Genomic DNA, 61,341 nt, shown 5'->3' on the forward strand with positions numbered 1-61,341 from the left:
TTGGCAGACGCAAGCGCTTGAGGAGGGAAATAAGTAAACCCTTGGTCCTTAGCTTTACCTTTGTGTCGTTAGTGGAAGGTGCAAAAAAGAAGATTAGGAAAGAACATGTTTTTGCCAGCTGAAGAGGAAGTTGAAAGCAGATTGTGACAAAAAAAATAATAATGTCCATTCCGCTGAAGGTAATCTTCGCCTACAGTGAGGGAAAGGGGTTCGTCACTGGTTGATGGAGATGTAATTGTAAGAAAAGAAGGGGAGTGAGTGCTGTTCTGAGGAGTAAATCAACGGCGATTTGCATGTGTGGGAAACTGCTCCATCCGCCCCATTCCTCACCTTTCAACTACATGGTGAGCTCTAGTTTTGCATTGTGTCTGGATTTTTTTGATTTTTTTATCGCTGCCATGCAGAACATGCCCAAGGCCTGCGTCTCACACTGCCATCTCTACGGCATAAAGACTTCACATTTTATTTTGATGCGTGCTCAGGAAGACAGGGTGCATTCCCAGTTCAGGATGGAGTGAAGAATACCCAGAGTGAGAGGAACAGCAAGAAACTGCTTGAGATGTAGGCACACTACAATGCAGCAATAATGTCTGAGGTTTTGGCAGAGGGGATTTGGGGACATGAAGAAGCCAAATAGCATATAAATTGTGGAATTTCTCTCTGCAGAACAATGGTTTCTGAAGATGGGGCGCTTATTAATTGTTTATAGAGACTTTCCCATGTTGACTCAGGACTGCATTTCATTTAAGCCATCGGTTTCACAGGGAGTTTGTTCAGAAATATAGGGAATTGTTGGAGGTCCAGTATCTGAAACAAAACCAATAAAGATGGAGCGTCTACCCTCTCTGGCGTTCCATATGGGAGAGACCATGGCGGTGGAGCAGCAAGGAGTATGGTGGGAAATCTTTAGACGCGTCCAAGAAAGGTTTCTAGATGTGATTGCAACTTAAGGACAACAACCAATCCGAGTCGAGAAGTCTTGAACACAGCTGTCAATCACTGCTCACAAAGCTCACAAACTCCGATCAAACTGTCAAACTAAGCATCGCTGATGAATCAAATATGAATCAAGATTCAAGAAACATATTTCAGGGTACTGTTTAGCTTTAAAATGAGAGTTTATGACCCGGCCAACATAAGCCGAAACCCCAAAAAAAGGAGAAGTGTTTCTTGCTACGCGCTACGCAAGCAGCAACCATTTAGCTAGCATGCAACCTTGACTTTTGACAGGGTTGTTATTGTTGTGGTGATTTTCTGTTGTTCTCGAGCCTGTCCCTGTTCTTTAGGAAATATTTCTTTTGGCTTCTGTGCATATATTGGCTGCTTTAAGAGGTTTCTGGAGCTTTGATAAACTTAGCGCCTCATTTGACAGGATTTCACTACATTCAAAACCCCGTGCTGTCGGCTAAGCATTACCACCTGCCATTATGAATCCCAAGCCTTATACATTCAGCGTCAATTTACTCACCACACCTTTTAAAACTTTTACATGCACAGGTTTATCTCCCCCATCGTGTTAAAACTGTTTTAAAAGCGATCCATTTTCATGTCGCTGTATCCGAGGGAACGTTTGCTAGCTAACGGCGACGAAACCCGTTAGCCTCTTTCTGATTGTTTCTCTTGATCGGTGTGATGATGTTCAACGTAACTGGTCATTACAGTAATTATGCAATTTATCTTTTAACACTTTTATCATGTTTTTAAACATGTCATGTTTTGATTTTAAGTTATTTATTTGTGTGAACTATTCAACACGTTTAGTTGTATAGAAAACATTAACGATTACAATTTAATCTAACCATTGTGTGGTACCTTCACTCAACTTAGTAGATTTCTGCCTTTCAACAGGCAGCAAATCTGTAGACCCCATGATGAAGGACGCATTCATCCAGTTAAGAATTTTATACTATAATGTGAAACCGAGAAATACGTTATATCAGGCTTTTACTTCCTGGGAAATATGTGTTAGGATCAATTAATTCGTAGATTAATATAATAAATACCTCTTACTCCTTTGTATGCTTGTTTGTTGAAGCTTAATTATTTCTATACGGATCCATGTTTTATACTCAGTACTCATACAGGAGCAGCATAAGTAAACTTTACAAAACTGACTCTGCCCTTAGAGGATCGCAAACTGCATTAAGCTTTTCCTGTGACTTTAACGTCTAAAAGACAAAACGCAAACTTTATACTGAAATTCTTCAAATTCAGAAAAAAAAAGAACCTTTATCTATCATTCTTGCAGTGCAGAAAACAAATCAAGCAGACTTTTTCCTGACCTGCAGACCACCAGTTTCTGTCTGAAGAAGGTTCATGCACTGCTGATTCAATGGAAAGGTTCTGACGGCTGCTCTCTGAAAAGTAACCCTGAAAAAAAAAGAGACGATTTTTGTAAGAATGTTCACAAGAGTTGTCTCCTAAATCTGAAAACGGTCGGCACAGATATAGCCAGGAAACATGGACAGGCCCATAAGCTCCCACAGGGTTTTGGCCTGAATGTTACATACCTAAAGTGATGAGATTCTCAGGGACATCTTGCTTCTTCTTACATCTGCAGAAAGACAACATAAAGTCATGTATTTTACAAATAATGGCAGCAATATGGGTCTACTCTTAACGCCTGTCTGATTCCATGTCAAATTTCCTTTCCAAATGGCAAGCCCACAAGATAAGGTGTTGGTTGCTACGTTATGCCGAGGGTGGCTAGGCAGAGTAAAAATGTCAATAAATCGTTGTGTTTTGCTCACGGTGGGAGAGCTGAAGATGTCTCAAGAAAAACTATGAAGCAGTTTTCTATTTCGCTTCCCCCTCAGCTGTGCCTATTCTTGTCATAACAAGAATCATTAAAGGTTTCGCTGCCCCGAAAAACATGTGACATTTTAAGATGATATTACCGTTGATTACAATAACTCCATTACCAGGAGGCCAATTACAATCAGGCATAGAGAACATACTGTAGAATAGATCATGTCATGCATCACCACGCAATGCATTTTGAACTACAGAGGAGGAGGAGAAAAAGGAGGAGGGGAGTTCTTGTAGATAAAAGTCATATATTTCTACAGGCATTTCTGCTGTAATTTCACACAAATCTTCACATCCGCCTTCTGTTCACACAGGCTGTGTGATTGCACAGCTGTGACAAGTGGTGTGAAGAAACATTCAACAAAATAAGAATAGGTTACCTCGCTGTTGGTTTAACAATTCAAATATCTCTGTACTGAGATCAATAAATCATTGCCGGAAAATTACATACAGTGAAAAAGTGAGGTACCCCGTTCATTTGCATTTTCATTGAGTGTTTTTGTTTTCTGAGGCATTCGCGGCTCCTTTTCTGGAAAGGTCAATGGGAAACAGTTGGTGTCTACTTTATCTGCATGAGCCAACTCACAAGTTCAGCCAAGTAAGAAATAAGATTATCTTTAGAAGGCAGTGTGAGAATCTGGCCTTTGAATCTTATTCAGCAGAGTATTAATGTCTTAGTGGGTAGAATCAGCTCAAACTGTTATTAAAATAACTGAAGTCGTGAGTGGATTTTTTTTTTCCTTCTTTTTTTCAATTCGCTGAACCCCTCATGTTTAATGGAAATTGACTGTCTCACCTTTTACATCAGTTGATCTTAACATTTAATAGATTCTTTTAAGGATATCAATCTCTTCCATTATATCTTCGTCGTGGATAAGAGCGAAGCGTATTTCTCTCACCGCCAAACAACTCATTAATTTCACAGACACAAACGTTTCTACAACCGAGGAGTCACATGAGAGAACGCAGGTAACCCAACATAATTGCATGCCTACTTCTGCTTCTTTTTTTATATTTAAAGCATATCATTTAAAACTGGAAAGGCCTTTTCTTCTCGATTATTCCCTGAGTCTGATTGACATTTACTGAAAGCTACACTATTTGATCTTACTATGAAGCCAAATGTCATCGCACACACATTATGAAAATTTCAAATTAACAAAGAGGGCACTGCAGTATTTGCAGTGTCAGGAAGAAGAAAATAGAGCATTTTAACATAAGTAGCCATTCTTTTTGCTCAAACTGCTGATGACAGTCTCCAGAGAGAGCAGATGCTGTTGCCTTCTGGCTCTGGGCTTCACCGTTCCATTCCAGTAAACTGCCTCTGTGGCCTCTTGAGACTATCTACTGTAAAACCGGCTGTCTCTCCGGCATATAGGTGACGAAAAAACACTGATACAATAGGTGGCTTTTATTCCTGCCTTTTCAAAAAAAAGTCATCGGCCGTCAGCGGTTATCTGGGTTGAGTGCACGGCCAGGGATTGTGTTAATAATAGATAATAAATGTAAGCCAAGTGGTGTGTGCGTTCGCATATTTTTAAGATTGAAGGAGCAGATACAAAACATTAAACAGAGAGATTATGTCTTTGGATTTAAAATAAAAAAGGAGAGGAAATCTTTTTACCTCAAACAAGTCATACAATCAATCATCGTCATTGCCTCCAGTGTCCTCATCTCACATCTCACACAGTTGACATGGCACATTGAAATCCCGTTGGCTCCATCACATCACATGACAACCTGAATGCTGTGGTTGCTCATGTAATTGAACTTGCCAGTCTTCCTCCGAGTCCTTTATTCATCTCCTGAGATGAAACCACGTTTGCCCTGAGGATGTTTACATTAGCACCTGAATGCCATGGACATATTCATTTGGTCCTGTTCCTGTAACAACCATATGTTATCCGTCAGGAATGCACACACACCAGACCGTTTGTGCAAATGGGTTGTGTCTTTTTACGCTGTAGTTGATGCTAGGTTGTATAAATACATGCCAAATACCCGCGAAACTAGCCAGAAAACAGCTGTAATACGGGGACATAAAAGTGTAATGCCTTACTTTTATGGTATCAGGTGGCTGTTAAAGGAAGTTAAAGGGCCTTGATTCCGGATGAAACCAGTGAGAGACATGTCAAAGCTCTGCCGGTCTCCTCTGCAGACTTGAAGGGATTCGGCAGGAATCTCGGTCCGACCTGACAAGGTCAGAGTGTCTCATGCAACATTTTGCGGAAATCACTCGGCACAACAAATGGACCCCAAACGGTTTGAAACCTGCTGTGTGCTTTCTGAAGGCGGCTGTGGACACGCACACCCCGACGCTCCCCATCCCAGTGGAGTCTTTGTTCTGGGCCGCTGCTGGTTGAATATGACTTGAACAGCTGGAGGAACCTCACCGGCAGATGTGAACATTTCTAAAAGTGATAATGTTATTTCTGTTATCCGATGGTCGGGTGGTCAACAATTGATGAATGGTAGTGGGCAACTCTGCTACAGATGAGAAGTATGACCTGTGTTTCATGACCGTGAAGACGAGATCATTTTCTTTCCCATGAAAATCAAAGAGCAGCCTGTGCTTCACTCTATATCTTTATCAATAAGGATGATGAAAACCAAATGTAATACTATTTTTTAAAAGCAATATTGCGAGCAAAATAGTCATTTTTCCCAACATGTGTCGTGTGTTTACACCTTGTGAGTGTGTGTGAGTCCTCATGACAACACGTCACGATGTGGTGTTAATCAGACTACCTGCTTCTAGTCTTTATGCTAAGCTAAGTGTCCCCTGGCTCTATATATATATATATATATATATATATATATATATATATATATATATATATATATATATATATGAGAGTGGTAATAATCTACTCCCATAACTCTTGACAAGAACAGTTAATTCAAGATATTTCTATGATATGACTTTTCTAAAAGTGAGAGAAATCTCCTGATTTTATTTAAAAGTAAAGACAAATCTATGCTTCCTTGCACAAGGAAAGAATGAAGAATGTATCTGAAATACATGGTTTTATAGAAAAGTCCACGACAAAGCAAACTGCGCAGCAGGATTAGAAGACGGTCAAAGTGAAAGAATGACTGGAAGTCTTTTTTGAATATTTTCAACAGCTGTTCATTTCACCATTACTGTGCTCACTAGTTCCCCCCCCACCACAGGCATAATAGGAAAATAGCTAATATAAAAACTGAAATTGTATTCTTTCCTCCTGTAAAGAGAGATGATTGCATATCAAGTTGGCTGGTTGAAGTACCTACTGTGTATGACTCCTGTGTGGTGGGAGAGGAGGCATTTTTCTTCTAACCAATGGAAGAGTAAGTCAGGTTTATGACTATGGGGAGCAGAGGGTGGCCTTTATTTCCCTGAGAAGAGTCATTGTTATTGCCCTGCAAATTTATGGCTTGCTTCTGGAGAGAGCCTACCAGCAGACTGCCTGTCATTTCTCTTACTATCTTATGCATTATTGATAAGTCTATGGTCCTATCATCTATTGTGTGCTGTTGCCATAACTCAGCTGCAGAAAACAACATATACAGTATACTGTAGATGTATAGAGTGAATCTCTCTTTTGTTCCCTGTACTGTATTTTACACCACTTTTTTTATGAGGTATTTCACCTGTTAAACTAAAGTTATGATGAAACCAAGCATGGCATCAACAACGCTGACCCCTCTTAAAGGAGCTGCGTTCAACATTGTGAACATTAATATGGCAGCTGATGCTACTTGCTATGTAAAGATAAAGAGTAATGACTACCTGTGCGCGTTTGTGTGTGTGCGCGCGCGCGTGTGTGTGTGTGTGTGTGTTATTAGACTTTCACCTTGCTTTGTTGACATGTTGGCCGGCTTTGCGTGCTTTTAGTGCATGTTAGCACATGTTAGCGCATGTTAGCTCATGGCCGCTGCTCTGAGCTGCTCTGCTCTGCTCTCATGTGACGGATACGGCTGATAACGACGCCCCGAATGACAATGTTGTCTGACACGCCCGAGACCCACCATTCCACCATCTCCCCCTCAGGTTATTTTGTGTCGTAGATTGCAGTTTTAGCATTTTTAGCACTGCTAGCTGTGAGCTGCTGGTTTATGATAATATAAATCATTTTTCTGTAGATATTCTTCATTATTCTTCATGTGTGTTACCTAGTTCAGGTTAGCGAGGTCAGTACAAGGCTACGCAGCTGTAGTCGTGACAGTGAAAAGTCCCGTTCTCAAGGGAAGTTATAGTCGCATGTCTAACCTAACACCCTCACCTGTTTATCAGTATATTGACATTTGGGAAGCAGACTGGCACGTTGCACGTTCAAGTTTTGTGAAAAGTCGAAGTCAACTGTTGTCGAACGGAGGCTACACACCAGGTATCCAATCATTATTATGCGCTCTTAATTACCGTCACCATGTTGAGAGCCGTTGAGAGGCAATTAAAAATTATCCCAATCGCGGATCTTGCACATCCATCTAACTCTTGTCTTCTAATAAAAATCAATATTTATTTATTGTTTGCATTCATAATGTGCTACACACACTTTAAATAACAACTCCCTTACAGAATTATCATGTGCAAAAAAAAAGAAAGCATAATCATGAATATTTGATCATCAAATTAAAGTCAGTGTCATGAACCAGTTTACATGGTTTGCCGCTTGGGTTCAGATGAAGGTTGACGAGACGCAGACAATGGCTTAAAACAGCATAGACGTGGGCTGAAATGAGCATGCTAATCCACAACCAGGAGGAGTTCTGGATCAGACACACGAGTGGTCTCTCCTCTTCATAATGCAGGTGAACTCGTATTGAAAAAAACAAAGAAAAAAATTAAGTTCAATCAAAAACACTTCTCTGAGTTGTACAAACATAAATTAGATATTTATATAAGATTAGCACTGACTACGATGTGCATTACTGGGCTGTGCAAAAGTAATGCGTTGCATGACAATAGCCAGAACAACTGATTAATCGTGGATGTCTGCTTCAATTAATAAGTCCTGATAAATGGTTGCTATTAGCTATATACTCAGCAGTTACATGGGGCGATAATTAGATCATCATGCTGTTAAAAGATAATAAGGATCAGCCTCTTGCACAAAGGATGCCCTCTTTTGACTCTGTCCTTCACCTGGCCGTGAACGCTGCTCAAAGGGAAGGCGAAAAAAAAAAAGAAAAGGAAAGAATAAAGAGCATCCGGCCTCAGACATCTTTCATTTTCCTTTATCAAAACCGCCAGTAAATCTGTCATCTTTCATGTGGAAACACAGACAATGTCGCTGTATGTTCAGGCTACAACAAGTGCAACACACACACACACGCACATGCACGCGCACACGCACATCAGAATCACTGCACAGTACTAAACAAGTTAATCAGGTATGTTTTATTTGGAACCTCCCACATGTGCAACCTCTTCCTCTCCTTCTCTTCCCGACAGAGCTCCTCTCACTGAAGGACCCTTCAGACCAGCAGCAATCATCCTATTTAGACAGCTGAGAGAGCTGCTTTTGGAAGCATGGAATTGTATAATGCAGCCTGCGCTTGCAATCATGCACTTCACACTGCGGTGATGAGGTTAATTTTGGTCTTTTGTGTATATTTTGCTTATTTGGTTGTTTTATATAAGCAGTTTAATTCAACTGTGGAACAAGGTTTTCAGCTTTCAACATGGTTTTCTTATGTCGGATTATGAAAAGATCATATAGTTTTTTAATTATTATATGCGTTTTGCTGTAAGAATCATTCTTGCATATCGTACACACCATATTGGATATGTCATTAGCTTTTTTCTTGATTTGATAGTGAAATGATGTGTGACATATTTGAAGCCGTGTGGCTGTGCATCTGGAGCTGCAACAGTGAAGGAGGATAAAGACTTAACAAATTTGTTTATTAGCTTCCCCACTTTCTGAAGCTGAGCCAATCCATCACCACTGAACGACCTTATGAATACATTACAATACATTAAAGCTGATTGGCTGCACAGGAGTCAGTTTGTGAGTTATGTGGTTTGTCATTCTGTTGCGTTAGCTTTTAACTCCTCTCCATTAAAAAGATAGATATGGCTGCAACTGCCTGCTAAAATCTCTGAAAATCGTGTCAAAAAATTATTTGTGGTGTAATTTTCCACATGAGAGAAATACAATAAATTAATTATGCTTCTTACTTTCGTCTTCAATGGCGCCTATACACTTACTAACAAACACTTTGACTAAAAACTAATTTATTTGAGTTGCCTGACAGGAACAGGAATGATCAGACTCATTGTAGGAAGAAACAACTAACTACAACTGTTGAAATGATGTATATATATAGTTTAAACACTGTAAATGAACCGCTGAGCCTAAAGCAGCATCTCTAATCATCTCTCCAGAGAGTTTTAAAAACCCAAACTGCTGCATTTGAGCTGCCGTTGAATGCAGTGCTGTTATATAATAAGTCATTTTTTCCTGCTATAGAAGACCCAGTATCAAGAAAATATTCAGTAACGCTTAAACCTTAGATGTACCCACACAAACTGGAAGGGTTTGACATTTTGTTATCAGTTACAGGGTCTAGTAAACCTCAGATAACATTACGACTGAACTGCAGCCACGAGGACTGTATGTATTCATTAAAAAAGCAAATTAAACCGGGAAATGTTTGCAAAAGAAACATACATTAACGCGAGTCAGTTTGCTGAAACTAAACCAGCTCATTTTTACTATGTTTTCGAATACATCATCACCTTGCCGCAGTGAGAGCTTTCTGAAGCCGAGCTACTGGCTGTGTAATAGATACTGCCAATGTGACAAATCTCTGTTTTTCTGTTTCATTTTGGACAGCGTCATTGAAGCGTTACAGATGCATTACAACGGAGCGCGCGGTAGAAATATATTATGATTTGAATGTTTTTCGAGCCATTTTTCAAGTCAACGTCCACATTTTGGGCTTAAGCGTCTCCAACAATACACATGAGCATCAGCAGGACAACTTAACTCGTTGAAAACTGTGGGACCAATGTTGGCTGCAGACCTGCTTTCTCCTGTTTCCCTGCGTTTGAGTCATCGTAGGAATACTTGTGTTTATTGTATGTATTTGTTTAGCAAAGTCTTGGGAAAAAAATGTATATCTGCAAAAAAGATATCACTTTTAAAGGATATTTTGATCATAACTATAAACACCCAGCATGATGTGAGCCAGATTCCCCAAAAATGCGTCCTGGAGGGGTCAGTAAGACACCTTTTTGGAAAGATTAGGACCTAAAGAACTGGAATCTGCAACAAAACTCACAATAAACAAAAGCATTGATCTGTTAGGAAGGAGTTTCAGTCAAAAAACTGTGTCGTATGGTTAAAGAAATTGAAAAATATTACGTATTTTATGCCAAACGGTTGTCTGAATGGGGCATGCTGGGACTTAAAATGGGAGCAGGAGGATTTCAAAAGGTTTCCAAAAGGTTAAATATCAGTGAAACGAACATTAACGGGTCTGTAGTAAATGTTTTCTTTTTTTAACAACGTGACACACTCCTCCTTACTCATTGACTTCATTTCTATCGGACAATAAGAAAAGCATATACTACCAGCCTCATCCTCTCAATGGAGACTGTTCTCCCATTAATATACACACATCTAATACGCACGTATATTCAAGTGTCAAACCCTTTAGCAGCATTAGTGATTACGGGAGCAGAAGAGGATATTATCGTGTGACAAAGTGCACTTAGGGAGGAGGTTGTAGACGATGGATCAACAACACATTGAACATGGGAGAGCGCTTTCCTCGTTTCCACCCAGCAGTCAACTTTGTTTGTAAAAGCGCTACCATCATTTAAATATTCCATAATCTTCCATAAACCATGATCTTTCTCTAAGCTTCAACCAAGATGTGTGTGTCTGAACCAAAACCTTCACCATAGCGCTGCCTCATCAGTCATTTTCTTTTTCTTTCCAACAGTGACTTTGGAAGGCAATAACGATATCACAAGAATAACACCTGCCTTGAGTCTTAATAAGATCCATTTTTTTAATATAATTTTGAGTTGGTTATTTATTTAATTTCCCGTCCTTTTCTTTATTCATCCAGTCACCAAAAACAGAAAGCTTCAATAAAACAGCAGGAATATGTTTCATTAATCCAGCACAGTAATGGGGATTTTTCAAAAATAACTCTTGGACAAAGCAAGATAATGAAGTTCAATGAAACTTTCCTAAAACACAGCTGCAGTTTAACCCGTTGAAAACTCTGGAACCAATGTTGGCTCCCGACCTCTTTTTCCCTGTGTTTGAGTCGTCGTAGGAACCCAAAATTATTTTCCAATACTTGTGTTTAGTGTATGTATTTGTTCAGCAAAGTCTTGGGAAAAAAATGTATATCTGCAAAAAACAAATATCACTTTTAAAAGATATTTTGATTGTAACTATGAACATCCAGCATGATATGAGCCAGATTCCCCCCCAAAAAATGGATCAATAAGCGGTCAATAAGACACATTTTTGGAAAGATGAGCACCTAAATAATCTGAATCTGCAACAAAAAGCTCAATAAAACAAAGCCTTGGCCTGTTAGGAAGGAGTTTCAGTCAAAAAAAACTGTGTCGTTTGGTTCAAAAATGAAAAAATTACGTATTTTATGCCAAAAGATTGTCTGAATGGGGCATGCTGGGACTTAAAATAGGAGCGGGAGGAGTTTCCAAAAGGTTAAGAAACTGTGACTGACTGACAGAGGGATGTTGGACAACAACCACAGGACGTCACAGCATGTTTTTTTGCTTCATGAAGCCAGTCATGTATGACTCTCTGTTGCAAGAACTCAGCTTATTCTATATTTCTGCAAACAATGCCCTTCACCCAACACCGAGTCCGCCTTGTTAACAGGAACTATTATATCAAACTGTAAATTATTTCCTGTTTGAAGGACAGGAAGACGTGATGCTTCAGTCTTTTCATTGGGCCCTGTTAACGATAACGACATCCACGGCTTTATCCCGTAAGAGCGGTTTCATTTTAGTTTCACTTCACTAGTCCTTGAAAGAGTTTTTAAAAATGACTAAAAAATACTTTTGACACCTACAAAGAGGAAAATTAGCTCTGAAATTACTTTTTTCCCCCCCTGTGCAGCTATTGACAACTCTTTTTAAAAAACTGTTGCTCACCCACATTAAATCTGAAGGAAAAAGAGAAAAGTGTGTTCCGTAATATGTGGCGCACACAAATGCATCCACTTTCTTTTGTCATTTTCTCCTGAAAGAACCTATAGGCTCTGCTTTAAAGACACTTTATTGGCTTGTCCATATGGTTTATAGGTTTCTAAATGGCTTGACTTCTCTTTAGGAAAAGAATGGGAATTTAATCACACACCTTTGGGGGGGTTTAGCGAGGCAGCTGTGACAGTCAACAACCTCGTCATGTCAGCCTCAGACTCGGGAGAGAGACTGCCCTTGAAACACAAAGAAACCCGCCGATGACATTGATTCACTTCTGTACTTTAGCACCCGTTCACCGCTACAAAGGCCAGTGTGTTCAGACCCTTTTCAAATACCACAAGCGACACTATAAAATGACAGTGCGCTCCGGGTATCAAAAAATAAGCTTTCCATTAATGCGCAACCACGTTCCCCGGGTTCGAGCTATACCGCCGCCGCCGCCGCCGCTCCTAGCTCATCAAGAATTTAGCTTCAGCGTAATGATACATTTAATTATTGCGGGGCCTGGAAAACAAATGTGCAGAGGACACAGTTTGGTAACCGAATCTCGGTGTCACAAGGCTCCTGATGCGTAATTACTCAGATGTTATCAGCGAATCAGGTACTGTATGAAAGGCTCGCGGTTGATTTGCGCCATCATGTTTCATCCCGCTTTCCATTTCGAGGCAAGGACAAGCCGACACGCCTCGGTTGCTGTTATAATTATTTCGGCTCCTCTCTCTTTTCCGTGCCCAGTCTCTCTGTCATGCTCTCAGTCTCGGCCGAGAGGCCCCGGGGTGTCGATCCCTCGGGGACGCGACGCCGAACGCCTATCGCGGGCCGTCTGCATGTGGGGATTGGGGGACAATCTCAGATTCGATACCGCTTTTCCAAAATCAAGCCCGCGGGAATTAAACGAAATCATACAACGCTATCTCGGGTCGAATTGGTCACTCGAGTGTGCCGCCCTGATAGACTGAAAACACAAGCCACTTACTTTTTTATCATCCACATGTCACCGTTTGCATTATAGACTGCGTGCGTGCACAATGTGTAAATAGTACAGTGCTTGTGGGTAGTTGTCACCCGGCATAGCTCTTCAATCAAAAGTGTATGCAATGCAGTGTGGAGAGTGTAATACGCAGGACAATCCTCATATTCTTCCTGTAATATGCATACAACAGCACCACCGTCCCCAGACATGCGAGCTTTAGTGGTTGTCTGTGTTCACCAGATAAAGAGGAAGAATGGTTCTAATAAGCGGCAGAGAGTCTCCACAACCAGTGTTTCTGCGGCGCACATTTGTTCTCACAAAGGCTAAATGTATTTTGAGTGGCAGATTAAGGATATTGGTCAGGGGTTCTGCATTGTCAACTCTGAAAAGTGGGGTAAATGTGTGTCGGCACGATAATTCACACATTCTTCGGCTCAACGGCGGACAATGGAGACGTAGTGTTCTCGGTTTTTTGGAAATGTGCTTCACAGATTGTTAATTATGGGTAACATAATCTCATTAAGTCCTTTTGCTTTGCGACTCAATTTCTTTTACAAGCATTAGTCATGATTGAGTAGTTTAGGGGTTTAAGTTCCTCTTTTGTTTGAGTTCAAGACATGGCCGTCTTCATAAGGGCCTGTTTTTGTCCAATTTGTATTCCACGAGGACGCCCAATGTCCAGCAGCAGGAACAGCACAGTTTGCCGTTTTAAGTGTCTGCAGTATCAAACGGTCTTCGTCTGGTAAAGACATAAACATTCAAATATCATTATCACTTCTCCGTTATGGTTTTGGCATGTTTTAAACTTCATGCAACTTATTAGTGCAATACACAACTGATGTAAGAAGTGTTTGGATACTTTACTTAACCTTTTGCACCAAAATCCTCCAGTATCCATTTTAAGTCCCAGCATGCCCCATTTAGACAATCTTTTGCCATAAAATGTATGTAATTTTGGGTTCTTAAGGCGACTCACACACAGGAGAAAAGGAGCCAACATTGGTTAAAGCTATAATTGATATTTGAGAATCAAAACATTTTGAGTGAAATGAGGTCACTCAGTGTTGAACTTACTTCTGAAAGCGACTCCCTGGTGCTAGTATACATCCCTCTGAAACCTAAACACTGTTTCTTTAAGAGACGCTCGTTCTAATGTCCCAAAAAAACATTCTTAATTCTATGAGATCATGTACTAAAGAAAACATGATTGTTCAAATAAATCCCCTCACAATTTTAAACACATTATATCGTTCAAAGGGGTAGGAATTGAGTATTTTGGTCCACTGTCGTAGCTCCTTTATTGTTTTTGACTCAGCAGGAAGTTGTTTTCAGCAGACAGACGCAGGTTCAGGGAGGAGGAGGTGAATATAGTGGAGCATTAAGCAGCTGAAGACACATCACTCCCTCATTAGTTGGTAGAGACAAAAGACAGAGCTAAAATAGTCCTGCATTCAAATATTTATTCATATATTCATAAAGTATCAAAAGCTATATAATTTAAATGCAGACATGATTTCAAAATGTTCTATTATGTATTATTTTTATACGGCCATTAACATGTAAGCAGCATTGAATTATTGTAGCTGGTTGAGGTGGAGCGTAGGATGATATTATAATGAATATAATGTTGGGCAATTTAATTTTGGGGCAGAGCAATAAATTGGTTGATCTACTAATTAACTGACAGAAAAAAATAATCAACTTTAATCAAAATTTCCCTTAACTTCAAGCTTCTCTAACGTAAGGATTTGATGTAATTTAGTCTTTAATAACATATCCTATAGCATATGTTTATGAAAACTCCTGTAACTATACAGCTGCTGGATAAATGAAGTAAAAGATGACATGTCTTCTGAAATTGAATCGTGTAAAAGTATAAATTAGCAGCAAATTAGATTCTGTTCGTCAAAATCAGCTCCTTGAGTATATTTACATAGTTAGTAACCGCCACCAGAACAAATGTTCACAAATGTTCCTTCAAGATAAACATCAACAGGTATAATCACCTGTCTGGGTGAACAGGCTCCGCCTCCTGCCACGGCCCTGCTGATGCCCCTCCTCCTCTCCACCTCTTCCACCGACATGGACTGTGGCTGTTTGGATGGTGTGCCATTCATATACTACTCATTATATGAATAGTTTGTCACATTCATGTGACCTCGCTCATTCTGGTCACATGACATCTTTTGCTTCTGTCCATCTGGGGAGAGGGATCCTCCTCTGTTGCTCTATGAAGGTTTCTTCCCTTTTTTCCCTGGAAGGGGTTTTACTAACTTTATTTAGGGGAGTTTTTCCTGATCCGATGTGAGGTCTTGAGACAGGGATGTCATGTGTACAGATTGTGAAGCCCACCAAGGCAAATTTTTGTATATGTGATTTTGGGCCATACAAAATAAACTGAATTGAACAGAAGTCTCTCATCTGATTCAGGTTTCCTTCCAGGGATTCAAGACACTGAAACTCACTCTCGACTTTCCCCTCCACACATGCAGGTGCTGACAGCCCGTGCTCGAGAAATTCTTATTTTTTCCCCCCCAAAAAATCGGAGAAATACAGATGATTTTTACGCCACATAAATACCAAGGTGACCATGATCAATGTGACGGTATAGCTGTTTGCGAAGATGATTGATTCTGAGCGTGAGGTACTCTGTGGCTTGTTTTTCACCAAATGATCTCAGTAAATCTTGTGTTTCATCAGGGGCGACAGTCAGTTAAGGCGGCACACTGCTGCAGGCCACGCTGTCTCCGAGCCTCCGGAAGGTGAGATTGAGTCCTTGAGAGCTCCTTGGATCGACTGACACGGGTAATCGCTCCTCTGTCGACATGCCATGTGAATCCACGTTAGCTTATGCGCGTTTATTTCCGACCGGCCATGTGTCATTAACAGCTCCGTCCACACGGCTGATGAGGAAACTCTTTGAAGTCTCTGACGTCGCCTTCCCCCTTTTTCCCGAGCGCAAACATTGTGGAGACAGATTAGTTCTGCCGCTGTGGGTAAAGAAGATTAGCAGAGATTATTAACAAACATGCTGGATTAAAAAGAATGGCATCACTCGCCCTTCTTTACAGACGTCCCCCGACTGGTCGAAACAGAAGTTTGCGTTCAACTGTACGGAGCGGCGGCGTCGCGTCTCAGCGTGGCAGCAGTCATCGCAGGGATTGGACGCCGAGCCGCCTGGATTTAATCGTCTTGGTCCCAATTAAAGTCAGATTTAGTGACATCAGTCACAGTTCATCCCGGTGATTATGCTCCAGCTGTTCGGTAAGGAGATGATACAGAGTTTATGGGAACTGCCACTAATTGGAGATCTCACTTTATGGCCACTCATCATTTTTTTTCTTCCCCCATTGGAATAGAAATTTGGCACATCGGCATGATCACGTTCATACCTTTTCCCACAAGTTCCCACATACATAAGACATGGACTCGCACTGTTTATCGGATTCTCAGATAATGTTAACTTAGGATATAAATAAATGTATTGATTCCCTCACTTTTCCACAATTTTCATCCATCTGAAAAAGAAAGTCAATACGCACCTTGCAGGGACACGACGAGAATGGATCATTCAAGCATACATCTGTAATAATGGCATTGTTCTTTCCCTGAATCGTATCTCTGTTCTGCAGGTGGTCACACTGCTCAGGCAATATGTTAGGATATAAAGTTATATAAAGACATGTAATGTGGTGATGGGAGTCAGCAAAGGATGCACATTTTCCTCTATCAAATACTTGATCTGGTTTGTTGGATAAGGCAGATTTTTTTGCTCATGCATTAGGTTCTTCACAACATACAAGATGAATATGTATCAGCTGAGAAACAACTGAAAATCACACTGTGAAATACTAAAACATCTGAAGGCATGGCCTGTAGCTACATTATGATAAATGTGCGGTGTTGCATGCGCAATACTTTGAATGTCACTGGGGCTAAGTAAAACATTTCAGTTCTTCACCTACACATGCAAATTCAGGCTTTTTTTATTAAATGCACACAGGTTTCCAAAAGACTTACTTAAAAGTTTGATGCTGAAACATTTCCATAACCTCATACTGAATTTTTATGACTGTACTAAAGTGATGCCGCAGTGAAACAACTTGTACGGATGCCCGTGGCATGGAAAATGTATTTTACTGCAGACTGAAACTTTTAGAGTGAATAGAAAATGTTTATGGAAGAGTGGGAGGTGAACTTGGGAGTCGGCGAGAGGGGATTTCAGGAAAGGTATTTTAAGAGGTAGCGTGTGTCGACAGACATTTCATTTTCTCTTTGTCTAATTGCTTCCCATTCATAATATCTGTCACAACCCAGCCTTTTGGAAAGCAATGATGTAAAGAACCAAACCACCAATGGAGATGCCTGGAGTTTAATTGCAGTTTAATAGGAGCGCTTTTGTTGCACCTTGAGGTCTCACGTGGCAGAGTGCAGTGCCATCTAGTGGTCAGAAGGTGGCGGTAAACAGGAGTAAGATGTGATTTCAGAACTGTGTATTTCAGAACTGTGTTACACACACACAAGGAATTTGGGGAGGTGAATGGTGCATAACAATGAAAACAGTGCAATACTACAAGTACAATCATTTAAAAATATAAAATGTGAAGATTAACTAGATTAGTAATGCCGTTTATCTTATCAGTCCCTGAGGGAAGTTACTTTTTAGTCAGTTGGTTTTGAGTGCATTGGAAACTGTGAGGAACTGTAGCATTTCTGGATGATTCATGAAGGAAAAGGAGAGTTACAGTTCACCCATGTTGTGGGAGAATTGACTTTGATGATAACATACAATGACAAGTAAAATACAAAATGTTGAACGGGCCCAAAGACTCGGACAACGACATAAAAGGTTTTTAAAAAATAAACTGTTAGTCAAATTCTATTATTACTGCTCCCATTAATGCTTTTATTCATGACTATTATTCTATTGCTTCTATTACGGCTGCTGTCATTATTATTAGTCGTAATTTTTCCATCAATATTCTGCCTATCACTCTTATTATATGAATCATTTATGTTATAGGTATTGACTGTGATGTAATTATATTATGTTGTTAATTATTGTTAATATACATAACATCTATCCTCTCAGACAGAAGTTGCTCTCCATAAGGTTTCTTCTTTTTTTTCACCCGTTGAAGTATTTCTTTGAGGGGGGGGGGGGGGGTCATCTGTCCTGATGTAAGTGTCCTGGGAGAGAGGATGAGGTATGCAGTACAGACTGTGAAGCCCTCTGAGGCTAATTTGTGATTTGGGGCTATAAAAAAATAAATGACGTTTAATTGAATTAAAGCCTGTGCATGCGGCGTCGTCTGTCTATCGATTAAAATGAAAAATCACACTCAGCGTGTTCATCCATCTGTCTCCTGTGCTGTATTACCATCCGGGCTCATTTTAAGTTTGACTGCCTCCTCACACGTCCTCATATCCACAGCCACAGCCTGCCTCTTCTCCTCGTCCAGTCTCTTGTAGTTGAAGTAATGCATGATGAAGAAATATATGCCGGGCACCAGCATAAGCACTCCGCACGCATAGTACATGGATTTGTATTCTCCGAAAATGTCAACCAGAGCTCCTGAAAGAGAAGATGCGCACTTTCCTTGGTCACACATTTTTATAAATTCGCACATTTTGTTCAAGCACTCAATCACAAGTATCTCATGAGTACACGAACCTGACAGCGGAGGTCCGAGAAGCACCGGTCCACACTCGATGATGGTGACGAGTCCAACCGCACTGGAGAAGCGCTGAGCTCCGACAAGGTCCATCAGAACTTCAAAAAGCAGCGCGCAAACCATCCCGAACGCCAAACCAAAGATGATGGCGTACACGACCAGACCGGCATACCCGGGCAACAGTGGGCATAGAAGGTGGCACACGCCGTTGAATGAAACCGCGAAACTGAAAAAGTATTGGATCCGTGGCCGAATCCACTTGCTGTTGCCAATGAAGCCAGTTGTCGGTCTCGTAAACATGTCCACCAGAGCAAAAATAGAGAGCAGGAAAGCTGCTGAATATTCATCAACCCCTTGATGTTTTGCATACGGAGCCATGAAAACCACAGGCGCGAAAAACCCAAAAAACATGACCACATTACCAATGAGGTAAATGAGGAAGCCCCGGTGTTTAAAAAGGGAGAGATCTATGAATTTGCGCAGGCAGCCCTGACTCTTGCTCTCGTCTTGGTTTTCTCCAGTCAGGAGGTCGGCAGACTGCTCCCTGGTGTCTGGAAGAGCAGCTTTCTCCGCGGCCGCCCTGTCACGCTCTGGTAGTTCAGCCTTTGGTTTCGGTTGGGTATTTTTATTGACCGGTCTCATCAAAGCGCCGGCCACGCAGCAGTTCAAAACAATGGCTCCCAGGATGAGGAAGCTCCCTCTCCAGCCGAAAGAATCAAACAGAAACTGATTGAGAGGAGCCAGAGTGAAGAGAATAACTGGACTTCCCGCCATGGCGATCCCGTTGGCCATGGGCCTTTTGACTTGGAAGTAGGTGCCGATGATCGTCAGGGCCGGCTGGAGGTTGAGGGCAAGGCCTAAACCTGGTGGAATAATAGAATAATTCATTGATGTACCATCAATAATACAATATGTGTTCATATATGTGCTGAACCCCCAGTAGGCCGAGAACCGCACTGAACAATTGTGATCACTTTAACTCATCTCCTGATCCATTACCTTTAAGTATGTTTAAGTACTTTTATACACATTTTTATTCCATCTGTATATTTAATATTCTTCTTAATGTTAATTTTGTTTCATTACCGTTCTACTGTTTATTTATATTACTTGATTTTTATCTTCATTTACTTGTGAGCAATGCTGCTGTAATCCTGTAATTTCCCCACTGAAGGACTAGTAAAGGATTATCTTATTTTATGAACATAACTTGTGACTTGAAATACAAACTTGTAAAACTACCACCATGAAAATGATAATAAAAGTATACAACAATAAATTGTTGGCACTACAACCACGAGTTCTTTAGTTTGCCTCGGGAGGTGGAGCTGTAGATGAGATTTAAATTTAAGTCTTTGTTTACTTGGTGGTATTAGTACGATCATGTGTTCTAGCGCACGTACAAGCATGTGGGGATTTCCTTAATCATCAACCAGTCAGACATTTTCAAAAGAATGCGATCCTGAACACGGGTCTGCGTATTGTGCCAATAGTAAAATATTTACACATTGCACAGAAGGCGGAAATTAACCCCCCACAGCGGCAAAGAACGTCACTATTAGGCCTGACTCTGATGATCAAAAAACTCCTTCATCCTCCCTTTGTCAGCTGGTCACATGAAGCAAACATTACACAGAACAGCAGCGAACTTTAACAAAGCGCAAGCCATCTAAAATTCCTCAAAATCTAAATGAACTCTCGCTCATCTAATATGAGTATTATTGAAAAAATATATATCATTTACCACCAATTACTCCAACGCAAAGATACAGATGCATGATAGTCCTGCCAAAAGAAGCGAGCACCATGCCGACGCTAACCATGAGCCCACCGACCATGACCACGGGTCTGCTGCCGTAGCGGTTGACCAGTATGCTGCTCACAGGCCCTGTACGGAGAAGAGAAATACGCCATTTTATTGGTCAAATCTTTGGTCAAAGGTACAGCACTGAGGCTGTATACGTTTCGGTTGATTAAAAGCACAGCACTTGTATGATAGAATAACTTTGCTCATACAAAATGTGAATGGTAAACATGAAAAACATCATTTAAAACTGCCTTTGTGAGTTTTCTTTAGAAAAAAAAGCACGATTGCACCACTGACCTCCTGCATACATCGAGGCGAGCATGACTGAGGACAGCCAGGCAATCTCGCTGTAGGAGACGGAAAAATATTCCTGAATCTCCTTAAAGAAGATGGTGAGGGACTTGGGAAAGGCGTAGGAGAATCCTATGGAGATGAAAGCCCCAAAGACAACAGCCCAGCCCCAGCCTCCATCTGGTGGGGTGTGGCCTCCTTTGGTTGCTGCTGCAGGGGGCGGCATGTTCGATCCACCGGCTGCAAGTGAGAGCAGTTAAAAGAAGTAAAAACAAACTGCACATTTTCAAAGCTGTGGTTATGTTTACATGGTGCAGACCTTAAAACATACATTCTATATACCACAGGAGCTCACCTACCTTCGCACAAACCTTAAAACCGTAATGGTCAAGCTATTATGAACCCTGTTGTTGTTGTAAGTGGCTGTGGCTGCAGGAAGACCCTGCTGCTGTGAGGCCTTTGATCTCATCACGTGCGCTTGCATGCCAAATACCAGTGACCTTACACAGAAACAAAAACAATTCTCCATGGAAACAAAATGGATACTGTTCGCGTTCGACAACAACAAGCGTCCCTTGAGTCTCAGCCACAGATGTTCGGTCAAAGCCTTGTGGGACTTGTGGTTGTTGAAAACCAACAAAATAAGCTAAATGGTGAATGGACTGCAATGGTGTAGCTTTCAAAGTCTTCAGACCACTCAAAGTGCCATGGCATCATTCACACACTATTATTTTTTTATGGCAGGGGATAGACTAACTAACATTTATACAACGTTCACACACCGTAGGCACGGCTACGGGAGCAACTTGGGGTGAAGTGTCTTGCCCAAGGACACGTCGACATGGACTATATAGATTACACTGAGCCACGGTCACCCAACTGTGTTTTATCTTAATTAAAATGATATGGTGTTCAAATGTAATCAGACTTTGCAGTAGATATCAATTTAGCTTCAAATATAACCAAGGAACCCGAGTAATTTGTTTCAGCAATTCAGAAATAATGAAAAAAAGCACTGTGCGAAATTGAGAAAAATGTTTCTTTAAGAAAGGAGTGCATTTTCAAATAACACTAAACCATTACACTTACTTAAGATGTATCTCATCCATCTCTAAAAGGCCAATAAAAGATATCCCCTATGAGAAATGAGTTATCTTTAAAAAGAAAAAGAAAATAGCGTTCACCTTTATTCCACTGACGTTTGGCTTGTTTGAAATGCAGCAGAGTGAGACCTCTCGCCAGAAATATCACTACGCTGGAGCGACACAATCGCCACGCCCCCTTTCTGTCACTCCCTTCCAGCCAGCTGCTGCTAATGTCCATTGATACAGTTTGTATGGATTTAACTTTCTTTTTAAAAAAATAAGCGATTGTGAGCACGTTAGACAACCTTTAGAGGTTTTCTGTGGTGCGTTTGTTTTGAACACCGGTGACCTCGAGTCTCGTTACTCAACGCCGCTTGTGTAACACGCGCATTGTTGGCTGCTGCTACCCCAAAGTCAGTAGCAGTAAACCTCTGTGTTGCTAGTTTTTCGCCTGTGAGAATAGCAAAGTGTTGCCGCTGCGGTGGGTACAGGGTTTTTGGTCTATTTGGAAAGATGCTATCCCAAATGAGAGCGTGTTTGACCAGATTTTCCGGTTGCGTAACGTGGACGTTCAACTCAAAGGCGGCTATTAGAGTGACCCCGACCCTCTTCACGCGTCACCTGCCTCGGACCTTCTGCTCGGAGTCTGTGGGGGTGAAGGTAAACGTCCCTGCGTGTTACTATTGTACTATAGCCTCCATGTGTTGTCCAACATGAAATAAGCCCGTGAGGCACTTGCATGGTTATTATAGCAGGTTAATTATTATTGTACACCGAAATGCACCATACAGCTGTTTGATGCTCATCTGTTTTACAATAGCTTTAGCCATTAATGTTGCCATTTGGGTGGTTTTGTTTCTTGTCCGTTCAAATGCTCTGTCTGGATACTTGCAGCAGGATAACAACATGTGTTATTTGCTTTCGGGCCATTAATCAACGCTGTGACTGACACAATTTAACCCAAAACTGACCGAATGGTAAACGTGACCTGCCATGTTGACCTTTTTTTTAAATTTAAGGTTAGTACCACCATGTTAGTACTTCGCTCAAAGAGGCGAAAAGACCACGAAAGACCACCACTCTGCCGTTGTAATGGCAGAAGTTACGGATTTGAAGTGAATGTATTGGCATTTTTGACGCGGCAAAAGGTAAACCGAGTGGTACGTCTGTCTCCAAGTAACCGCTCTGAAAGCACCGCGTGCAGTCGCGTGAATTATAAAGGGATAGTCCGTCAAAGTTGTCTGTATATGCATTTTAAGAAAGTTAGCTGCTAACTCTTAGCTGGGTCACAGTCGAGTACTGTTTCAAGCAGCGGAGGCCGGAGGATAAACTACAAGTTTTTTTTCCCCCCCAGTTAACTTAACCTTCAACAAAAACATCACCTCAGTCTGTGAAGCTTGTCACCTCCGTCTCTGAAAGCTTGACCCCGGGGTGCGTGGGTCCGAGCAGCCGCGTGTCCTGTCCCGTGACGCTATAATGGTAACTTTCGCTCAGCTGCAAAAGTTGGGACTGGAAATATCTTGTGGGCTACGTTAGGGGTCGTCAGATATCCTCAACCTAGCTTTAAATGTCAGGTGACGTAGGCCTAAGTCAGAAAATGTGTTGCAAATATTCAACAATGCAAACGAATGCAGCTTGAGATATGCAACCTAAAAGCCTCAATCCAAGTGATGCTTTTTTGACTCATCTAATTGAATTTTGACTAAATGTGATATATCTCAATTTTATTTAATTTTTTTAGTTTTTCTTTTAAAAAAAAAGTTTTTCTGGTGTACATGGTTTAGATGATTTACACATGTCTTTCTAATTACGTTACTAAGTAATCAATTATGCTGTTGCAGGTAACTCGTTATGAAATACACTTTTGTATTCACACTTGTAATCAATTAAAAAAAAATGATACAAATAATACATTTAATTTGACCATCATCAAAATAAAAGTAATACAAAATAACTTGGGTTTAATGTCTAATATAAGTTCATATGTCCAGTTTACACAGTGTTATGTATATCCCCACATAGAAACACAGTAATGAGACCCCACCTCTTACCTGCTTCAAACACTGTATCCCATGTTCTTGAACATGCACGTTACTAAAGAGTGCATTCCCTGCTCTGTTGCAGGTGCTGTATGATGGGCTTTGTCCCGTATGTGTGACGGAGATCCAGTTCCTCCAGTTTCTTCAGAGGAACCGGCCTGGCAAAGTAGACTTTGTTGATATTTCCCTGTCGGGCTACAATGCGGAGAAATACAAGGATGTCAGCTACGAGATGGCCATGGAGGAAATGCATGTGATTGACGAGAAAGACGAGGTGAACTTACGCTCCACCGGCTTTACTAGGACCATAATATTTTGTGTGTCCGGTTGATTTTTAGCCGACATGCATTCTCATTATGTAGTACCAGTCGTCTAACGTCAGGTTCATTGGCAGGTTCATCGTGGGATTCCAGCTTTTGCAGTCATGTACAGCGCAGTTGGCCTTGGCTGGTTGGGCAGCCTCATGATGTGGTCACCTGTGAGACCGTTCATGGACAAGTCCTATGCCATCTTTGCCAGGAATCGCTTAAAGTGGACCGGGCGCGGGGGAGAGTGCCCCAAAGGACGCTGTGAAAAAAAAACGCCATGATTCTAGGCCGCAGACACATTATCTTTTAATCGTTTGTCCTGTTCGGGGAGCGTTGGAGCCGATCCCAGCTGACATTGGGCGAAGGCAGGGTTAATAGTAGTGTGTTGTAAGTTAACTGACCGCTATGAAGAACTAGATAAATACCTCATGGTCTGTCAGGTTAACCCGCAATTTATTATTATTGATGGAAAGTTTTAAAAGTCATTTTTAGCCAAAGGTTGAGCCTTATTTTGATATTTTACTTTGTCTCTTGTGTGCACTTTACCCTGTTTGATGCTTTAATCCTGCAAATTTCCCCACTGAGGGACTAATAAATCCATATCTAATCTACACTTCGAAGCCATCACTTGATACAGAATGTCTTTACTTGTAAAACTGTAAGTTTATTTAAACATACTTAAGTTAAAGTGAAGAAAACATGAACTGAAAATGATTACAGTCACTTTAATTTTTGGGAAAGACAATAAATATAAGAAACAGTTTAATAACAATCATCTAGAGTTCTGTGTTCAACAATGTAATCTTTTATTCTCATTTAAAACAGAGCCGTGTAATTCTGTCTTAATATTTCTTCTCATATGAACGCTGGTAAGATGATGCAAGAGCGGACAAAGTAAGGATTTGACAAACAAAAATGAACCTGAACAAACATTACGGTGAAGAGAAAAAGCAGTAATGCAAACGACAGATGGGGTACGATGCCGAACACGGTCATGCTATGACAAATATACAGGAAGTGGTCGAGATGTTTAGTCATATATCCTGTTGTACAGTATCTCAGATTGAGGTTCATTCAAAACCAGATAGAGAACAAAACTGTCAGGAAGCTGCCACTAGATGTCATCGTAAGTCTAAAATAAAAAGCCTTGAGGGAAGTTGTTCCTCTTGTACTGCGCTGTGTGGCAGTCATGTTTATTTGGGCTGTTCATTTGAAGGTGCCTTTCAACAAGTACAAGCAGAAATAATGGGTGAAATGTGCTATTTTTAACTTGAACTGCTCTTTGCTAGGGATGTGTGTGCTGGTGGACCGAGCCTCTTGTTCCATCGACAATAGACCGCATTGCCAAACAGCGTGTGCTTGTCAAAGGTTGCACGAGTTGTGATTGGAGACGGCAATGTTGACAAAATGTTCTGTGATACAAGGCAACACATTTTAGATTCGAAAACTACTTGTATTTTGCTTTCCTTTTCCACAATAGCAAATTTAAAAAAAATTGTATTTCAGGTCATTATTTAGGTCACAGTTAGAAGTTACTGAATAATCATTTGTCTTTGTCAAGAGGTGAGCGAATAAAGGAATTGTTTGTGCACTGACGCAGACATAATTGTTTTGTTTTTTTGTCTAAGAACCTTTTTGCTAATTGCCGGGTAGTTATGTTTTTACTGAGAAACGAGGCAGGAACTACGGGGCAGCAGTTTTGGTTAAGAAATTAAATTGTTTTAATATTTTTTTTATATATTTGCAGAAAAATGACAGCTATAACGGTAACATACGTTTTATAGGTTACATTTTGTTTTTACAGTATATTAAAACGTCTTAGTATGCTTTGTCTTGAAGTCGTATCATAAAATATATTATCGAATGCTTTTTTCACGACTTAGTTGTTGGATAAGGACCCATTTGTACATTGTAGTTATTCAGTCTGGTTACACTGGTAACTAGTTGCACTAACTAGTGGGCTATAATCTTAAGCATGACTGCATGTACTTAGATGTTCGAAGCACAAGACATGCTGTGCACAGTTTCTTAGAACCCTGTTTGTTTTGGAGGAAGGTGTGTTGCTGTGTTGCTGTGACGTAAGCAGCAGCTAACTTGAACTGTTGCGCCCCTCTAATTTTAGCCCCCAGTCTGGCAGTCACCCGCGACAATGATGTTAAACACGTGCGGTCCTACAAAGCGTTGGCTTCTGCCGGTCCGCCCCTCGGCTCCACCAATAATGGGGAAGTACTGCATGAGGGAGGGTTTGTATGGTCATTGAATACCTGGAAAATGCATGGAATTTTAAAATGGGCATTTCAAGGCCTGGAGAAGTCATTGGAAAAGAAAGAGGCTCAAAATATAAGCAGGCATACATACAGGCATCAATACAAATGTTTATTCTCTAATTCATTTGTGTCATATAAGGTATACTTTATCGTTTGGAATCCTCATTGTTAAAATTTAAAATACCACATTTTCCTCACTTTTTTTATGTATACACCCAGATTTCACAAATATTTGGTTATGGCAATTTAGTTTAAAGTCATGGAAATCCATCAGTCAAAATGTGTATGAACCCTAATGAGAGAAAGGTTGAATTGAGTATCAAAACACTGAAGAAATCTGAGCTCCTGACAGTTTGTAAAAAAAAAAAAAGTGCTGTGCTGGATTTTTAAAAAAAACTGACTTGGTTGAAAAGGAAATGTGAAGACAAAATAACTATTATTACTATTGTTCATCTTAATCAGCTCACCCTGAAAGTACAGTCTTTCTATTTCGGGTGCCGACAGGCCCCTCCAAACAGAGGAGATATTGATACGCTCAACTCACTTGAGGTTTTTTTTGTAGAGGATGAATCCTGATGACTGGTGACCTCTCGACTTTTCCTCTTGCACCACTGGCAGGGTGACATTCTTTTTTTAAATGGATTACCATTAAACATGGTCAGGTATTCATGTGTCGTCTAAATAAACTGTAATAACTTTGATGCCCTGAGTTTTTCATCTGGTGGCAGGTCAGAATTTCAAATTGTCCAATACTTATTTCATTATTAAATACCATACTATATACTATAGTGCTGGTTGTCGCCATCTTGGGTCACATGCGACACAACGGATACCATACTTGGAGAGAAAAAAAGGAAAAACATGAACATTACTCTTATTGAATCAATACGTTATTAAACATGTTCATAATAACTTCACAAACCTATAAAGACAGAAAAAGACAGGTGTCAGGCTTAGTGTTCGCACTGCAATGAGTAAACAATGAGACTCCGCCCACAAAGAGACTCTGTGGGAGAAGAAAGCGCCACACTGCTTCCTGCTGGCATGCTTCATGATGAAATACTCGCTGCGTAATATAAAGAAGCCAATTGAACATCTTAGCTGGTATTAGATTGTTCCTTTCGCCCCAAAAATGATGTGTCAATACATTTGTGTGCATTTGACAGAGATTTGGAGATTGAAAGACAAAGACAATATTCTCCAGTCAATGGAAAATGTCCAGAAATATACAAAATTGATGTATATTGTTTAGCATCTAATTAGCATCCAAATAAATAAAACTGAAATGCAAAATCTATTTTAAAAAAACTTTAAAATTGTAGTGTTGTGATCAGTAATTAAAACTATAATCATCTAGAACTCTGAGTCGGTCTGATATGTTTCGGTTAAAGTGAACATTGGCAGTAGATGAAAAAGCAGACGACAAAAACTTTGGATATTGAGGAAAATATTGAGCCTCATCATCATAAACATGACAGTGCAGAGAGTGATTGTGAAGTATACAGTACATTACTGTCCCGCTGTGACGAATAGACAGAATGGAGAACATTGAGGAAGCTAAACGCAGTCAAAAACCCTGCAATAGCATCGCAGATTTAGCTTCACTCAAAAGCAGATCAAGAACCAAACTGTCAGGAAGCTGCCACTAGATGTCATTGTAAATCTAAAATAATCACCCTTGAGTGAATTTGTTCCCTATAAACTATGTTGTGTGGCAGTCATGATTACTCACCAGATCGTGGTTCAGCTGTTAATTTGAAGGTGCCTTTTAGCGGATACAAGCAGAAGTGATGGGGCGAAATCTTCTCGCATTTCTTGGAAACTGCAATATAAATCAGAATCAGAAACTGTTTATTGCCAGGAATATTTTCACAAACGACAAACGATGACAAACGACAATCAACAGTCAACGACAACACAGTGCAATGTGTATTAAATTAAGGATGAGGTAGAGATAGAAGTGTATGTTAAAGTGTGTTAAATTTAAATGACACTTTGTAAGCCAGTTCTGTGCTGCCGAACAGAACGTTCCTCTCCTGTTTCGACAACATTACATTGCACTGCACAGCAGCGTGTGCTTTACGAAGTGAGACGGGACACTAAACATACTCTGTGAGGCAAACACATGTTGGATTTACACAGTTCTTGTTTTTTGCTTTTCTTTCCACAATAGCAATCTAAATGAATGAAATGTATTTCAGGTAATCCTTTAGAATATTACAGCTGGCAATACTCGTAATACTGGCTAATTGTTTTTTGTCTAGGACAAACAGTGAGCGAATAAGGGAGTGTATTCCTTTGTGTTAAAGACTGACCTATAAATATATCCCTATGTACCGAGTGAACCTTTTAATAATTGCAGGGTACATTATGTTTTTTAAACAACAACAAGGGATGTCCTTGACCACGGAATGTTCTAGTCCACTAACACTGACACTATTAATAAATTAATTAGTTCAATCGAGGGATATATGAAACTGAGTTTCCCCACAGAATCGTAATCGCACAAAAGCAACACATTTTTTATTCAGTGTTAACCCAAAAAATATTTGGAAATAAGTCTTTCAGCATGAAAAACAACTAATAAACTCAATAAATCTCAGTTGTCTCAGACAAAGAGGACTATATAGTCAACTATGCAACTAAGAAGGCAAAGTTCAGGAGTTCAGGAGAATTATTTATATTATGTATGTTGTAAATTATGATATATTTACAAAAAGTGACATTGCTATACCCATGAACTATACACTTTATAGTTCAATCGGTTAGGTATTTTTATATATTCATCATTAAATACTAGGGTCTATTGTTCACACTTGTTTCTACTCCTGTAACAGTGAAGTTACAGTATTTAATATCTATTATCAGATGTTTTTTTCATGACGTAGCTGTTGTGAAAGGACTCGTTTGTACTTTGTTTTTACTCAGTCTATGATGGAAAATATAAATACCCTCCGGTATACATACAAAATAGTGACACTGTAACTTGTAGGCTTGTATTTCATTGACTAGGACAGACCTAATTAGTCATAATTGTTTCGTATCACATGTTGTGACCTGTGCACAGTTTCTAAGAAGCCGGTTTGTTTCAGAGGAAGGTGTGTTTGTGTATTGCTGTGACGTAAGCAGCAGCTAACTCCAGCTCCCTGAGACCCTTTGAGTCGCCACCCACTCTCTAATTTTAGCTTCCAGTCCGGCAGTAAGCAGTGTCAACACATGACTTTAAGCGTGTGTGTGTGTGTGTGTGTGGTCCTACAAAGCATTGGCTAATGCTTGTCCGACCCTCATCCCAGCTTAGCCAATAACAGTTGAGTACTGCGTGAGAGAAAGGTTGAATTATCAAAACACTAAAGAAATAGTGCTTCTGACTGTATGAAGTGGTGTACTGGATTTCAAAATACAGAGACTTGGGTGAGGAGGGATTGTGAAGACGAAAGAACTAGGTATTGTGTTTGAGGTAAATCCTTAGTGTATGTTTTTATCAGACATTTCTTGTCAAGGTTACAGTAGCTATAAGCTACTTTGGCTCATGACCTTCCTCCAGTTAAGTGGGAAAGATGTTTGGCTCCAAGCAACTTGCCTTTCTCTTTGTGAAGGCATCACAGAAAGTGTTCATGAATGCATTTTATTTTACACGGTAGGAGTAGAAAAATGCTCATAAAGCTGTCTGAGTTCTCAAATTTCTCTCAAGCATTTCAGAAATAGCAGATCGATTAAGAGTTATTTACAGGTTATGCCTTTGAGATTCCTTGAAAAGCTGGACGTGCAAGGTTGTTGTGGAACATGCTGTTTGTACACAATCAGCTCATCCTGAAAGTGCACACTTTCTGTTAACAGTGACAATGTGTCTCTCTGAACAGAATACATTGATATTGATTGAGGCTTGGAGTGTTTGTGTTTTGAAATCTGAAGTCTGTGCTCTTTTTCTCCAACGTAACTCGTTTGTTGAAATAGTATGTGTTGGATAAATGACTGGATTGTCCAACACTTTTGTTTACCGCCAAAAATACCATTCCCATTAGCTTTAACTGTGCCTTGTTTTGTGTAAGTAGCATGTGTTAACATGCTTAAACACTAAACTGAGACTCTGAATGTGGTAAATGATATACTGCCAAACATCAACAAACTACACTGTCCTCCTGACCTTGTTGGCATGCCAATGTTAGCATTTAGCATCACTGTGCTAATACAGTCTCACAGACCTGCTTCTATTTTTCTAGATCCCTGTTGAAAATGCTGCAACGGCCAACATCAACGCAAGCTCAAGACTGACCTTTGGACTTTGATTGGCCGCTCACCGCTCCAGGTCAAACATGGGTCGCTATCTCAGCACCAACTTGTGTTCAAGTTCGGTGAACAAGACATTGAGATCATACTGCAAAGTTAGGTACCTGATGAGCCTTCTTAGAAAGTACCCTCGTCTGGCCAAAGCAACACTCGACCTGGACCTCCACAGATATTACCTGCTATCACCTCATCTCTCCAGATTTACAAGAAAAAGTATACTCAACCATTTAAACGACAGCGCTGGCGCTGCAGGCTCTGCTTCCAACCTTTTCCTTCGAGCTTATACCAGAGAACTGAATCATCTCCAGGTGGTGCGTTGTTACTCATCCTCCAATAGGAATACATTCAAACCCGATGCTCCAATTGGGATTTTCGAGGAGTGGTCTCAGAATGGTTTACTTTCGAGTTCACTGGGAGGACGTCTCGGTCAATCATTTAAAAGAATGTCCAGACACGTTAACATGTACTTCACGAGAAAGGATGTTTCTCTCGCTGGAAATGCCGGCCTTGTTGTCACAACTCCAGAGCGGTCTCAGAGGCGTAGTCAAAGTCAAACAGCAGTCAGAGAGCAAAATAATCCCGGCAAAGACACAACGCAGACCGTGGAAAGCAAAGACAAACAGGATAGCTCAGGAATAAGTCCTTCAACACAAAACAACCTTGGACTGCAACTCTTCCACATCAGCTCTTTGGCGACAGCATTTGGAGAGAGCTACAGTCACGTTGCCGGTCACATTAACTCAGCCTTCTCTCGCGATTTGACAAAAGTGCAAATGCAGGAGAATTTGGACAACATGTCTTCCACAAGAGGGAAAAGCAGAAGGAGGAGACAAATGCCAAACACGTACATCATGAAGTCTAAAGAAGCTGAAATGTCTCAAGTCAAATCAAGTGCCGATCCGCCAACAGCGGCAACGAACAATATCTCCAGCAACTGGGAGGAGGGCTACCTCCATTTTGCAAGACACATCAATAAATACTTTGGTGCCAACGTTACCAAAGAGGTTGATCAAGATCAGAATAGGAAGAAACAACTTCCTGTACAAAAGAATAGCACTTATAAGCACTTTTCAGCACAATCTACCTCACAAACCCAAGGTGGCATGTCACAATTGAAGCAAGACAAACCTATCATACATAAAACAGGAAGCCTTTTCCACGGCAGCTCTAATACGACTAACTTCGGCGATAACTTTTTCCAAACGGCAAGCCACATCAATCAGTATTTCAAGGGTCAAAGTGGATTGGATGAGGAGACGGATGGAAATCTTTTAATAACAGATATTCGTCCTGGATCTGAGAGATTAAAGACTGTGACCTTTAGGGACTGCCTGTACAATCCCACAAGTGCCATCCCTGACTTGCTGGGTGCTTTTCTGAAACTGGGGCCCTTGACTCAGACTCGTAAGCCTGCTATGACATCACCAGAGACAATGCGGAATGAAAAGGTGAGTTGAGGTTACATGTTCAGTGACAAAAAATGTGAACTTTGAACATGAGCGGACATGTCCCATTAAGCCTCATCTTGATTGTTTGTGTGTTCTCAGCTGGTATTGAGTCAGATGCAGGCAAAGGAAATGACACGGGGGATGATAGGCACTTTGTCACAGGCTTTGCCTCCAGAAGCTCTGGCCGCCTGCGTGGAGGCACTCAACGAACACCTCATCCGTTACCCATCATGCAAAGCTTTAATGTGGCAGGTCTGTTGGTAGTGAAACAAAAAACAAACGTACAAACATTTAACTAACTGATTCTCAAATGAGATTCTGTTTCCAGGAAAGAACTGCAGTCACATTGTTGAGAAAGAGACGGACTCACAGAGATAACCAGCTGCTTCAGAACGCCTTGAGAGAAAGCTTGGCCCTGATCGGCTACGTGGACCCGGTCAAAGGTCGAGGCATAAGAGTGCTCTCAATTGATGGCGGTGGCACAAGGTAACAGTGAGAACAAATATTATTGATGAATGATGGCCTTTTACAAATTGAGTGTGTGGTTTAATCAGTCAATTGTTACATACAGTACAATAAGTAAAGCCACAATCTAATATAGAAAAGTAAGACTGAAAAGGTATAAGTAGAAGCATAATGCTTATATATTCCTATAGTAAGTTCTTATAAAATAAATCTGATTATTAATTTGATACAAAAAATAAAATAAATCAGTGTGAATGAATATTTATTTTTTATTTATTTATTTATTTTCCCAATAATCTGTTGATTGTTTTGTCAGTAAAATGTCAGAAGATAGTAAACAATGGTATCAAGACTTCAAATTGTTTAATCCAATCTACAGTTCACAATTCACAGAGAAAATGTACTAGCATATAACAAGACAAAGAAAAGTATTGATCGACTATCAAAATAGTTGTTCATTGATTTTTGTCTATTGACTAATTGATTTATCAGCTCAACCCTGTTTAAGATGGTCTCTGTACTGTGTATAGAATTAATTTACTTCACCAACTCATCTCAATATCTTTATTCCACATTAAATATTCAATATTTAGTCTTTGCCTTTTCCAGAGGTGTGGTGCCTTTGCAGGTATTACAGCTACTGGAAGCTGAAACAGGCAAGAAGATCCATCAGCTGTTTGACTACATCTGTGGAGTGAGCACAGGTGACAAACAACATAACCGAGAGTTACTAAGCGAATATTAACAAAATAATTAATGCCAAACAACCTCTCGATGCTTCTGAGTCTGAATCTATCCGTCTTTCTCTGCATATCTTTATTAAAGGTGCCGTTCTGGCCTTCATGCTGGGTCTTTCCCATTTTTCTATCGAGGAGTGTGCTGAAATGTATCGTCGTTTTGGCTCTGAAGTGTTTCGGCAGAACCCGCTGGTCGGCACTGTGAAGATGGGCTGGAGTCACTCTTACTATAACACTGAGACCTGGGAGGCAATACTACGGTATTCAGGGAATAGGTTCTGACACTATACATGTCCTCCAGTGTATGTGGTATATTTTTAACATGTCACAATCTTTCAATTTTCATCCTGTTTAGAGAAAAGCTGGGAAGTAGAATACTTATCAAAACAGCTGGAGATGAGTCGAGTCCCAAGGTAAGAATTCTGCATTTGCATTTTTTCTGTCAAATCCCCATTAAGCTCACATTACTGTTAAAATAATGTTTGATTGATAAGGTTGCAGCTTCTAAACCGGAGCCCACTACTGTGTAACAGGATATAATCAGCATCATTCTTTCATTTTAACCCATTGAGAACTGTGCAACCAATGCTGGCTCCAGACCTCCTTTTCCCTGTGTTTGAGTCGTTGTAGGAACCCCAAATTAATTCCAATTGTGTTTATTGTATGTATTTTGTTCAGCAAAGTCTTGGAAAAAAATGTATATCTGCAAAAAAATCATTTTAAAAAGATATTTTGATCGTAACTATGAACATCCAGCATGATATGAGCCAGATTCCCTAAAAATGCCTCCTGGAGCGGTCAATAAGACACCTTTTTGGAAAGATTAGGACCTAAATAATCTGAATCTGCAACAAAAAATCACAATAAAACAAAGCATTGGACTGTTAGGAAGGAGTTTCAGTCAAAAGATTGGGTCGTTCGGTTTAAAAATGGAAAAATTACATATTTTATGCCAAAAGATTGTCGAAATGGGGCATGCTGGGACTCAAAATGGGCGCGGGACGAGTTTCCAAACGGTTAAGCATTTAAACTGCAATTTGCACATGGTTTTGTAGACATCTCACGGAGGGTGTTGTTGGCATCTGCTCAGGTTTCAGCGGTCAGCGCCGTGGTGAACTGGGGCACCAGTCCAAAGGCTTTCGTCTTCCGTAACTACAACCACAAACCGGGCTCTCTCAGCCGCTACGCAGGAGGCTCCGTTTGCCAGATGTGGCAGGCAGTGCGAGCGTCGTCGGCCGCCCCGGGATACTTCCAGGAGTTCCCTTTGCAAAGTGACATTCACCAGGTAGGAGAGACTATAGTTAGTGCTATAGTTTCTGCATTTTCGGTGAGTTTTCAGTTACGAAATTTAATTAATGGGTAATGAGGGACTGTGACGAAATCATTTAGTGGAAAGAATTTAGATGGGGCGGTGCTGAACTTTCTGTGTCGCTTCATAAATTAAAAAAAAAGGTCCTCCCTAGCAACAATACCTCTTGTTTTGTCCGTTCTCTTGACTTGAATAGGGAAAACTGGTTTAACATAACATGATTTTAGATCTAACCCAATTACGTTTTATTGGTATAATGATTTAAATAGCCACTAATTACTGAAAGAATGGTCGGCGCTGTCCTCTGAATAGGCCAAACACACCTTTATGACGTGACCTCTATGACAAAAGCCATGTTTATAATGCAACTGAAATGAAAAAGTTTAAAAATTAGGGATGAGGAAACTTTGAAGACCCTTTCCTGCTCTGCATTGCTGCTCCCTCCCGAAATTGCAGTTATTGCTCAAGCTGTTGTTTTCCATCATCTATTTCAAGTTTGAATCAGCTTCGATCAAGATGCTAAAAAGGCTACTTGTTTTCACTCACACACATGGTTTGTAATATATGGAGTATAGAGGTTAGAAAGGAACAAAATATTTGTGCTGTAAGTTTTTAGATGAATTTCTTGTATGTCTTCATAGGATGGAGGAATCATCTTGAACAATCCCTGTGCCTTGGCTGTCCACGAGAGCCGTCTATTGTGGCCCAAGCAGCCCTTCCAGTGTGTGCTGTCCCTTGGCACAGGTCGCTATGACACTGCTAAGAAAGGACCCGCGACCTCCACCAGCCTGAGGGCCAAAATCAGCAACCTGATCAGCAGTGCTACTGACACCGAAGGGGTCCACACCCTTTTGGACGAGTTGTTAGCTCCCGACGTGTACTTCCGCTTCAACCCGATGTCGAGCGCTCTGGTTTCCCTGGATGAGAGTCGGCCGCAGGTCCTGGACCAGCTGCAGAGAGACACCCAGAACTACCTCGAGAGGAACCGGTCCAAACTGGCAAGGCTCTGCTTGGTGCTCGGGGCGGAGCGCTCAGCTGCGAGCAGAACCAAGGACTGGATGAGCGAGAGGGCCTGGGAGATGAAGCAGAGATGGGTGTGAGTCGGTACAGTAGGAGGTATGTGAACACTAAAATGTAGACCCAGGACACACTGATACCTCAGTGGACAGAATAACAACTGTGATGTATTGATGCAATGTGGTTTGCTTCAACTAGGTGGTTATTTTTAGCAACTGTAGCGTCATGGCTCTATGGATGGCCGTGGCAATCTGTAAGTTTGTCCACCATTTTGGACAAACATTCATGTTCTCATTTCCCTAAAGCTTGGGGCAGACATTCATGTCTGCCTCTGAATAAATTATCAGGTCAACATTTTGTTTTTTTTTCCAATACTAGTTTCAAAACTAAAAACATTCCCATCAGCCTCTGTTGCATTTCATGTTTAGCGCTAATTAGACGTGTTAAATAAAACATAAAACATGTTATTTTTGCTAATTGCTCAACAAATATGCTGAACATGGTGAACATTATACCTGCCAAACATAAGCATGTTACTGTGAGCAGGTTAGCATGCTGCTGGTTAGCATTTTGCTCAAAGTAAAGTGCAGTATAACAGGGCCACTAGTGTGAATTGTATGCCGTGTCGACACATTTCATATGCATAAATGAGACTCCATGGTATAGTTATGCCTCAAGTCTTGGGCTGTGACTTGTTGAGGGTCGACATGTGATCCCAGTTGTCTTTGCTTATTACAGTTTTATGTCTTTGGCGTCTGTTGTTGTGAAACTTGGCCCATTGCCAGAAATATGTGATTTGTAGAGCCTGCGGCTGAATTCGTAATTACAAAGCGAGCTATCAGCCTTGAGAGGGTGTTGAACAATCACAGAGAGACTTTTCAAGTCAGTATAAGACAACTTATAGAGAAACAAAGAAGCTGCGAAGCTTCATCTAATCCATCAAGGCTATATTGTCGTAAGATGTTTCTGCTCTTTTGTCCACTTCCTGTTATACATGCAGGCTGCTCTGAGCCAAATCAATATGTCGTCAACAAGCCTCACTCAATTGCACGTTCATGCACTTTATTTAAATATAGCTTTGTTTAATATGCACATAATGCCCAATCGGATCATTACTATTAATGTTGCACTTATCAGTGTTATTGAATGTGATATAAGCTATAAATTCTTCAGTGTATCTTTTGAATAAATTCATATTCATGAAGACTTTTGTTCTTGAAATTGAAGGTTTCTTCTGTTCCTGTAATAAACACATAAAACCAACAGCATTTTTTTTTGTTGCCAAACTCAATAATTAAATCACTCTAAACTTGAAAATTGTGTCTCTTAGCAAAACTTTATCAATGAGGGAAAAAAATCATCCAGTCCCTTGAATGTGACGGGTTAAATCCCCCCCCATGCGTGTGGAAGCTGTGTCCTCCCTGTCCACAATAGACTGACTTTGTTCCGAACAGAAACGCTTTGTGTCAGAGAGCGTGCGTTCGTGCCAGCCAGAGTGAAGATACAAGGTCAGTAACCCACTCCCCATCTAACGCACTGCAAATCAACAGCACACGTGAACAAATACCGTCACTTGAACGAGCTGCTGCTGACTGATGCTAGATAAGAGCTGGATGACACCCACACCTTAAACATCAACCGGTGTATGCCATGTCACTTCATTAAACTATTCATTCTCTCATCACTGTGGCGGTGCCGTTATTCAAGCTCCCCAGCCTTGTTTGACAGGCGAGTGACTCGGGACAGTTGTTCTAACGGGCCTCATGAGCTTCTGTTATCTAGCTTTTTGTTTTTTACCTGCGTTAAGCTCGAGTGACAAAATAAGACAAACAACAGATGCTGCTGGAAAGAGTAAAGAAGAAGAAGATGATGTGAATCAACTGTGAGAGGAAGAAGAAAGTAGGAGTCTGCTTTCCCTGCGACAAGGAGCAGAGAAAACAATTTAAACTAAAGGTAGGACCTCTAACAATCACCAATTTGTACTTCCTTTGTATCATTTTTTTGATTTAAAGTCGAAAGAATTGGACACTTCAGCGTAGCATTGAGTGTATCGCCATGTGAAGGAGGCCTTCAGTCTTTGTTGTTCAAGATGGCTCTCAGTGGAAGTCAAGGTTTTAATGACGTCATAGTCTGAGTTGAGAAGTGGGATGGGTCTACAGCCGCATCAGCACATTTGTATCAGAGTGAACACAAACTTGTTCAGCTTTCAGGTCTGCATGTGAGATGACTTGCATGAATATGCATCACTTTTTTGTACCAATGACAAATGTGATGTGCATTTGACTTTATGAATTATTTATCTTCATGTATAATGTCTGGAAATGAACTTTAAGTTTCCCTTATGTTGCCCATAGCACTAAATATCAATTGGTCTTTATATATATTTGTATTCAACAGCGTGGCTCAGTGAATGTCAATGTAATATACATAACAGCAATGTAATGGTTTGCCATGATAATTTGTACAGCCGTCCATCATCCTGAGACGAACGACCGACTTTGATGACCCACTGACTTTCCACCACGAGGTGGAGATTCCCGTTCCCGCACCATAAAGTCCGAATCGCAGACGGCTCAAGTGTGCGAGACGACAATGTTTCGATAGCACAGTGGTGATGACTCACTGCAGCTCAGTCCCCTGGAGCCTCTCGCTGGCTCTTTCTCGTGCGCTCCGCTGACATCAGTGACGTCAACGTGCAAAATGAAAGGTGCTCCGAGTCTGAAAAGGCGACTTGTGCGGTCGAAAACATTCCCTCCCACATGCCATCTGCTTTTAGCCGAGCCCTGGGCACACGTGCCAAAGGAGACCCGCGAGCATAGAGACCTTCTTGTCGCCACTGAGCCGGCTCTGTCCGTCCCTCTGCCTCTTCACTGTGCAATCTGGTGCATGGCACTGATCATTGCTCACTGCCAGGCCTGCTTTAGTCCAACGTGTGAGGGAAGGTCGGGAAGGGGAGGAGAGGGGAGGGGGGGGGATTCTGACATACCACTTCTGCTTTCTTTTCTGTGTGGGGCACGTCAGGTTGTGTGTCACTTGTGAACACGGAGGAGGGCCTAAAGACGCAGAGCGGCAGTGGGAGTCCTCGCCGTCTGCGTCACAAGTCGTCTGATACCCTTCCTAAATATGAATGAAAATATATCAATGTCTTAATGATCAGGAATATATGTTTACACAAACATTGCAATTTGAAGTTGGCTTCTTTCGTTGACTTCCAGATAGAAATCTTCATTTCAAGTTTATTTTCCTCCCGTAGGTAGAACCACCTCATTTTATCCCCCCTCCTCCCTCAGCACCGAGCTATTGTTCAGCCCAGTGAGTGCTGGTTTGTTTATGCAGCCCTGTGTGGATGCCTGTAAGCCTACACAGATCAGGACTCTGTCAACAGCCTTGAGATGTCTTTTGTTTTTACACAAATACAGCTTCTCCTGCGACTTTGGCACTTTTTCTAAAAAAGAAAACTGCTGCTTCCCCCTCCCTGCATAGGATTTTCTCAGCTGAATGGTAAAGACCTTTCCTTCTCTGGGGATATGAATGTGAATGGTTGAGTGTTGAACAAAAAAAAAAGTCTTAACAAACAGAGGATACGTTCTAATCACGGAAAATCACGGAAAAAAATCTGGAAATACAGATGGTGTAAGAAGGGAGTTAAACATAAAGTATTCCATGTAGCAGAAGGTAAACAGTAGAAAGTGATGGTCAAATTGTTAGTGATACAAAATGTGATTGCCTATTTCCCTCCTTTGTCAGAGCTATTGCGCAGGAGTCATGTGACTTGTGATTTGCCCCATGTAATATTCATATGAGAGAAACAAACATTGCTTTCATTCTCTTGTTTCCCGAGTTCTCTCCAGTCAACAATAAAACCCACATTTTGATGTCATCAAAAACCAACAAGAATGCAAAAGCTTGTTGCTTTGAGAAAATGAAAAACCAGGCTCAAGAAAAACCATGCCGTGTCTAAATCTTATGAAATGCCTCAACTACTGTTGTAACACATCCACAAATGTCCTTTCATTTCTTTGAGAATATCCATGTGTTTATTGTGTGAACAAACTGTGAGACCGTGGTTTGATTGAGGTGGATTGTTCAGCATCGTGAGAGTCTTGTGTGGGTGAGGAGTCGGTGGCGTATGGCGCTCATTCATTATTCATGAGCTGGGTGGGCAGAGTGTAAGTGGCAGTGACAGACAGAAACTTTATTACTGAAGTGTATCAACTCTTCGAGGGTTCTTGACCTGATAATTGAGGCACAGAGGCTTTAATTGCTATTCTGGACGAACAGGAATAGTTTTGTTGAGGAAAAATCGTTGGAATTATTGACGCGTTGGGGAAGCCAAAGCGATGGGGAGGACGGAGCGCTGATTTGACTTGATGAGAGCGGTACGTACTGACAACTTTTTGTTCTGGTCGTACTAACACGACTTGTGGTTCGATGCATATTTACATGAATAATATGGTGAAATGTCATGTAATGTAACACTTTTACTTGCAGCTTGAGACAGTTTAATCCCCTGTTCTTGTATTTGTGTGATGAACTATTCTCTGAGTGACAGTCCGGTGTGATGGAAGCAGTGGAGATGTTAGTGGTGGGAATAACAAACTATTTATACTGAAGCATTGTACAATTCAGAGATATTTGTACTCAAGTATTTTCATTTGATGCTACTAAATTATTGCTTCTACTCCACTACATTTCAGAGGGACTTTTCTTTTCTTTTTTAACTTTTGATTCCACAAGGTTTACCTGACAGCTATTACTTTTCAGATTAAGAGTTTATACTTAAAGTCTTTGGGAAGCTACATTGTTTTATGTTAAACCTGTTAACATATTCACCAAAGAGGGATTGGCACCTCTTAACTTTTCAATTCAATTTAAATATCTGAATGATTCTACATAGTTAACATTCAGAGTCATACCGTTATTAAATTATTCAATATATCTCACAAGAATATTAAATGATTGAAATTAACTCCCCAAAATAAATACCGATTTATGTAGCAGAGCTTTCTTTTCTCTCCAATTTAACCCCTGAGATTAAATGTGCGACCCTTCGGCATGGGCCTGACCTTTAGGTTGAGAACCGCTGGATTAAACGACCGAACTACAATTAGTTTCACCTCGACGTCCAACAGTAAACATTAATGCCTGAGTTAAAATGATCTAATTGTTATTGATGTCTAATAAAACAACATGTGCATGCATGGAGAATAATTCATTAAATATGTTTAAGAAGTTTTATTTACAGTAATTTGTTCTGGATTTCATCTGCATGACATTGTTGTACGGCAGATACCCTGTATGATTATTCTTTTGATTATTATGATATTTTCATTTGAGAACAGGAGAGCCGGTGAAGGAATAAGTTGCTTGTTCCCATGTGCTGTAAAGATGGGGAAACTGGTCGAACCAACGCTGCTCCTGATTTTATGGCAGAGTGTTTGGGCTTTCGACATCCCTCTGGAAAGTAAGTCATAAACTCCACATGCATGTAATTTATGATATGTATACAAGTGTCTCGAATAATCTAAGCTGGTTTTTCCGGCTGCAGTCCGGCAGCCCCCGGTCATCATAAAGCAGTCGATGAAAGAGCACATTGTTGACCCCAAAGACACCATGGTCATAGAGTGTGAGGCCAAAGGAAACCCTCATCCCATGTAAGAGCTCACGCAGACCGCTGGAGAGTTTTGTTTACACTCGTATGATTATCTGCAAACCACCTCACTGTGTTTTTTTGTTTCCGTCTTTGGCTCAATAATGAAGTTTCTCATGGAGACGTAACGGGAAGTATTTCAACGTGGCGCGTGACGCTCAGGCCTCCATGCGGAGGCGTTCGGGGACTCTGGACATCTATGCCTGGAACAATCCAGAACAGTATGAGGCGGAGTATCAGTGCATTGCCTCCAATCATTATGGATCTGCGTATTCAAACAAGATCCGACTACGGCTATACAGTAAGGAGTGTGTATTTGTATAAACACACACTGGCAGGCGTTGTTCAGTGGCCTCATTGTGGGCTGTGACACAAATTGACGTTACTTTGGAACAAAATGTACCGAGCAAACTTTTTTAATGAAACACTCAGGATCCAGGCAGCAGCATTTTTTTTCACATCTTCCATATAATTTGTTGTGAGCAGATATGTGACGCATGAATGTAAATTTATGTGATTTGTGATGATATTTTACTTCCAACCCACACACTTTAATTTGACTTTCTTTAAGAGCAGCATTATTTGTTACTGTCCAGTGAGTATTTTCTTAAAATGCAAATTTATTATACAAAAAAAATCAAATACCTTGAAAATGAAAGGATGAATCAGACTATGTTCTGTATCGTGGTATTGGTCGGTCCAAACTTTCTGACATGCCAACCCTGTCTGCAGCACAAGCCCATTTATTTCTACAGAAGACGGAAATCTTTAAAGACACAGTCACAAATATGTACTTTTCACAATTTAAACGTTTTTTTTTTATAGCAAACATTACTCAAACAAGAGTATACAGTGTATTTGATAGGGACTATTTTCAGCAGAACAGCAGCAGGAGGACAGTTTAGTTGGGATTAGCTCAAAATAAATCCCAGTGAGGCTTATTGATGTCTTTTTCATAGGACAACAATGGAGCTCTCTGGCAGAGAGAACACAATACTGTGTCATGCTTAAAGAAACACTGCATGATGCTAGGATGAATTCATTGCCTATTTTATAATAATACTATTTTCTGACAGTTGATCAGCTCAGTTATCAGTATGGTGCTGTTCGGCTTTGTGATGTGTGAAAATAACAAGACACCACATTGCTGCTCAACGGAGTCGTGTATACCTGTGTTTGTGAAGGACCTCCTGTTTGGCCTCGGGAGATTCTGGAGCCGGTGGTGGTCAGCGCCGGATTGCCTCTGGTCCTGTCCTGCGACCCGCCATCCGGCCCGCCGAAACCTGAAACCTACTGGATGTCCAGCTGTAAGAGTCTCTCTAGAGCAGAGGTGTCAAACTCATTTTAGTTACGGGGCCACATGCTGCCCATTTAGATCTGAAGTGGGCCGGACCAGTAAAATCACAGCATAATAACGACAATATTTCTCTATTTTTAAATCATTGGTGAAGGTTTTTGGATGATAAACTCTATGTTAAGGTCTTTCTATAAGAAACTAGAAACATAAAGACCAACAATTCAGAAGTCAGCCCACTGTTTATCTGCCTGGGCTTTCCTCTGCAGATCCCCTCGCTTTGTGACGCCACTTTCATGACGTGATCCGTTTTTAACGACTTCAAAATCTCATAAACACCTCGAATGAATACGGCCAGTTGAGCAACATCTTGCTCTCATCGACTGCAGCTGAAAATGCTACAAATGACTTTGCTTCACGCTTCTTTTGGCTATCCAAATCTGCTGAAAGATCAGACACATTATCCGTCACAGTATTCCTTGTTAAGCTGATCTTGGCAAAAGTATGGAAGCCCATTCCCGCCACACGGAAGAAAAAAAAATAGGACCAAAAAAAAACAAACAAAATCTTTCTTTTTCTTTTTTTTTTACAATTATCCCATTGGACGAGCTGGACCACCCCCGGCGGTCCGGATCCGGTCTGCGGGCCGTATGTTTGACACCCCTGCTCTAGAGTCTAAAATGTTTGAATGAATGAGGCCGAACAAAGGAGTCATTGAAATGATCCGCCGATCAAACGAGCTTTCAGGAATTGTCGAAATCCCCGGGTAACTGACTTTATTTTTTTTACGCCATCTCAGGCTCATACGCGAGACCTTTCAACTGGCCCGTTCAGACCGCTTTCCCCACCATGCGGCCGGTGCGGCCGGACGTCAGGGTGTCTATGGGCGTAAACGGAGATCTGTACTTTTCCAACGTCCTGTTCAACGACTCTGCTGCTGATTACTGCTGTAACGCCCGCTTCCCCTACAAGAACGTCATCCAGCAGAAGATGCCCGTGGTCGTTAAAGTGCTGACAAGTGAGTGTGATCGTGTGTTCGCGGGGGACCATTTTCATTTCGGTTAACACATATTGCTTTACATTTGTCGTGTGCAGTGGTGGGAATGACGTACATTTTCTCAAGTACTGTACTGTAATACAATTTATATATTTTGAGATATAATTCTACTCACAAGCTGTACAGCAGTAGTTCAAAATAAGACCCATGTGTACCTGCTGCAACATTAAAGTAATGTACACATATATGCATCAAAAAGTATAATTACGTTTTATAACATACCTTGTTCTCAAACGAGCCATTCTGCGTAATAAGTACCTTTTAAGCGAGTAGCATTTTTGATGCAGGATTTTTTACAGATTTTGAAGTGTTGCTCCATTAAATAACTTTTACTTCAAATGCCGGTCACCTGAAAGCTGCAGGTGTAAACTTTAGATATGGGCCTATAACCTGAAAGTGTAGCGTATTTCTATACGAGAAGGATGTAAAGGAAACAAACAGTTTAGGTTAGATTTAGAGATCTGGCCTGACTCATGGCAGCGCTCTTTGGCCTTCGGTGAGCTCAACCCTGTGGTAATTGCAGAAATATCACATGCACTCACTTGGGAAGGTCTTTGATTTGTTTTATTTCTTATTTCCTTATGTAAAATGTGTCCTGTTTCCATCTTCATACTGCACCTCTGTCTTCTGCCAACAAAACTGATTTATCTTCTTTTCGTTTTTGTGATTATTATACCTACAAACTGGTCTTTCATGTCTGACTGCACCTTAAAAATAGTTTTTGTTTGCTAAACTCAATGAACTTATTGTGGAGAGAGTGTTCAGCTGTCCTCTCTTTATTTTAATAAACTTTCTTCATGGTCAGACGGGGTTTGTGAATGCGTGTGAACGACGTCTTCTGGTTTGTTTTGCGTTGTTTCCTCCGCAGCTCGCACGGTGTCCGAGGCCGCCCCCACCTGGCTGTCTCCCACGGGCTCCTCCAGCTCCATCCTGGTCCTGCAAGGGGAAGAACTTCTCCTGGAGTGTATCGCTGCTGGAGTGTAAGTGTCAACTCAAAATCACAACATAACCAAGGGTTTTCTTTTAAAAAAAAAATAAAACATCAATATTACAGTTTCAAAAAGCCACTGCGTCTACATTTTCTCTTGTGTGATTTTGATGTTGATTACATTGAAAGTGGTCCTGTGTAAAGCCTCGTTTGTCATCATCAAGGCCAACTCCTCGAATTAAGTGGACCAAGAACGGCGATGACCTGGTGGTATCGCCTCGCATGAAAATAAAGAACTTCAACAAGATGATTCAAATCCCAAAAGCATCTTATGATGATGTGGGTGAATACACTTGCAGCGCTACCAATAAAATTGGTTATATCGAGCACACAATAACCGTCAGGGTCAAAGGTGAGGGTCTCTTTTCTGAAATAATGTGTCGTTTCTTACCTCCACAATAGTGTTGAAAGAACTAGATGACTTTGTATTCGACAGCGGCTCCCTTCTGGCTGGAGAAACCCACTGATCTGGTCTTGGCCCCGGAGGAAAATGGCCGCCTGTCGTGTCATTCTGACGGGGATCCGCGTCCCACAGTCAGCTGGTTTATCAACGGGGAACCTATTGAAAGTACGATTTTTGGAGTTCATGCCTCCTGGCTGTCAACGTGAAACTAAATGACGTTCGTCTGTGTTTTTCTTCCAGCTGCTACGCCTCAGCCTAACAGACAGGTGTCAGGAGACACGCTGACTTTACGCAGCGTGACCGCTGAAAACACGGCAGTGTATCAGTGCAATGTTTCCAATCAGTTTGGGTACCTGATGGCCAATGCTTTTGTCAACGTGTTACGTAAGTTACTTGTACTGTTCATGCCATTTACAGCGTAAAATCGTTTTGAATGGTTTGCCATGCGATAACAAGTTATTATTATTATTCGGATAATAATAATATATGATAACATCAGAATCAGAATTAGCTTTAATGGCCATGTAAATTTGCACATACATAGAATTTGACGCCGGTTTCTCTTTGCTCTCCGCACTTATATATATATAAAAAAATAATAATAATAATCATCAATCATAATGAAAATATAAAAGACATTAAGAATACAGTAAAACAGTTAATAGTGGTCCAGAAAGTGTCAGATTTTTTATTCAATTGTTCATCAGACTGATGGCCAGTGGGAAGAAGAATATAAAATATAATATAATACAATATGATATGATGTACTATAATAAAAGCTGCTCATAAGAATTAAGTTATGGAAATGTTTTGAAATGAAGTTTTAAATTAAATATTGGGAAAAAGTTTAAAAAACACTGGTTTTGCGCAGAAATATGCAACACATTCACCAGGGGACGTGCAACAATTCATAGTATAATTATTAATAACTTTCTCAATGTTTCTGTAGATGCAACGCCGCGTATCATGGGGCCCAGGAATGAACTCATCAAGGTGATAGAGGGCAGTCGTACCCTCCTTGACTGCCGCTACTTTGGTTCCCCAGTACCTGAATTGCGATGGTGAGAAGACGCCGTAAGACATGTTAATACATAGAGTGTGTTCAGACATCAGCTCACAGATTGAGCGTGTGTGTGTGTGTGTGTTTATGGATCGGCCTCAAACAGGTCCAGATATGGACAGGGTAATCTTGAAGGAAATCGTTTCAAGACCCAAGGCAATGGCACTCTGGAGATCAAAAACATCCGGATAGAGGACCAGGGAACTTACATTTGTGTAGTCAGCAACGTGGCAGGAAGAGATGAGAGTCAAGTCCGAATAGAGGTCAAAGGTGAGGGTCACACAGTTTTCCATGCGGCATATTTTACTTTAATGTCTTTCAATTGTTGTGATCCTTCATGTGTTTTTGCTTCCACTCTCCTCAGAACCCACTTTAATTGTCACGAGACCACAGAGTATGAAAGTCATCCGTGGAAGTGACGTGCGCTTTGAGTGTGGTGTAAAAGCAGACGTAACCACTCCCGTCACAACCACCTGGATGAAAGGCACGAAGCATCTCACTCTAGGCTGGAGGTACGTCATTGTCTGAACGAGTTCTCCAGAGATATGGTTATCATTATTTTTATTTTCGTGTCTTGAGCTCACCAGTCAGTACTCTTTCGGATCCTGTAGGATTTCTCTGGATGAATCAAATCTGGTCATCACTAATGTGAACGTAGGTGATGAGGGGAATTACACCTGTGTGATCAAGAGTGAGCTGGACCAGAAGTCTGCCTCAGCACGCCTAATGGTGATGGGTATGAGGCGTTTAAAATAAATGACGTTCCATCAAGCTTAGGACACGTTTGGCTTTTTTAATTGTTTGTGTTTGTGTGTGTGTGTGTGTGTAGACCGTCCAGATCCTCCCACCAAGTTGGAGTTGTCCGATCCATATGAACGCAGTGTGAGACTCAGTTGGGTGGCTGGCAACAGCAACCACAACCCCATAACAGGTAAGAGCCGTTCAACTGAATAAACTAACAGAAGTACACGCGTGCTATGTATTTATCGTACGTTTCCAGCTATATATCTCCATGTATTGCTGTGTTACAGAGTACTTAGTGCAGTATGACGATGATGACTGGTTGCCTGGTAAGTGGAGAAACCTTTCAACGTATCCAGGGAACCTCAACTCCGTCATCCTGCATCTTACACCTTTCACCTACTACGAGTTTCGGGTCATCGCTATCAACGAGATCGGAATGAGTCGCCCGAGTCGCCCGTCCACGCGCTTCCAGAGCAGCGGTGCTCGTGGGTTTGATGTTCTTTTATTACACACTTGTTGTCAGACACCGATTCGAAGAAAGCAAGCAGGCATTTGTGTGGCACGTTGTCAAGGAACAGTTAGACGATAGATAGGGGGGAAATAATCAAAATGGGCTTCCTTACAAAGATAAGGATATCAATACTCTCATGTCTGCACACAGAATTGTTCATGCTACGGTATGCTAACACCTCCAGGCCAAAGCTTTACATTTGTTTGACTACATCGTGGTATCAGTCACTTATTTTCTTAGTTACAAGAAGTGTGTTTCCTGTAGTGCTGAACTCTTTCTTTAAAGCTAATGATCTCACCACTGCATTGGTTCTCCTGCACAGCCCCAGATATTATCCCAAAGAACGTGAAGGGTGTGGGTACATGGAGGAATAACATGGAGATCAGCTGGGAGGTAAAGAACCTATCAAAAAACACTATTTGACTGCTGAATATTTTAATGTCGTCACATTGAAATCAAACTGTGCTGCTCCCTGTTAACCTTCCTTCCAGCCTCTGACCTACAGAGAGTGGAACGGGCCCCACCTGAAGTATCTGGTGTGGTGGAAAAGGAGAGATTCCCGAGAGGAGTGGAAGAATGCAACCACTAAATGGCTGAAATACTACATCTACGATGCAGATACCTTCACTCCGTATGACATCAAAGTCCAGGCTGTCAATGACTTTGGGCTGGGTCCAGAGTCTCCTGTGGTCATTGGTTACTCTGGAGAGGACCGTAAGTGATCATCTGTATTACTGTAAATGAGTAGCAAAGGCAGAAGAACATAACTTCTTTTGTCTTTTGGGGATATCGGTACAGACAGCAGACATCCGGGGCCAAAACATCCTTTTTTTCTGCGCAAATTTTAATCCAGTTCACAATGAAATCATCATCAAATATTAGCTGGTGGGTTCTGAGATTGACTTTCAGACAAAGTTTTCCGCCTCTTTTGCTCTCCACATGGACTGTTTACCTGCATTCAACCAAAGGCTGCTCGAATGTAGCTGGGCAATGCTACTCCAAATGCAAACAGATACAAATTCTGTGCCGTTTAAAGAAATAAATACTCGTATAGCTCAGTCAAACCCTGTTCATGTACATCTCTTCGTATTCAGTCTTCTGTTTGGCAATTTGGTTGAGGTCTGGTGAGTGCAAAGGACAAAGCATACGAGTAGTCACATGATTTTCTATACGCATCAAACCGTTGTCTACTAATTTAGCCAGACTTTCCTTTTCCTTTTTGTTGCTCCTCTCTGAATCCTCATCTGCAGAGAATCATGAATGTTTGATGAATAAACCACTCACATCATTATTTCGATTAGTTTGTTTGTTTTGCATCTTGGAGCCAAATTGTCCTTCTCATCACTTCTCTTTGTGCCATCTCTGTTTTCCTCAGGTCCCTTAACCGCACCGCTGAACCTGAGAGTGTCAGACATCGAGAGCACTGAGGTGACTTTGCACTGGGACTCAGTCACACGCGGCTCAATGATGGGCACTCTGAAAGAATACAAGGTGGGTCTCTAGTGAATCTATTACAGGATAATGGACTTTGAATCTTATGTATTTATTAGTTGCTGTTAAACTAAGGTCAATGGTCAAGCCAAATGCCAAACTCATGAGCCAACTATCATATAAAATGTATGCCTTTTTTTTTTAACATAAGACCAACAGTTCTGTTAAAATCTACAAAGTAAAAACAACATGTATTGTTTTCTTCTTGAAGATGAAGATAACAAAATAAGTCTCAAAGAAGTGACTGAAAGAAAGGTTTAAACTGGAGAGGCAGAAAGTAACTCGTCCAAATCAAAAGAGAAAACAAGAAATGGTTGAACTTATATTGTTCTGTCAGGTAATTTACGAGATATTTATCTAATCAATTCTTTTACTCACTACAATGTGTCTTTGTTTTTTGTTTTTTTACCCACACCCTCCAACTTGTTCACGGAATTTTAATTATTGTAAATAATGAAAATATTGGCCATATGTTGAAGGTTATCATTTGCAATGTTAAATTGATACTCTGTGGAATATTAAACTATTTTCTTAATATTTTCCCTTTTAGTTGGTTATTGATTAATATATTAATATATTATATATATATATATATATATATATATATATATATATATATATATATATATATATATATATACACACACACACACACACAATATATATTGCAATAACTGTGCAGTGTGAATTTAAGGAAACTAATTTAAGTTTAAACAGAGTGTGCAAAATGCAAAGTCTGTGTAGTGTACTATATAAAGTGTGTGAAGTGTAAATCAACAGAAATGTAAATGTGTACAGTGGTTCATTCATCCACACAGGATCTGGCCAGAGGTGATTTGTTGTACAGTTGTCTAGTTGCGGTGCTTTCGGCTTCATCAAAATGCTTCTCATCCCTCAGGCCTACTACTGGAGGGACAGCAGCCAGCTGAGGTGGCTGAGCGTCAATAGAGGGATGAAGTCTAAAGCGTTTCCAGACAATGACCCAGAGCCCTCTGGTGTGCTCACCGGACTCTTCCCCTACAGCAACTACAAGCTGTATATAGTCGTGGCAAACAACCGATACGAAGGGCCGCCCAGTAATAATATCCACTTCTCGACGCCTGAGGGAGGTGAGAGAAAGTCACAAATTTAACAACCGGGGGGAACAAGAGAACAAAACTGATGTGTGTCGTCTCCTGCTGTGTTTTTTTGTCTTCAGTACCCTCTGCTCCCAGATCTTTCAGGATCCAACAGCGACATCTCGACAGTATTTATGTTGACTGGGACCTTCCAGCAGAACCCAACGGTGTTATCATTGGATATTCCCTCAAGTACCAGACAGGTACCCAAACCTACCAGGCGAAACAGCACGATTCTAATGATTTTACTCATTCAACAAAGATTTCCACAAGTTCAAATCCCTGTAGCACATAATAGCACCCTTAAATATGCACATACAAAACAAAATGCCACTGAAGTAGTAGTTCTTGAGAGGGTAATGAGCACTTGTGTAGGCACTCTCTGAGCAGGTAAGCTACTCGATAGCTCAGTAGTGTGCACTCTACCGGCATCAAGGGTGCTTCTAACACTCTGTAACGTCCACTCTCTCCACAGTGAACGCCAGTCGGGGAGAGGAGTTGCAAGTCGAGGAGTTCACTCCAAATGTCACGAGTTTCTCAGTCAGGCGGTACGACCGCTACACTCGTTACAGATTCTCCGTGGCGGCACAAACTCGTATCGGGATCGGGGAATGGCATACGGAGGAGTCTCCACACTACACCACCGAAAGTACTGCTCGCTTCCTGCAACACATATAGTGGTCTTCCAAATAAAACACAGTGAGTTGCTGAGTGGATGCCGACTCTGATGTGTGTTCTGACTTGTGTGTGTGTGTGTGTGTGTGCACATGCTTGTGTGTGTGTTTCAGCGTATGCCCAGGACCAGGTGGACATCTCCACCCAGGGCTGGTTCATCGGGATCATGTGTGCCGTGGCCCTCATCGTGCTCATCCTACTCATAGTCTGCTTCATCAAGCGGAGCCGAGGGGGGAAATACCCGGGTATGTTGCTGACTCCTCTTATTGCGCGATGCACCATAGCGCCCCACCGCATCTCTTGTTTCAGTGGAGCTTGTTGTGATTTCAGTACGGGAAAAAAAAGATATTTCATTGGAGCCAGTGGACGACAAAGACCAGGAGGGATCATTTGACTACAGGTGACTGCAACAATGCCCCAAAGAAAATTTAGATTTTATCCCATCTTATTGTCATCGGTCTTATATACAGAACTTTTGTGCAACATGTACTATTATTTTTTATAATAGATCATTTTGTTTATTATGGAGAACTACATGCATAACAACAGTAGACCTGTATTTCCATCCTTTGCTCTGTCGCTGTGCATTACCTTTATGTTTTCCCTGTGGAATAATTTGGTAAACAGACAAACTGAAGGCCACAACGCACTGATTGCCGAATTCACAAAGAATACATTGCAATGTTAATTGCATTAATTGTACGTCACTTTGTGATTTGCAGTGGCAATATTTGAAATTGTGCATTGTTTATATGGACGTTTGCTTGCTGGCAGTCTTCCTCATTGCCTTTCTGGCACATTGCAAACTGGAGGCAGGAATGTTTATTACCGTGCATTCTTGCATGGAGCAACGTTTTGACCCTCTCAAAACGTTGCTCCATAGCCGTGCTGGCTGTTAATGTTGATACAGTCTGTCCATGAACTACACAGGTACAAAGCATCTGGTTAAAGTATAACCTTCTTTATGATAACTCGTTGATCACACTTTCATTATTTTCTGTTTTTATTTACTCTATCTTTTCTATCTAAACCTTTTTTCTCCCGAAACCTCAAACCTGTTCTTTGAACCACTGAAGGTCTCTTGAAAGGTATGAAAAGACTAATTATTGACACATTGACACTATTGACATTTAAACTGTATAACCCTGCTTGGGTTATTTATTTATTTATTCAGTGTGTGTGTGTGTGTGTATATATATATATATATATATATATATATATATATATATATACATATATATATATATATATATATATATATATATATGTATATATATGTATATATGTATATATATGTATATATGTATATATGTATATATATATATGTGTATATATGTGTATATATGTATATATATGTATATATGTATATATATGTATATATATATATATGTATATATGTATATATATACATATATATATATGTATATATGTATATATATACATATATATATATATATATATGTATATATGTATATATATATATATATATATATATATATATATATATATATATATATATATGTATATATACATATTTAAACTCATACATAATATCGGAACTGTAACAAACATTGTATGAAGGGATGATAGATGAAATGAGATAAAATGATCTATCCTGTCATCTTATACAAATGATGATCTCATACAAGCTCTCTTCATATTCTAGGATAGCACGTATCTCAACTCTGCAATACCCCCGGCGGTATGTACATGAACATCTTAAATGTATTGATACATCAGGTTTAGCTGTGCCCTTCATCCTTGTCATGACATGACAATTGTATTGGTTTGCACCATTTGGCAGAGAGGAGGAAAGGGGGCTTCAAAGAGGCCAGCTGTCCATGGAGGCAATGATGAAGCGATCGGACAGCGACGACAGTCTGGTGGACTACGGTGAGGGAGGCGAGATACCGTTCAACGAGGACGGCTCGTTCATCGGCCAGTACACGGGGACCAGGAGGGACGTCAGGGAGTTGGACTTTGGTGGAAGTCTGGAGCTTCACTCTCCAAAGAATACCATCTACTCCCTGGCGTAAGACTCAAACTGGCTCCCTGTTTGTCATGTGACTTTACCGCGCTTGTACCCTCACCTTGAATTAAGAACTTGTGGTGCTTGTGGTTTGCTTGAAAAGAAGGGAACAGCTGGAGCCTGAGGTGCCGTGGCCCTTCACGTCTATGCAGATAAAGCTACGTCCATGTATTTAAAGAAGTAAATGGCAAACTAGTTGGGACAATACTAGAGATGAGATGCTTGTTCGTCTGATGAAAAGCAAGCTTTACCTTTTGTGTTTTGTATTGCATTCCTTGTAAATAAAAATGCTGTGTTTGTGCTTATGCATGAGCACATGGCCAGTTATCCTGTCAATGGAGACACACTGGATGCACATCAGAGGAGACAGAAGTGGATCAGTTTATCATGTTGATAAAAGCAGTTGCCAGGACCAACTTTACTACAGTTTTTACACATTTTTCTTTTCAGCTAATTTCAATAATGAGATTTGTGGGTTTTTTTTTTATGTGTTGGCTGTTTAAAATAAGGGCTGCATACTTCAAGGGAGCCAGAATGAACTCCCTGAACATAGATAGTGTACTCTTTGTTTTATAGTGTTTATGGTGCAATGTGAGAGTATAAAAGTACTGTTGATGATAGCTATAGGATTATAAAATATCTCCAGGGACTAATCTGCACATTCAGTTTGCAAATTCTGCTCTGCTGGGAGGCAAGAGGTCGAACCATTTAGGGAATCAGAACGCTGCCATAAATAAGCTGTAAAATGAGAAGTTGCTAATGTTTCTCTCTGAACTTGCCTTAACTGTTCAACCCATTCCCCTTCACGATGGAGATGGGTAGAAATCATTAACCTTCATGTAACAGTGATAGTTTATTTGACCCCCTAACATTATCTGTGTATTACCGCAGTTATGTCCTTGATGTAAATAAAGTGGTAATATGTATTTATAGCATGTTTGTTGTGATTATAAATGTTGAAATCAGTTGCTGTTTCCTAATCTTAAAAGTGATGAGATATTAGTCTTTGAGTGGAATTGGTTTTGAACCCTTTGCAGATGTCTGTGTTTACATTATTAGTACACATTATCCAATGTGTTTCAATCATATTTAATCATCATGTGAGTGTACGATCACTTTCTTTTCTGTACGCTTCTTATGAAGCTAGTTCAGCAGAAAGACTAGAAACAGGGAAACACAGAGCTTAACTATGTTCAAAGCCAACAGAAACGCTGTTTTGCAGAGGGTTGCTGGTCCTGTTGTCCCCTTTCTCCGGTCTTTGTGCTAAGCTAAGTTAGCTGGCTGTAGCTTCATATTTACCATTTACCAAATGACAGTTGGAATCAAACATATTATCTTATCTTACTCTCATTCTTACAAGAAAGTGAATAAGCTAATCCCCCTGTGTTCCTTTAACGGTTGCGGCATCACTTGGTCTTTCAAACAGGTTCAAGCCAAACCTGAAAAGATATTTCTATCATATTGAACTCTGGCCTTTTTGCTGGCAGTCAAGATAACTCTTACATCAAAGGATCATACAGCCTAATGGAAAAGGACATCTTATCTCTGACGTTCTCCTCCCTTCAACATTTATCAAGCCTCTGATATGATACTGTAATACCTGATATTACTTTTTTATTATGGAACCCTGTTGATCATAGGAGTGAATAACTAAATCATTAAGCATTAATATACAAGACTTTTTATTTAAGTTTGTAGTTAAGGCAATGTCAAAGTGGCCATGACAAGTTCACGGCAAACAAAACATTAGCAACAATGTTTAAACTGCGTAATGTAATAACTGAGCATAATGTCATGATTTTAAACAGTGATAATAATCAGTTCTGTATCATCAATCAGGTCCAAATTGATGAAACCTCAAGAAACCCACAGACCCGGACAAAAGAGAACCTTTCAGAGATTATGCTGAATGTACAGTAGTAGACTTTTTGATTTTTAGTATGTTGAATAATTGTTCCATAAATAATGATTCAAGTTGCTTTAATATTAAGTCAAACTAGTCTCAAAACCAGTGCACATCAAAACAGTGCATGTGACATGAGTTAGGGAGCATGCAAGCTTTTCAAGACTGAGATGAAAGCATGCAAGAAACCCGTGTCTTTCCAAATGTTGGCTTGTTCAAGGATCAACTTACGGTCAGGCCTAATGATTTGGACCAAGCCACCATTTTTCAAATGTTTCTCTTTGCATGACTTTACACATATTTGAAATGACGCAGTCAATATGTGGTTGAAGTGTAGACTTTCAGCTTGAATTCAATAGATTTTCTATCGCATTGATGGTTTAGGAGTAATAGACATTTTTTCAGAGGCTCAAAAGTAATAGGACAATTGTCTCACAAATGCTTTAATGGGCAGGTGTGGCCCGTTCTCTCAATATTTCATAAAAAAGTTAAGCATTTAAAAAGATCTGGAGATGATTCAAAATGTTGAATTTGCATTTGGTAGCTGGTCCAAGGAACTCTCAACATGTGGACCAAAGAGGTGTCCATGCAAGTGAAGGAGGCCATTAAAAGGCTGATCAACGATACAAACAAATCCGGCAGAACATTAGGATTGATCAAATCAATAGTTTGGTGCATTCCTAAAAAGAAGGAATGTACTGGTAAGCTCTCCAACATCAAAAGGCTCAGATGACCACAGGAGACAGGTAAAGTAGAATTATTTCCTTTATGAAGAAGTAACCCTTCATAACATGAAAACTGAGGTCATAAATACTCCGGAGGAGGAGACGGGTTATTGTCAAACTCTGCAGTCGGGAGCTGCCTTCATGAAGCTGAATACAGAATGAGGTGCAAACCACTGAAGAACAATAAGACTTTGCCAGAAAACATGTGAATAAGCCTGATCTGTTTCAGAGGGAGGTTCTTTGGAAGATGACACCCACATACTCTGGTTAACATGGTAGAGTCAGCGCTATAGCATGGGCTTGTATGGCTGCCAATGGGACTGGGTCACTGGGCAACTGTGGCTCAGTGGTTAGCAAGCCCATCTTTCATTTAGAGTATCGGTGGTTCGATCCTCGGCTCCACTAGTCCATGTCATTGTGTCCTTGAGCAAGACACTTAACCCCTAATTGTTCCCCGTTGCTGTGTCTACGGTGTGTAGAGCAAAAATGTAAGTCGCTTTGGATGAAAGCATCAGCTAAATGATAGAAGTAGCAGGATGAGTTTTGAGGCGTTTAGGCCCATACGATCTGCTCAGATTCAACCAAATGCAGCACAATAGATTTGACGGCGCTCCTCGGGACAGGTGGGTAATGACCCAAAACAACAAGTCAGTCACTTGCTCTCAAGTGAGCCTGCTTTTTATTGACCTCAGATAAAGCTGAAGGCAGAAAGACTCACAAACCAGCAGCAACTGAAGGAGCCTCCAGTAAAGCCTGGCGAAGCATCTCAAGGGAGGAAACCCAGCGTTTGGTGAAGACTATGGGTGGAAACTTTAGGCAATCTTTGACTGCAAAGGATTTTCTTTTAAGTATTATACATTATCATTATAGTATGTATACTGTTATGTTAGTTTGTCCAATGAATCTGAATCCTGAAAATTAAAAGTTGGGTTAAGAGAGGTGTAAAAGTTATCAGTAACAAGTAAAGGCTACTTGGAAACCATTATAAGCCCAATGTTGAATGAAATACAATGCATCAGACCATGTGTTTATCTTATCTGCATGAACTGGCCAGCTCTCTTAATCTACGTGACTTTGTAAAGGCACATTTACATAACCTCATGTTATTTGATCCAGTTTTATCTGGCAATGAATGCAGATATCATCTTCATGTCATGTCATATTCAGCAGCTCTTTATAGTGTATTGTGACAGATTTCACAGCAACAATTATTCTCTCCTGAAGGATCCTCTGCACCTCACCGTCATGCTCTTTGCCCCTGTCTTATCGTGTCTATAAAAAGGACTCCCAGGTGGATCATTGGCACATCCAGCCAATCACTCGAAACAGGTGAGTCATCAGCATACAGGTTTTAAGAGCCTATGTTGTATTATGTGTAGCATTACTACCTCGAGTACAGCCGGTAGAGGAAGCTGGTTCCAGCCTACAAAATATACAGTGCAATCTCACGGAGATTCATAATTCTTTCTTTTTTTTTTATTGTTGCAGCTCTGAGGAAAGGAACAACATGGCTCGACTAACAATCTTAGCTGGTAAATTACATTCTTTTTGTTTTTCATTCCTCCACATGCAATTATCTTGTGCAAATTAAAACAATAATTAAATAATATTTGTTTTAAAGGGCTGTCTCTTTTGATGTGTCTCCAGATGGGTATGCATTCATTATTGAACTTCTTTATATTATACATTGTGATTTGCTTTTTAATCCCTGTGACCTAAAATAATGTGAACTCTAATAATTTTTTCCCGCCTCCAAAAGTGTCTTCTACCAAACTGGTGTGCTACTTCACAAACTGGTCCCAGTATAGACCAGGTGTTGGCAAATATCTGCCTGCCAATGTAGATCCCAACCTCTGCACACACCTGATCTACGCCTTTTCAATAATCAGCTATTCTAATGAGCTGGTGCCCTATGAGTGGAACGATGACGTTCTCTACAAATCCTTCAATGAACTGAAGAATAGGTGAGTTGTTCCTGCCTGCAGCATCAGTCTATCAGCATCTGTCTGAAGTCATAGCCACTGTTACTGGACAATGACTAATCTCATCTGCAGTCGAGAGGAAGTTGCATGTTTTACTGTGTCTGGTTAAGTGGTATCAATACAATCGATCACCGGCGATCAGCCTATTCTGTTTTCCTTACAAGGAGATTGTAAAAAATAAATAACCTGCTACTGTTATCTACTGTGGTAAAATTTTAACTAGGTAGATAAAGCACGAGGTAAGAAGAAAAAGATTGATAAACCAGTGCACACAAGAGTAAAAGGACAAAAAAAGACAAAAATATATATTTTTTTCAAGGGTTTTGAGGAGAAACCGACATTTTGCATTCAGGTCTTTTACTTGTCATGGAATATTCTTACATTGTGGGACTGCTACTTTACAGTAGCCGTAAAGAGTCTAACTTCTTCCTTCACTAATTAATTAATCTACATGTTTATCCTGCGCAGAAACCCCCAGCTGAAGACTCTGCTGGCTGTTGGCGGGTGGAACTTTGGAACATCACAGTGAGTCCACAAGGTTTCAACAGCAATGCTGTCAATTGCAGTCTCAATGAAAACATCATCAACTGTGTCGCTATAACATTTTTCACATGACAGATTTACCATCATGGTTTCATCGCCTTCCAACCGTGAGAGATTCATCCAGTCTTCAATCCGATTCTTGAGAATCAATGGCTTTGACGGGCTGGACCTGGACTGGGAGTATCCTGGTTCAAGAGGAAGCCCACCAGAGGACAAGAAGAGGTTCACAGTGCTCTGCCAAGTCAGTTTGTAAAATACAAATCTCCTGTAGTCCCGATCACCACTGACATGATCCTGCAGGATACTACACCAACACTTGCTTGAGATAATAAAGCAATGTGATTATGAATATTCTCACATCATTCATATGATTAGCCTAAACTATTCCTTCTTGCATTTAGGAACTACTCGCTGCCTTCGAAAAAGAAGCAGCTGAGACCAAAAGACCACGATTGCTGCTCACAGCTGCAGTGGCTGCAGGGAAGGGAAACATCGACAATGCTTATGAGATTGCTGACGTCTCAAAGTGAGTTCCTGTGTTGTTGTCATTTGGCTTTAAAGTTGATTAAAATGAATGAGTTACGTTCTATTTTGTGATATCATGCTTGTGTAACAGAATCCTAGACTTTATCAATGTCATGACCTATGACTTCCACGGAGCATGGGACCCGTTCACTGGTCACAACAGCCCTCTGTACCGCAGCTCTTACGATCAGGGCGAAAACATCTTCTACAATGTGGTGAGTAAAATTCTTTAATAAAAAAAATCTGTCGTCAACCTCAGCACCCAACAAGATGAATACCTCAAACAGGTTTTGTTTTTAAAGAGACAAGGAGTGTATGAATGCATAGCCTCTTCCCAAAATGAACCGCTAGAAGTGTGTGGAGTGGATGGAGGGGCCCTGCACTCTGCCTGGATTTTCTTTTTCATTTTAATTTTGGGCTGTTTCTGCACATCACCTCGTTAGAATTATAGAGACGAGCGACCACATCGTAAGCATGCATTCAAAGTCAAGCTATGAAAATGGTGACAATGGTGGACGATGCTCATTCCAAAACGAGTGACTCTGTAATTGGCATTCACTCGCGTGTGAACACCTTTACCCTTGTTGAGCCGGGGATGAGGGGCCGACTTTTAACGTGGCATGATCAAACCCTACAAATGCTTAATTGGTTTCCTTTTTTCTTCTTCTTCTTCTCACAGGACTTTGCTATGAAATATTGGAGGGACCAAGGTGCACCTGTTGAAAAGCTTATGCTTGGATTTACTACGTATGGACGCACATTTCGCACATCATCAGCAGCTAATGGCGTTGGGGCGTCAACCAGCGGACCAGCCTCTGCTGGGCCCTACACCCGTGAGGCTGGGTTTTGGTCTTACTATGAGGTCAGTGAAGGTTTAACACAAGAGCAACCATAAGACATGATATAAGTCTCAAACTAATATATCAAAAATATTAATGGTTATCACTTTCTTCCATTTTTATAGATTTGCACTTTCCTCCATGGAGCCAGTCTCCACTGGATTGATGAACAAATGGTGCCCTATGCCATGAAAGGAAACGAGTGGGTTGGATTTGATAACAGACAAAGCTATGAAATCAAGGTAATTAGTAACATATATCATCCTCCACATCTATGTTTATTGAGATAATATGACCAAGGTGAAAGTACCATATCAGTACCACTACTTGCCAGGTATCGGTACATTACATGCAGCTCAAACAATGTTCAATACCTTGGATTGAGCAGAAACTTTAGACTTAAAACAATCTGGAATATCTTTTGTCGCTCGGTCATTACAGTTGTTTTCTTTGGCAATTTTGTCATGTCCAAATGTTTCATATAAATGCCACAAAGATGGGCAAATATATACTTTACCACAAGCACATTCACCACTCAGTTGGCTGAGTGAAATGTGCATTAAAGATTCTCATTTAACTAATGAGAGCAGAGCAGGATAACTCTCTCAGATACTCACGTATAAAAAACAAAACAAGCTTTTCTGAAGAAAAAAAAAGATATGTTTGCGGATTCTGGGATGCGATCAAAACAATTTGTTACACCTGCTGGTCATATGTATTAAAAAAGCATTTTCTCTCACTTATATTCCATATAGGCACAGTATATGAAAGATAACAAATTTGGAGGGGCCTTTATCTGGTCTTTGGACCTGGATGATTTTGCTGGACAGTTCTGTGGACAGGGAAAATACCCCCTGATAAGTTATCTGCGGTCTCTGCTAGGTTCAGGTAAACTATGACATCGACATTGCACAACACGTACATATTTTATCATCTTCATTGAATTTAATTAATGTTTTATCCTACTAGATGTTCCACCTCCACCGCCTGTAAGCACGCATCCACCCGAGCTTACTACAAATCACCCCGGCTCAGCCAACAGCACAACTACTCCTGCTCCGGCAACTACGACTGCTCCAACAACTACCATTACCAAAACAACAACCACCCACGCCCCAGTAAGTGCTTTCTGTTCTGGGAAGGCTGACGGCCTCTACGAAAACAACATCAACCGCAACTCCTTTTACCAGTGTTCCAACGGACTCACATACCTCCAGCTGTGTTCAGCTAATCTTGTTTTCAGCAAAAGATGCAACTGCTGCGACTGGCCTTAAATAAATATCTTCATGAAACAAAACTGTCTTTAATTTCTAAAATGTTTAATTTGATTACATTTTATAGACTTCTCAAATAAATAAAGCATGATTACGTGGTGGCCGCAGAACACAACAACAACATCCAGTTGGTACTCGTGCACTTCATGTTCGGGATTATATTTGAAATGAATGATTGATAAATCATATGTAAAACAATTTGTTGTCAAGATTGTGTTATTATTTTAATCTACTAATCTCTGTTTTAATCTTATAGTGCAGGAGCACTATACACTAATGCCATGTTCACACCAAAACACGTTCGAATATTCGCAACGGTTTTTCGCCTGATTTTACTCGCTCGACTTTATGTGGAAAGGGGCCGCGGCTACGTTACCCTAAGTTACTAGCACATAGCCTCACTAGCTATCCTAAACTGACCCGGTCTCACGGCAATAAGGGGGTGCGGCTACGTTTCCCCAAGTTACCAGCACATAGCCTCACTAGCTAACCTAAACTGACACGGTCTCGCAGCAGAAAGGGGGTGGGTGGTTACGTTACCCCAAGTTACCAGCACATAGCCTCACTAGCTAACCTAAACTGACTTAGTCACGTTCCTGTAATACAGTTTTCATTTCCACTATCGACAAAGGAAAATTAACAACTATTTCTGCGCTATACTTGTTTTGGAAATACCGCAAACGTCGTAACATCAAACGCCCCCGTGTCTGGGTTCATAATATTATTTGTAGCCGCACACAGCTCCGACTCCTCCCGGACGAGTGTCTAAATGAAGCCGCTCCCAGCGCTCCTTCAGGCGGACCAGCAGCCAGTAAACCTGCCTGGGT

At 40.7% G+C, this 61,341-nt stretch overlaps 5 protein-coding genes across 8 annotated transcripts; 4 read left to right on the top strand and 1 right to left on the bottom strand.

The window, feature by feature from the left end:
* Positions 1 to 16,938: 16,938 nt before the first annotated feature.
* Positions 16,939 to 23,324, bottom strand: LOC137799955 (monocarboxylate transporter 2-like). 2 transcript variants are annotated; one of them, XM_068596877.1, is made up of 5 exons: positions 23,209 to 23,324; positions 20,748 to 20,981; positions 20,388 to 20,531; positions 18,643 to 19,506; positions 16,939 to 18,543 (listed from the first exon to the last, which is right to left on the bottom strand). In XM_068596877.1, exons 2-5 carry the CDS (start codon positions 20,965 to 20,967, stop codon positions 18,320 to 18,322), a joined length of 1,452 nt encoding a protein of 483 aa, XP_068452978.1. In that variant the 5' UTR covers positions 20,968 to 20,981; positions 23,209 to 23,324; the 3' UTR covers positions 16,939 to 18,319. The 2 variants fall into 2 exon arrangements, with proteins under 2 accessions (XP_068452978.1, XP_068452977.1); XM_068596876.1 differs by having other exon boundaries at positions 21,101 to 23,324.
* On the top strand, positions 22,018 to 25,744 carry LOC137799956 (uncharacterized). The gene is made up of 3 exons (XM_068596878.1): positions 22,018 to 22,486; positions 23,951 to 24,139; positions 24,260 to 25,744. The coding sequence occupies exons 1-3, from the start codon at positions 22,340 to 22,342 to the stop codon at positions 24,452 to 24,454; spliced, it is 531 nt and encodes a 176-aa protein (XP_068452979.1). The 5' UTR covers positions 22,018 to 22,339; the 3' UTR covers positions 24,455 to 25,744.
* A 4,056-nt stretch (positions 25,745 to 29,800) lies between these two features.
* Positions 29,801 to 36,899, top strand: LOC137799954 (calcium-independent phospholipase A2-gamma-like). Of its 3 annotated transcripts, none has more exons than XM_068596872.1 (9): positions 29,801 to 29,897; positions 30,661 to 32,175; positions 32,275 to 32,427; positions 32,504 to 32,661; positions 33,250 to 33,344; positions 33,466 to 33,637; positions 33,733 to 33,790; positions 34,468 to 34,662; positions 35,328 to 36,899. In XM_068596872.1, the coding sequence occupies exons 2-9, from the start codon at positions 30,754 to 30,756 to the stop codon at positions 35,784 to 35,786; spliced, it is 2,712 nt and encodes a 903-aa protein (XP_068452973.1). In that variant the 5' UTR covers positions 29,801 to 29,897; positions 30,661 to 30,753; the 3' UTR covers positions 35,787 to 36,899. The 3 variants fall into 3 exon arrangements, with proteins under 3 accessions (XP_068452973.1, XP_068452975.1, XP_068452974.1); XM_068596874.1 differs by having other exon boundaries at positions 29,818 to 29,851; XM_068596873.1 differs by having other exon boundaries at positions 29,859 to 29,883.
* Positions 36,900 to 39,802: 2,903 nt separating this feature from the next.
* Positions 39,803 to 53,594, top strand: nfascb (neurofascin homolog (chicken) b). Its single transcript, XM_068597143.1, has 27 exons — positions 39,803 to 40,082; positions 41,092 to 41,167; positions 41,252 to 41,357; positions 41,464 to 41,654; positions 42,538 to 42,660; positions 43,447 to 43,665; positions 44,573 to 44,684; positions 44,857 to 45,044; positions 45,129 to 45,260; positions 45,336 to 45,479; positions 46,045 to 46,156; positions 46,262 to 46,425; positions 46,520 to 46,667; positions 46,767 to 46,891; positions 46,985 to 47,086; positions 47,187 to 47,384; positions 47,733 to 47,803; positions 47,902 to 48,124; positions 48,786 to 48,901; positions 49,800 to 50,010; positions 50,100 to 50,222; positions 50,495 to 50,668; positions 50,808 to 50,939; positions 51,025 to 51,094; positions 51,771 to 51,782; positions 52,361 to 52,396; positions 52,499 to 53,594. The coding sequence occupies exons 1-27, from the start codon at positions 40,074 to 40,076 to the stop codon at positions 52,728 to 52,730; spliced, it is 3,549 nt and encodes a 1,182-aa protein (XP_068453244.1). The 5' UTR covers positions 39,803 to 40,073; the 3' UTR covers positions 52,731 to 53,594.
* Positions 53,595 to 56,655: 3,061 nt separating this feature from the next.
* On the top strand, positions 56,656 to 60,514 carry LOC137800061 (acidic mammalian chitinase-like). Its single transcript, XM_068597067.1, has 12 exons — positions 56,656 to 56,680; positions 56,840 to 56,883; positions 56,973 to 57,002; positions 57,111 to 57,315; positions 57,802 to 57,858; positions 57,952 to 58,117; positions 58,278 to 58,402; positions 58,493 to 58,616; positions 59,081 to 59,263; positions 59,366 to 59,482; positions 59,996 to 60,128; positions 60,210 to 60,514. Exons 2-12 carry the CDS (start codon positions 56,859 to 56,861, stop codon positions 60,512 to 60,514), a joined length of 1,470 nt encoding a protein of 489 aa, XP_068453168.1. The 5' UTR covers positions 56,656 to 56,680; positions 56,840 to 56,858.
* The last annotated feature ends 827 nt before the right edge of the window (positions 60,515 to 61,341 follow it).

This window comes from Clinocottus analis, unplaced genomic scaffold (genome assembly GCF_023055335.1).
Source record: "Clinocottus analis isolate CAN_PGR_092001 unplaced genomic scaffold, fCliAna1.0.p SCAF_4, whole genome shotgun sequence".
Classification (NCBI taxonomy): domain Eukaryota; kingdom Metazoa; phylum Chordata; class Actinopteri; order Perciformes; family Cottidae; genus Clinocottus; species Clinocottus analis.

Excerpts from the sequence above, each read along its gene's own strand:
- LOC137799955 (XM_068596877.1), bottom strand. The coding sequence starts at position 20,967 with ATGCCGCCCCCTGCAGCAGCAACCAAAGGAGGCCACACCCCACCAGAT. Across the intron at positions 19,507-20,387 it reads TTGCGTTGGAGTAATTGGTG|GTTTAGGCCTTGCCCTCAAC; the intron begins GTAAATGATATA and ends TTATTCCACCAG. Across the intron at positions 18,544-18,642 it reads TCTCGGACCTCCGCTGTCAG|GAGCTCTGGTTGACATTTTC; the intron begins GTTCGTGTACTC and ends CTTCTCTTTCAG.
- LOC137799956 (XM_068596878.1), top strand. The coding sequence starts at position 22,340 with ATGCTATCCCAAATGAGAGCGTGTTTGACCAGATTTTCCGGTTGCGTA. Across the intron at positions 22,487-23,950 it reads CGGAGTCTGTGGGGGTGAAG|GTGCTGTATGATGGGCTTTG; the intron begins GTAAACGTCCCT and ends GCTCTGTTGCAG. Across the intron at positions 24,140-24,259 it reads TGATTGACGAGAAAGACGAG|GTTCATCGTGGGATTCCAGC; the intron begins GTGAACTTACGC and ends GTTCATTGGCAG.
- LOC137799954 (XM_068596872.1), top strand. The coding sequence starts at position 30,754 with ATGGGTCGCTATCTCAGCACCAACTTGTGTTCAAGTTCGGTGAACAAG. Across the intron at positions 33,345-33,465 it reads CATCTGTGGAGTGAGCACAG|GTGCCGTTCTGGCCTTCATG; the intron begins GTGACAAACAAC and ends TCTTTATTAAAG. Across the intron at positions 33,791-34,467 it reads GAGATGAGTCGAGTCCCAAG|GTTTCAGCGGTCAGCGCCGT; the intron begins GTAAGAATTCTG and ends GCATCTGCTCAG.
- LOC137800061 (XM_068597067.1), top strand. The coding sequence starts at position 56,859 with ATGGCTCGACTAACAATCTTAGCTG. Across the intron at positions 56,884-56,972 it reads TCGACTAACAATCTTAGCTG|GGCTGTCTCTTTTGATGTGT; the intron begins GTAAATTACATT and ends TTTGTTTTAAAG. Across the intron at positions 57,316-57,801 it reads TTCAATGAACTGAAGAATAG|AAACCCCCAGCTGAAGACTC; the intron begins GTGAGTTGTTCC and ends TATCCTGCGCAG.
- nfascb (XM_068597143.1), top strand. Across the intron at positions 48,125-48,785 it reads TGGTTACTCTGGAGAGGACC|GTCCCTTAACCGCACCGCTG; the intron begins GTAAGTGATCAT and ends TGTTTTCCTCAG. Across the intron at positions 50,940-51,024 it reads CCGAGGGGGGAAATACCCGG|TACGGGAAAAAAAAGATATT; the intron begins GTATGTTGCTGA and ends TTGTGATTTCAG.